At 40.2% G+C, this 61,488-nt stretch overlaps 3 protein-coding genes across 3 annotated transcripts in view; all 3 read right to left on the bottom strand.

Annotated features, from left to right (window-relative positions):
- LOC107296753 (prolactin-releasing peptide receptor-like) overlaps nucleotides 1–4,689 on the bottom strand; it is a 7,018-nt gene extending 2,329 nt beyond the window's left edge. Inside the window, exon 1 of the mRNA XM_015826108.1 lies at nucleotides 4,258–4,689. Coding sequence (XP_015681594.1) covers nucleotides 4,258–4,676 — 419 coding nt within the window. The 5' untranslated portion in view covers nucleotides 4,677–4,689. The remainder of the gene's footprint in view (nucleotides 1–4,257) is intronic.
- Nucleotides 4,690–23,732: 19,043 nt separating this feature from the next.
- Nucleotides 23,733–38,796, bottom strand: GOT1L1 (glutamic-oxaloacetic transaminase 1 like 1). The gene is made up of 9 exons (XM_029286131.1): nucleotides 38,685–38,796; nucleotides 36,826–37,010; nucleotides 35,642–35,765; nucleotides 34,692–34,804; nucleotides 33,324–33,416; nucleotides 31,569–31,719; nucleotides 28,136–28,301; nucleotides 26,029–26,171; nucleotides 23,733–23,950 (listed from the first exon to the last, which is right to left on the bottom strand). The coding sequence occupies exons 1-9, from the start codon at nucleotides 38,794–38,796 to the stop codon at nucleotides 23,733–23,735; spliced, it is 1,305 nt and encodes a 434-aa protein (XP_029141964.1).
- A 136-nt stretch (nucleotides 38,797–38,932) lies between these two features.
- LOC114923338 (nucleoplasmin-like) lies at nucleotides 38,933–49,173 on the bottom strand. Its single transcript, XM_029286132.1, has 6 exons — nucleotides 49,107–49,173; nucleotides 48,394–48,476; nucleotides 46,668–46,787; nucleotides 46,105–46,198; nucleotides 42,915–43,027; nucleotides 38,933–38,992 (listed from the first exon to the last, which is right to left on the bottom strand). Exons 1-6 carry the CDS (start codon nucleotides 49,171–49,173, stop codon nucleotides 38,933–38,935), a joined length of 537 nt encoding a protein of 178 aa, XP_029141965.1.
- Nucleotides 49,174–61,488: the final 12,315 nt, after the last annotated feature.

A 61,488-nucleotide genomic window follows, 5' to 3' on the forward strand; every position in this document is an offset into this window, starting at 1 on the left:
ATACCACTTTACAATGCCTTAGTAAGGCCACACTTGGAATACTGCATCCAGTTTTGGTCACCACGATGTAAAAAAGATGCTGAGACTCTAGAAAGAGTACAGAGAAGAGCAACAAAGATGATTAGGGGACTGGAGGCTAAAACATATAAGGAACGGTTGCTGGAATTGGGTATGTCTAGTTTAATGAAGAGAAGGACGAAGGGGGACATGATAGCAGAGTTCCAATATCTCAGGGGCTGCCACAAAGAAGAGGGAGTCAAGCTATTCTCCAAGGCGCCTGAAAGCAGGACGAGAAGCAACGGGTGGAAACTGATCAAGGAGAGAAGCAATCTGGAACTAAGGAGAAACTTCCTGACAGTTAGAACAATTAACCAATGGAACAACCTGCCTCCAGAAGTGGTGAATGCTCCAACACTGGAAATTTTTAAGAAGAGACTGGACAGCCGTTTGTCTGAAACGGTGTAGGGTTCCTGCCTGGGCAGGGGGTTGGACTCGATGACCTCCAAGGTCCCTTCCAACTTTATTATTATTATTATTATTGTTGTTGTTGTTGTTGTTGTTGTTGTTGTTATTGTTATTATTATTATTATTATTATTATTATTATTATTATTATTATTATTATTATTATTACTATTACATCTTTATATGGAAAAGCCATCAAAGTCCAGGGTTTTAACTATGATCTTTCAAGTTTCTTTGATGGTATTCAGAGGTGCAACCTTACCAGTGACTAGCTCAGGAGTAGGCAACCTTGGCTCTTTTATGACTGGTGGACTTCAACTCCCAGAATTCCTGAGCCAGCCATGCTGAGGGGAAAGGGAGAGGTTTCCAAGCTGAGCCATGCCAGCTCAGAAATTCTGGGAGTTGAAGTCCACGAGTCATAAAAGAGCCAAGGTTGCCCACCCCTGGGACTAGACCAATAATGATCAACCAAAGAAAATGCCAGGCTGGTCCACAGAAGCCGACAAAACCTTCAAGGTGCCTAATGTGGATTTAGTCCAGCATTCTTCTCTACCTCCTGGTTTGATTTAATTTACGTTCTATTTCTGTTGGGTTTAATTAAATAAGAGAGGCATGTCCCAAGATAAAACACATCCCCGAATGATCTCAATCCTTGGGAGTTGCCAGTTATCCCATCAGCATCCTCATCACAGAATAAAATAACGGGAACAATCTATATTGTGGAAGAATGAATCACAGAGGCTTTGTATTTCTTTTCAGGTGGTCAATTATACCACACACAGCAGGTTCTTCCTGGTCTCTCTCAAAGCCTGCCAATAAACCAAAGCCCTCCTCTAGCTCTGACTTTAAAAAATATATGCCAAATCTTTCTAAAGTCCCAAATTTCTGAGATAAAAGCGGTTTCCCCACTGTGAGCGGTTGGCAGAAGCTGACATTTTCATGAGAGTTGCTGTCCCATTGCCAGTTTCTAACCTGCTTAATGGCCTCTGTTCCCCGTCACTGCCGGTTCTCTAACTTTCTTCCAAGGTTGCAAAGTTTAATAGGTATTTTATACTTTGCAGGATGTCTTTGGACAATATCGGAATCAAAGGGAAAACACTCCCTCATGGGAGGCTTTGCTAAATGAAAATTTGCTTCCTTCTCTACAAGGTAGTCCCAGATCAGAGGAAACACATCACCAAAAATTCAGGTACGCCCAAATATGTATATCCTAACCAATGTCGTCCGTTGCCGCTTTAAAAAATGATCCGTAGAAATAAAAAATGTTCACTGACGTACCCACCACCGTTTCAAGAGCAACAAAGAATTATTTTCATAGATTGCATTTTGTTCCTCTGTTCCTCTTGTGCTGCAGTCAACAGCTTATTTGAGAATGGGAACTATCAATCAGGAATGATCGCTGTCTGCATTCTGATATCTAATTATGAACCTATTCTCCATGGCAAGACACTCCTTGAGAATGGAGGGAACACTGGGGGGGGGAACCCTACTCAGAGAACATTCATTTGGTTGTGGAGGATTTTCTCTATGGGCAGTGAGCAATATTTTCCCTTTTATTCTCTGTAGGCCCTCTACTGAAGAAGCTTCTCCATCTGAAGAGCAGTCAAACCACAGCTATTTATGGAATATATTCTTTTGATGGATACAGAGTGGAGAGAAGGGGGAGTTCTCGGCCTTGAGTTCTCTAAAGGAAAAGGAGATTAAAAAGGTAAGATTTTCTTTTCTCTCTTATCTGCTATTTCACTGAGCCACCACATATACCACTTACAAAGGCCAACCGAAGTGGAACATGGTGCACATATGGGCACCTGTATTAAATCCAGGGGAATGCATGGTCAAGAATCAGATGTAATCTAGTTTTGTCCTGTTATGGACGTGACAAACACGTTAGCCTGGAAAGTTTAAGGAGCTGGCTCTTCTTTTCCTACAGCAGGGTCTGTAGATATCAATAGATCTCTTATACAATCTGGCCCATTGTTTTCAATCAGTATTGTTTGCAACTTGGACCAAGATACCATGAGCCCTGTAAAAGCCCAAGCAGAGACTCTCCAGAAGCCTTCAAAGATTGCCCTAGAATTGTGGCTTCCAGATACGCAATTATTATTTTATATTTTAACTATTTATTTAGTCCCATCAGCTTCAACTTTTTTGTCTTGGTCTTATCTACTTTTTGTGGGATGCATCCCACTCCTTTCGGATGTGCTGCTCAATGTATTGGTAGGAAGTGCCAGAGTTACAACAAGCTGCACCTCCAACCTTTGCAAGGACTATGTTGCTATGGAAATGTTCCATCACCCATTCCCAGTTCCAAACCGTTTCTATGTTTGTCTGGCTTTCCAAAGGCAACAGCTACATTTGATGACCCCGGCTCTGATTTCTTTCTCTGTGGCAAATAATAAGATATCACATTATTAATTGAAGAACAAGGACAATTCCCATTGCAGTGAGAGACCAACTGTCTCTGTGATCCTTCCTTGGACCAGGCTGTGAAAAGGATAAGCCGAGCAAATGAATCTAAATCTCTGGTTATAGTCACTCGCTCAGCCCACCTATGGAGGACAAAGGGTGTAAAAATTAACTTATTTACCAAAGCAGTTGGCCACAAGTTAGAAACATAATGAGAGGTTGGAGAGGAAAGGATGATACAGTAAGTGAGGTGTGGAAAAGAGCTGACAACAGGATAATGACGATCAACCAGTAAATGCTCTGTGTTTTTAACTCTCTGCTGGAAGGAAGTACCAGTTTAATCTCCTCCAACTATAATAAGTTCCTTTCTGGCAGGAATGAAATGAAAACAGTAGGACATTTATAGGACATAAGAAAGAACATTGACCTATCATATTGTCCTAAGGAAAGAACCAACATCTAATGTTAAGTACATTCTTGGCAGACAGAGAATCCCAGGATCAATCCTCACAATTTATGAGTAGGTTTGGGAAGAGTGAGGAACTCTTGATCAACTTCCTGGAGGGCTTCAATCCTTAAGAGTAACACAAACATCCCAGCTGCATGACCTCAAGGTGAGTTGCATTTCAACTTAACTAGGAGTTCAATGACTGAATAAGAGGTCTTCTGTCAATCATGTATTTCACCATGACCTGCAGGGCTCCCTCTTAACACAGAACCTAGATTTGCACCTTGTGTTAAGGCATCATTTGCCTAAACATGGTTCACCAAATAAATTCCAATCTTTAGATTCACACAACACATTTGGGCAAAACCAAATAAGGGAAACGCACAGCAGGTCAAATGAATCTAATTCTCTGGTTAACATGCCAAATGTGACATTCAGCGAGAAGTGTATGAACCAAGTTGTCAACACTGCAAATACTGTATATTCTTGCTTTGACAATATGCAGAACTGTCTGGTATTTTTATAGTTAAACCAGGCAACAGGGAAAAGGGAGGAGAATAAGGATAGCGTAAATCACATCTTCCAAGTTAATTGGAAGATGTGAACCATGACCCCAAAATAGAGGCAGGGAAAAATGCTTGGAATGTATGCGTAATGGAAGAGAAGCCAGACCTAAGCATTTCCACCATGCTGTACTGACGTCTCTGTAACCTTAATAAATGCTTTAGGAGAAAATATGCCTGAAAGTCCTTTTAAGTGTTTCGTTAATCAGACACATGACACAAGTCTCTTTAGACCAGTGTTTCTTAATCCAGGCAACTTGAAGATGTGTGAGCTTCAACTTCCTAAATTTTAGGAGTTGACGTCCACACGTCTTCCAGCTTGCCAAGGTTGAGAAATACTGCATTAGACTCTTGATTACTAGGAAACATTTCGTTACCTGTCCACAGCAATGGCTGTAAGTGTGAAAACAGACACATAGACGGTCATGGGCTGCATCAGGAAGACAAAGTAACACAGGAACTTCCCAAAGATCCACCCCTGGGGGTCGAAAGCATATGCCAGAGTAAAGGGGATGCAGGTTGCACACATCAACATATCTGAGAAGGCCAAGTTTCCAATGAAGAAGTTGGTGACGTTGTGCATTTTCTTGGTCTTGCAGATGACATAAAGAAGAAGGTAGTTGCCAAAGATGCCGACAAGCACCACCAAGGTGTAGCAGGGGATGATCAGAGGTTTGAAAGACTGGATCAGCTCCACACTAGTAAACTGGGAGCTGAAATTGGAGCTGTTCCTCAGTGCTACCCCAGAGCCGGTACCATTAAAGAAGCCAGTATCCCAATAGCTGGTGGATTCCATGAGTCAATCACAGTAGAATCTGGATTTGACCGTAAGTAGAATAGGCAGCGTTCACTTTGAGCTCCATCTCACCTTGTCTCTGCAAGTAGTTGACCTTCTTGGGGATCAACAGCTAAGCAGGATTGGTTCTGCTTCAGATATGGATGGGCTGACAAGTTGAAAGAAAAATATTCCAGGAGGAGATAACAACAGTTCACTTTTCTACTGTTCCACAGAATATTACGCAGATGTGTCCTAAAAGCCACCCCAAATCAGGCTCAGCTTGGATGGTAGAGTAGCCTTGACATTGTTTCACACCAATCAGATATGGAAAAAGGAGATATCTATTAAATACAATGGGTGCTGGATTTTAGCCTGGTTCAGTTCTCTATATTTCAGAAAAATTCCTTCTGTCCTGATGCATTTCCGTATTCGTGGGCCATCTTTTGAAGGACTTGTTTTCGAAGCCGCCAAGGAAATGCTTTCAAAGGCCACGAGTTTGAGTCCTTTCAGCTCATTAGGCGTCCCCTGCCTTTTAACGCCGTCCCCATCTTCCTCTGAGTAGCTTTTGCAGGCTCCTCCGTAACTTTACTCTTTCATCTCAAGATCACAACCTCCTTGTTTACTTTTTCAAGGGAAGGATTTTGCTGCAGGGGTGCTTGAAAACAGCAATTTAAAAAAAGAAGAAGAAGAAGAAGAAAAGGGAGGGAGAGATTTAGAATGACAGGGAATCTGGTAAACAGCTTTCCCTAAAGACTGACAAACTGAAAAATATGTTAGCAACATGCCAGGTCTGGAATTGCACTGATCACAGCTGACAGAGCTGTGTTGCGAAGAGAGGGTGGCTTGAAATATTCAGCAATACACACACACACATATATATATATACATACATGCATGCATAAATAAATAAAATGCTTTTCTAAAAATAGGAGAAAGGAAAATAGGAGTAGGAAGGTGTGTTGGATATGTTCACCGCCTTGAGTCATTTGTAAAAAAATAATAAAGGCAGGATACAAATAAATAAGGGCAGCACGGTGGTTAAGACACTGAGTTTGTCGGCTGGAAAGTCAGCAGCCGAGGTTCAAGACCCAAGTGCTACAGAATGGGGTGAGCGGTGGTCCATGCCTCAGCTCCTGCCAAAGCATGCAAATGCAGGTAGATAAATAGGCACCACTTTGATGGGAAAGTAACAGCACTCTGTGACATCATGCTGGCCACGTGACCATGGAAATACGAAATATACTCCGCCACGAGCTGTTATGAACCTCGGTCACAGATCCACCTGGAATCCTGAAGCAGATGGGGCCAATTCAGAGAGATCATGTGAGTGTCTAAACCAGTGGTTCTCAACCTGTGGGTCGGGACCCCATTTGGGGTCGATCGACCATTTCATGGGGGTCGCCAAGCAAGGCTGTCCGCCATTTTTTTTTGTCTGCCATTTTTCCCCCTTTTCCGGCGGGTGCCTTACCTCCCTTGGGCTGGGCCAGCTGGTGGTCGGCCTGCTCCGTCTCTGCCGCTTGCCAGCTATGCCTCGGCCGGCGCAGGGGCGGAACCACGCATGCACGGCGCTCCCGGGTAGGGAAAGTCCTCAACTTATGACCGGTTGGGTAGTCCTCGACTTACGACCGGTTTAGTCCTCGACTTATGACCGGTTTAGTCCTCGACTTACGACCGGTTGGGGTCGCGGCATTAAAAAGGTTGAGAACCACTGACCTGGAATCTCCTTAAGAGTTTCACGAGCATTAGAGAGCTAGAGAAATCCAGAGAGCGACCAAACTCAAAACCCTGCACTGTTGTTTGTTTAATCATGGCTTGTGGAATCAATTGCTGATTTTATATGGAAACTACGTCAACCCAGTCAAACCTTGTGTAGCATTTTGAGCAAACTAGATCAATTTATCTGAAAAATCCCTATGAATTAAATTTTGTTCCTCCGTAAATAGAAGATACCAGCTGGGGGAAGGCAAGAAGGAAAAGAAGACAAATTAATCCAGCTTCTGTTCGCAGGGACACCCAATTACACTGTTTAGAGGAGATGCTAAGTGTTCTACAATGGTTGGTTCTCAGCTCTGCTTTTGATTTTTGTTAATTTTTCATCCGAGCACAAATGTTTGAAGAACTTTGGCAGAGCCATCGAGTTCCTTTTCCTAAAATCAGTTTTTTGTACCTGTTCAGGTCTGTGTGTTCTAGTGATAGGAAATCTGCATAAGGGAATGTAATTAGACATAGGAGCTAGGTACAGAAAAATAAGGTAAAATTATACTGCATTTCTTTTTTTATGGAATTCATGAACTTCCTCCATCTGCTCAGACTTTAAAAAATATAGAGATACTGATGACAAACCCATGAATATCGCATTTTGTCGACAGCAACCACTTAGGGCTGGCTAAGTATTTCAAACTGAAGATTGTAGTTTTCTATTTGAATGGTCTGCTGGAGTTTTCTTTCCAAAATGTAGGGTTTAGGATATTTAAATTAAACATTAAATCTAAAGTATTTATTTATTTATTATTTATATTTATATCCCGCCCTTCTCCTTGCGGACTCAGGGCGGCTAACAACCAGATAAAAATGCAACTCCCAAAACTACAGATTTAAAAACATAATTAAAAACAAATATTAATAATTGGTCTAATAGTTTAAAATTACTTTAAAACCCCCATTAAAAATTTTTCCCCTAGGCCAGTCCCGCAAGCTGGAATAACCAAGTCTTAAGGGCGCGGCGGAAGGAAGGGAGATCAGGGATCACCCTGATCTCTGGGGGTAGTTCATTCCAGAGGGTGGGAGGGTAGTTCGTTATACTACAGTTTTATTATTCCTTCTGTATTCAGAAATATCCTTATAACTTTCCAATTAAAAAAAAAAGTATTTCTCAATCTTGGCAACTTTTAAGATATGTGGGCTTCAACTCCCAGAAGTCCAAGCATGGTGGCTGGGGAATTCTGGAAATTGAAGTCCATACATGTTGACTAGAGAGTTGTGGGAGACGAAGTTAAGATTCAGCAACAATTTGTGGGTTAGTCACCCTGGGATCTGCAATCAAAGATCTACACCACAGAATGAATGGGAAGGCTGCTGAACTGAATGATCCCCTTTGACAGTCATTAATGAAATAAAACACATTGTCATCTTAATGTCCAAGAGTTGTGGTGAATGCAGCGTTGCAGGCTGTTCGAATCTCATTGGCTCAAGGTTGACTCTGCCTTCCATCCTTCCGAGGCTGGTAAAATGAGGACCCAGATTGTTGTGGGCAATACGCTGACTCTATATACCACTTAGATAAGGGCTGTAAAGCACTGTGAAGTGGTATATAAGTCTGCTATTGCTATTGCTATCTTAAGTCCACTAAAATTGACCATCTAAAATTGTCTTAACAATACACTGTAGATTAGGCAGATACTTAGACTGGATATATTTTAAGCATCTACTTTTCTAGGTTTGTTTAGAAGTCTTTTGTTTATCTAGGCAAGGGGAACTGATATCACTTAATCATGCAACATTCAAAACATTTGAAACACATAGGGGGTTATATGAATGTATGAAATGTATCTGTAAGTTTTTAATAAAATAGGATTTCAACCTTAACAGAGAATTTCAGGAAGGAGGCAATTGAAAGAACCTATAAAAATGTTAATTACACCTGTGAGCTATCACTGAAAGGTAATACATTTTTCCCCTGATAAACAACACGGATTTCTTTCCTGAATATAAGTCCTATAAAATATAGCAGAGTGTCTGGAATGGAGCAGCTATTAAGAATTAGCACTTTTGAAGCTTAACCCTTACTAAGGGTACTTAGAAGATGCATTCCCTGAGCTTGGTAAATTAAATTCTAAGTAAATATAACTTGCAATAGAGGCTAAAGTTCTTTTTCTCAAAGGTAAGCCCTACTGTTTTAATTAAGATTCCTTTCCTTTCAGGTTCTGCCCAGCCAACCTCCTAAAAATGCTCCAAAAAGCAGAATGTGAGCAAAAATCTTGCTTTTAGCTTATGTTACTTCTCTCCCTTTCCTTCTCTCTTTTTTTTTTTGAAATAATGCCGTTTCTGGATCATGTTTCAGAAATTTATTCTTTTGCCGACAAAATGCTAAAAGAAGAGTTTCTCCTGCAAAAGCTGACTCAAAATCATCACCATGCTTTGAGTCAGATTCCCTTTTTCTTAAGTACTTGGCTAACAAGCTGATCAACATATAAATATCAATGATATGTTTACTGACCTTTATAATAATTCAGGATGGGAAGCAAACTGAAGATGCCACGAGCAAAGGATCGGAATAGCAGACGGTGTGCATATCAGGAATAGAGAGAGAAAAAACGTGCAGGTTGCATCCTGAGATACTATTTTCCAACTATGTACATTTCAGCTTAGTAGCTGAAGTTCTAGGATAGCTTTCAGCTTGCTACTACCCTCTGCTGGTTAACTTTTTTTCCCAGCAGAATTGTGTTCTTGTTGCAACAAAAATAACAGAGACCTGTTTCACATAACCCATTAGTTATGGCCGTGCAAACTGCAGCCTATTCATAAATTAATTTTTCTCTGTGCATGAAGGAATTTTTTTTTAATTTTCGTTTGTTTGTTTTTTTGCTCACCGTTCCTATGTCGTCTTCTTCTTCTTGTGCCATATCCGTTATCGGATGTTGGCGATCCTATTTTTATCAGCAGCCACACGAAAAAGTGCTGCTGAGTTTTGTCCAAACCAGTCCCTTAGATTTGGAAGCCATGATGTTCTTCTTCTGCCTGGACTTCGTTCTTCTGTAGGACAACTATATCTGAGGTGCAAAACTCTGGATAACCAGGAGAAGACCACAAAGGCAGAGAGGAAATATCAAATCTTTGCTGCCATCTACTGGTTGGTAATATTTTTGCATTCCCGATATTGTAGCCATGTCCTTGGTTTATTTTAAATCTGGGGATCAAGTAAGATCTTAAGAGAGTGTTCTTGGATTTGAAAAGAAATGCATTGAGATGGTTTGACCATCTAGGGCAGAGGTCCCCAACCTTTTGGGCACCAGGGACCGGTTCCTTGGAGAGAGGTTTTCCTGTGGACCGGAGGGTGCATGGTTTTGTGTGCTGCCTGCATCCCGCGGATGGGGCTTTGCTTGTTCAACAAGGTTTAGCATCTACCTTGTTGTCTGAACACAGCCTAGTTGCGTGAATTTGATAATTCATTATTTTTTTTCAATTAATATTTATCCTATTTTCAATGCACCCTGGCCACCTTTTCAGGGCAATGCTATTTAAACATTGGATGACAATTTTGGACTCTTCAGTGCATTGTAATAGAGTTGGCCTCTTGTTTTTTTGTTGGTTAAGGAAACACAGCATTTGGGATTTGTAGAGCATGGCCTATTTAGCCATGGTGATTTTTTCCCCTCCACAAATTGTGGTGAATCAAACAATGGAACCGAGCTAGCCTTGTGGCAGCTGAAAGATAAACACATTTAGTGTAAATAAACTCTGATGGATTAGAGCTGGCTGCTGCATGGAATTACAAGTGAACATGCCTAATGGGATTAAATTGGGACTTAGTCATGCTTAGAAGCATGGAACCAATCGTTTCCATGAAAGTCTTTAAAGCAGAGCCCTGATGTGTGAGCAGGTGGTGTTGTAAAGAAAGCAGGGAACAAAGAGGAATGAATGGAAACAGGGAAGGGGAGAGGTCCAATTACTGAGTGTGAGCATTAACAAAAGAACCTCATTGTGTCTGTGTATCTTTCTTTCTAAGGACTTGCACCCTTCATCTGATAAAGCAGACTGTGAGTCATGAAAGGTTAATGAGGAATTGATCTTTAATGTGTCACAAGATGGTTTTGCTACAAAGGTTGTGGAAATTGCCCTTTTGGAAGCTGTTGGCCAAGGGAATGCCAACACTAGAAGGTGGTTACAGAAAAATCATCCCAGCATTTCAAGAGTCAAATAATTGCTTTAAAAATTACCAAATGCATCCCTCTCAGTTCTAATTCTGAAATAGATATGTATTCATTAGGTGTAGATTAATCTTCATCTTTTAGTGAGGCTACCATCTGGCTTTCAGACAGATTTTTTTTTCCAGACAAGTAGTACTTCTCTTCTAGACAGATGCTCATCCTAAGTGATACGCAGACACAAGAATAAACTGAACTCTGTGGACATCAGCAGGATCTCGTGATGACACCTCATATTTCTTCAACTGTTGCTTCAGTGGACTTTGGCTGCAGAAAAGCAAAACAAGACTGGAAGAACTCTTGAAATTTGTGTTTATCACTCTGGTTTTCTCTTAACCTTGACTTTGTACTCAGTGGATCAAGGTGAAGACTCTGAGTTTTCTCATGTGTTGAAATAACTGTCAAGGGTGCTGATGCACTTAAATTTAATTTATGCAACATGTTTCCTGAGACCTTTCATGGGTACCAAGTGCTTGAGAGATGCTTTTTATTGGGACTAATTTAACGAAGTGGCCCATTTTGTTAATTAATCCCTCCCCCCTTCCTTTCCCTGCAAAGTTCTTCAGCATGGTATCTGTAATTAAGTATGCAATCTTCTCCAGCTTTCTTCATCCCAATGGACTGTGTACCATTTCCAAGTAGCAGTTGAATATTCATGCCAGCAAAAAGGATCTTCATCATAATGTGGGAATAGCACACATGATGTGTTCTACAAGCAACCAGTTAGTATACAGTACTGGGTTCATATAGTTCACCAAATCTTAATGTGATTGGTTTGGTTTGGGCTTGGTGGGAATATGTGAATGGGACAGTAAAAAAAATGAGCTTGTTTTTGGACACTAAACTGCTATTTAATTCTGCAATTAAACTGTGGGCAGTTGTAATTTCATGTCATGTGAGAATGGGGAGGCATGGTTTGTAATTTCCTGACTTACGTCTGATGCGTTCTAGTTCTTATTTAAGTCTATAGCCAATTCTAAGAGAGGAATGGAAGAGCAGGTAGAAAAGGGAAAACATCTGAAGCAGAAGCTGACTAAATTAGCCATGATTGTTTTATTCATCTATAAAACGGACTTTGGCTTTGTCTGGTGCAGAAACTATGGTTGCAGAGATTGGGAATCTGAGGAACTTAAAGGTTATTGAATTACAACTGCCAGCAGCCCTGACTTTTTGATATGCGACCATCATTCTGTTGCGAGTTAAAATTCAGTAATATCTGGAAAGCTGTAAATTCTCTACTCCGCTCACTGTATTGTGTGAACAGTCAAAACCGTTTTCTTTTTAAATGATGTTAAATCTGTTGGCTTTCAGTCGTCCTCAGCAGCACAGGGAAGACAACAGAATAACAAAGATGGAAGGGACCTTCTATTCCAACCCCTGCTCAAGCAGAAAACCCTGCACTATTTCAGACAAGTGGTTGTCCAATCTCTTCTTAAAAACCTCCAGCCACAACTTCTGAAGGCAAGCTATTCCACTGGCCGATTGTTCTCACTGTCAGGAAATTTCTCCTTGTTTCTAGGTTGGTTCTCTCCTTGATTTGTTTCCATCCATTGCTTCTTGTTCTGCCTTCAGGTCTTTGGAGAAGATGAAAAGTGTGGTCCAAAACATTTGTGGGTGCCCAAGTTTGGAAAGATTGGTTCATGGTGACTACGTGCAGATGGAAGTGCTACTTTCTCAGAAGTGTTTTACTGTTGCTTTCTTTTTTTCAGAATCCATCCAATATCCTATCCTTATAATCTCCCACCAAAGTTCTAACCAAGACATAATTATGATTAGCTCTTTCAGGTTCAGCCAAAGTCGATTGGGACCTAAATTCTTCATTTGGAGATGCCAGTATTGAATTGGGGACTTTCTTGGGACATGAATAGTATCTGTTGGACCTCTCAATTACAACCATATCTTATGAAAGTTACTTTAGATAAGCATCAGACTCAAACAAACAAAAGATTAAACAGCTCTGTAACCCCCATAACTATTTAGCAGTAGTTATTTTATCTCAGATGCATATAAGTTGTCCTCATTTAACAACCAGTCACTTAATAAACATTTGAAGTTAGGAGACACTCCAAAAAAGGTACTTATGACCCAGATTTGAAGTTCCAACTTCAAACTCTCATGGGATTGCATTTTGGGTGCTTAGCAATGCTCTGCATTTAGGGCTAAGTTCCTGTGGTCACATGATCATAATTTATGAATTCTTTTGCCCCAAATCCATGTTTACCTTTGGTTTTGGGCAAAAAAAGCACCCATTGCTGATAATGGGTTTGCTTTAATGGCTGATATTCATTAATGACTGCAGCATTTGCTTAAAAACCAACACACACACACAAAATCAGAAAATTGGATTGGTCATGTGATGACTCATTTAAATACCAGCATGACTTACGATTGTAATTCCACACTCAATTACGGTCGTAAGTCAAGGACTACGTATATGTGATTTGCAAACAAGTAGGTTTTTCCCCCTCCAAACTGTATTTCTTTTGAAGTTGAAGCTGCCTCCGAGCAAGTGAGTTCCAATGCAGAAAAGTCTATATAATAAAAAAAAGGCAGATTCAATATTGCCTGATCCTTCCCCTTTCGTTTGTTCCCTTTCTCAAAGGGTGCAAAGCTAGACTGTAAAGCTAATTTTAAACGGAAAGCAATCAAAAGAAGAAAATGAGTTGCTTAGTTGCTCCACCATACTTAATAGCCTTAGACTTTGTTTCTTCCTTTTTGTAATAGAAGAAAGGTTACCGGAATCTTGATTGTTCGAGCTTATGAAATTTTGCAAAGTGAATATACTTTCCAGTTCTGATGGAATGCTACATCCAGGAAGAAAGATTCGCAAAATCTTAATGATTTTCTACCCACCTGCTGTTGGGGACAATAATGACTGTCAATTTGTGCTCAGTTATTAACACCCCTACTTTCCTGCCGTGAAACAGCAGAACAAATTTTTACCTCTTAATGGGATTTTATCTAGGCAATGGCTGAGAGCTGCAGGGGGAACCATAAGGAGTGCTTGCTGGGGCGCTTTGCAGATGGGAACTCCTTATACCAGCATTAGTCATCACTTGAAGAGCTCATGGCTACATTGGGGAGAACAGATCCGTTCTGCCCAGAGCTTGCATGCAAAAGTCACTGTCAGTGACAAATAGCGGAACTGGTGGATCAAAGTCTTGGAACAAGGATAGCAAGTTGCATCAGTATGAAGGCAAGGAGAACTGGGATTTTTTTAAAAAAAACTCCATAAGACCACTAGATGGCAACAAAGAGTTTGTCGTATCTCTGTGCTTCCATCTAGTGGTTTGCCCTAGATGTATGCCTAGAAGCTATCTTCCACCATCACCTGCAAACAAGTTCTTGGTGTCCTTTTTTAACAATGGAAGATCCAGAAGAAGACCCTCTGTCTGTTGGCTGGGAGATGGCCAGTGCCCTGCCTTAACAAAATTAATACAGCTGGAGAGAATAAGATTGTGGAATGATTGTCTTCAGTCAGGAAGAAGGAGCCATCTTTTGAACTTCAGTAATTCAGTCAGGAGTCTTTGACTCTTTGATTAATTGCAAAGGCAGATTGGCTTTGGGGAATAGCCCATGTACATTCAGTACAAAACTAAACTTAGAATACTTGCTATAACTGTAGGTAGGAATCCTTTTGCTTTCTTACTGCTTGAAGAGGAAAAGAGTAATGCAACATGTCTATGATCCTCAATCATCCAGATCATTATTGTTCCAAAGGTGCTTTTTCAAAAGGCAACTGGACTTTCTTGGTTTTCCCTTGAAGATGTTTCACTTCTCATTCAAGAAGCTTCTTCAATTCTGAACTGAAGAAAATTCTTGGATGAAAAGCAAAATGTCTTCAAGGAAAAACAAAGTTCAGTTGCCTTTTGAAAAAACACCTCTGGGAGAAATGCAACAGATAAAATTAATAAACAGACAAATAAATTGGGCAGAGCAAAATAGAATAAAAGCTGACGTAGAAGCCTTCTAACTCCAGTGGAATTCCATCTTAAGTTATCAGGAGATGGAACAGAAATGTATGTAGGCATCAGATGATGAGAAGCGTCATATCAATAACACTTCTTGAGTCCTGCATGCCAGGTTAAATGGGGTCAGTGAATAGTATCTTTGTGGCAGAAGAAAAAATATAGTTTTGTGAGAAAGAAAGAAATAGATGTTATTTAATATCATTCCTCTGGGAAGTCGTTAAAAAGACTGACTCAGAAATTCTGGAGGAGCAAAAGAGATATTCCTTTCCCAGCATTTGTTGCAGATATAATTTTTTTTAAAGAGATAAGGCAGAAAGATAGTATCAAGAAGAAAGGCAAAAAAATACCAGATGTATTCCATTAAGAAAGTTAAGCTATGCCTCCTACAAGCTCGATTCTGTGGGACTTAATGTAGTTTTCTTGGCATCTGGATGAAAATGGTTTGCCAAATCCCTCATCTAGGTTTTATTTTATTTTTTTACTATTCAGTCTAGCCTACAATCCTGGTATGCTATCATCCAAGAAGTCTACTTATATAAGCTAAGTTTGATTAGACACAACTATAAGCATCATCTCCTACAACTATGTTTGTAGGAGATGATGAGGTTGAGCCTGAGGGAGGGGTCAAACGTGTCATAAGTCACGAGTCCCTGCGTGCCTGCGTGCCTACATGATATCTAAGTCCAGTCCACCTTGAATGCCTCTCTTATCTCCTGTTCATTTCCCTTGACTGTTAGTTGGTCAGATTCTTTTAAAAAGCTTAAGCTTGCAATACAACTTTATACTCATTTGAACTGCCTGGATCTCCTGATCTCTGGTGCTGGACAATGTTATTCAGCAATGCTTGCCCACATATAATGGGATAATGTATATCCAAACATTTCCAATCAGATCTCTACTTAAGTTTTTAACATTGGATAAGGTGATGTAGATGTTGTCACCTAGCTGGGCATTTAATTGAAATTAAATTCCATGTTGTAGGCAATGTGACTTGGAGGCATGTTTGGGCTGATCGGTCTGAAAAAGTTGGGAAGAGAAACTAAATGCAAATTAACTTGAAAAATAGCAGTCCCATCGGGTGTCATAAGTTTCCAAATGCACATTTGATTTGCATTTTTGGTGGTACTAATTTGAATAGTGCTGTCTTGAATACCCTAGAGAGACTTTTTCTGCATTTCATTGAATTCGTTCGATAAAAATTCAGTATTATTTATGCAGCATAGATAATGCTGTAAGTTAGCTTTGATCTCTCAGTTATTTGATGTGGACATTTCAGTGCTTTGCTCTTATTTTGTGAGTAGCTGGGAAGCTAACAGAGACTGTTACTGTGGTACAGGGAGTACAAAGACTGAGTTTAGTCAAATCCACAAATTAATATCTTTAAAACCATACAATATCTGTTATTATCTTGTATAGCCTCTCTAAATTTGTGTCTCCGTTCAAATTATGCTTTATATAAAACATTTCCTGCTAGATTTCTGTTTGAAAGCCTCAGGTACATCCAAACTACATTCATTTTTAATTCACCTTTAATGGTTTGTTTATACCTAGAGGAATGTTCAATACAAAGTGAGCTTTCCTCTCAAATTATTAATCTCACTTTTTATTTTTTTTAAACATCTTTCTTTTTGTAATAAAATAATCTTTAAGCTTACAAAAACAGAACCTAAAATTAAAAAATACAAACTAAAGATACAAATTAAGAAAGAAAAGAGAAAACTCTACCTTAGATTTTATACTTATTATTCTTCGCTGGTTTACCAATGAACTCAGTATTGTAATATATACAATAAAATAATGTCTTTGATTGTCATCACTGCTATAATTAATCTTACCTTCTGCTTTAAATAAGAGGTTTCTATGCAGCATTTCTTCTTGCACCCAAGCATGGCAGAACCATGCCTTGGCAAAACCTTTCTCTTTCATATCCTTCCGGCATTTCCTTCCATGTCTTCATTTTGCCCCCAGCTCAGGATATCCTGATTTCTAAGCCAACATCTGAACCATTACACCAAACTGGCTCTTACTTGTTTCGCCTCTGCCAGTTTTCACGTGACAGTATTCCGGGCACCATATAGTTGCATTCATACAGGTAAATCCTCCACTTAACCATCATTCGTTTAGTGACTGTCTGAAGTTAACGATGGCCCTGGAAAAAAGTGACTTATGACCATTTTTCACCCTTAACAACTGTCGTAGCATCCACATGGTCACATGATCAAAATTCAGATGCTTGGTTCATATTTATGAAGGTGGTGGTGTCCCGGGGTCATGTGATCACCTTTTGTAACCTTCTGACAAACAAAGTCACTGGGAAATCCAGATTCACTTAACAAGCGTGTTGCTAACTTAGCAATGCAGTGATTCACTTAATAACTGTGGCAAGAAAGGTCATAAAATGGGGCAAAGTTACCTAGCAACTGTCTCACTTGGTGACAGACATTTTGAACTCTATTGCAATAGTAAGTCAAAAACCTTGGGTAGATGGCTCTCACAGTCTTCATTTTACACTGGCATCACTCTGCCTAGATCTGGCAGTGTCAAAATTACCACAGCATATGTGGAGACATCTCCAAATTGCATACTTTCTGGATGTATGGAACTGGGTTCCCAGGAGTCTTAGCCAGTGGTGGGATTCAGCTGGTTCGCAACACTTCGGCATAACCGGTAGCTAATTTTTTGTTGCCCAGGCCCAGAATGGACTTCCGTCAGTGGCATCCACACAGAGAACCGGTTGCTCACATATTTGAATCCCACTACTGGTCTTAGCTATGGCCCTTCACCTGGGCAATCCTGCAAGGTAAAGCCCACCTAGAAGTCATGGAATAACAGAGTTGGAAGGGACCTTGTAGATCTTCTAGTCCAACTCTCTGCTTAAGCAGGAGACCCTATACCATTCCGGACAAGTGATTATCCAATCACTTCTTGAAAACTTCCAGTGATGGAGCACCTACACCTTCATACTTGAATGCCCCAGTTAACGGAAGGTTGATGGCAGCAACACTTCCCAGTCAGTCAAGATGGGCCATCAAAGTGCTGATCAGTCTAAGTCAGTCAAGACTGCACTAAGGGAAATGAAAGAATGCATCCATTTGTGAATAGCACCTGAAACAATCTAATGCAGTGGTTCTCAACCTTTTTAATGCCGCGACCCCCAACCGGTCGTAAGTCGAGGACTAAACCGGTCGTAAGTCGAGGACTAAACCGGTCGTAAGTCGAGGACTACCCAACCGGTCGTAAGTCGAGGACTTTCCCTGCCCGGGAGCACCGCGCATGCGTGGTTCCGCCCCCTGTGCCGGCTGAGGCGTAGCTGGCAAGCGGCAGAGACGGAGCAGGCCGACCACCAGCTGGCCCAGCCCAAGGGAGGTAAGGCACCCGCCGGAAAAGGGGGAAAAAAAGGCGGACAGCCTTGCTTGGCGACCCCCGTGAAATGGTCGATCGACCCCAAATGGGGTCGCGACCCATAGGTTGAGAACCGCTGATCTAATGCCTCTTGGTGGACAGCAGAATGGAAAGATGCCCATATCGGATTAACTCAGCTGCTGCTGTTCCTACTCAGATGAATGGGGAGAGTGCCAATTTTTCAGTGAGACTCATACTTCAGGATTAGAATATTGGCTTTCCATGCATGGCAACCCATTTCTATATTGCTGCCAAGAAAAAACAAAACAAAGACGTGTCCATTGAACCACTAAGGTTGAGCTAGGCTTTAAAAAGCCTTTACCCTTTTTTATAATTTTGAAGAGGCCCAACTGAACTAGATACACAAATAATAAGGAGTGGTTATAGGCAGCTTTCTGCATTTAGAGTGTGTGTTTCTGAATACAGTGACCCAGCAGTAGCTTTGCTTAATTAATCTCATTGTGAACACAATGGGCATTACCCAGCACATTTGTTATGGCGTTAATGAATCCCTTAATGGACACACAAAGGCTCTTCCCTCTTATATTTGCAATTATCCTTATTTTCAGTGAACTATGATGGACTCTGCAAAATGCACTATGAGAACACCATACAAAGGTTCTCATCTTTCCTACAATATTTTCTGGAGAAAAGACAGCGTGATCCTTCAGCCATGTTTTTCAGAGTTAATTTCTTTGTTATCTGCAGAATGAGTACTTCTCCTAGAGTCAACATAACCAAGAGCTCTTCCATATGACATGATCAAGTTTTTCTGTACCGTCTAACACAATGAACAACCGAGATGACAGATGTCACAGGGGAGTAATGAAGGTTTCTTCATTATTCCTTCTGCTGCTTCAGCCATTCCCTTTTTGCTTAGGGAGATAGACACGTTCCCTTCAGTCTGTCCATCATCTTCCAGGCTAGAGGTTCCTACTTGGTTAACAATCTTCAAGCTTCTGGTCCAAGTAAGCTCTGGGTTTCACACATCATGCAAAACCCTAATGAAGTCTGTTCTGTTTCAATTCAGTAGACATTTCAGTTCAGAAGTTTCTCCTTAGTTCTAGGTTGCTTCTCTCCTTGATTAGTTTCCAAGAAGCAATCTAGAACTAAGGAGAAACATCCTAACAGTGAGAACAATTAACCAGTGGAACGGTTTGCCTTCAGAAATTGTGGGTGCTCCATCACTGAAGGCTTTTAAGAAGAGATGGGACAGCCACTTGTCTGGTCTCCTGCCTGAGCAGGGGGTTGGACCAGAAGACCTCCAGCATCCCTTTCAACTCTGTTATTCTGTATTCTCATTAGTGTTGGTTTATGGCTTATCTTTGCAAGTGAAACAGCCCACTGTGGTATGTTTAAGAAATTATAGCACAATAACGTATTTAGCCATCGGGAAGATAACATTCTTAAGGCTGTGAGCACCCCTCTTTGTAATAATGTTTGAAATAAACGATGCATATTCAAAGACCCCATTTTGGGAAATTTTGAAGCATCTGCATCTTCAATCACATCTGGGTGGATATTTTCATCCATGGTGTTTATCATAAGGAGGGGGAGTGGAGGAGAAATGGAGCCACAATGAGCAAAACCCTGTTTTTCCTTGTTTTTGTCTTCTGATGCTAAGATCTGCATATGTTTGCCATATTGGATATTATCAAGGGCAATTGCAATAAAGTTTTAGCATCTGCGTACCATATAATTTTGCTGTTGAGCTGTGAAGAAGCTATATTTTTTTTTGCACTAAGCAAAAAATTCAACTCCAGGCATAACTGTAAATTATGTCTAATTGCAATTCAATTCAATGAAGGATGAATAAAGTATGCAAATTAGACGTCTTATCTAATTTGCTGTCATTTTGATACAGCCTATCTTCAGAATAGTCAAAAGGAAAGGTTACAAAAAATAGCTTTATTTTTTTTTTACTGCTACCGAAGAGAGAAGAAAATATGGCATGAAGATAATTAATTGTCAGATATACATCTGGTGACAGCTATGGAGGCACCTACTAGGAAAGTATCCAAATCAGGCCCTGAAGATTTCTGAGTTTATTATCTTTATCTTGCTTGCTTTCATATTTTTGGCTTCCTTAGAAGGTCAAAACCCAGTTTTTCTAAAGACATCTGTAAGGAAGAACCAAGAACACAAGAATGGGTATCAGTGACTTCACGTCTCACTCAATTCCTGTACCTGTCTCAAAATTGTGGGAGTGGTTTGCAACTGCTTTCTCCCATGATGTTTTTTTGCACAAGTCTCCAGTAGTCCCAAAGATGCTTTTCCAAAAGGCAACTGGACTTTCTTGTTTGTTTTTTCCCCTTGGAAACATTTCACTTCTCATCTAAGAATTTCTTCAGTTCTCCAGTAGCAAAAAGGTCATTGTAATGTTTATTGGAAGGGTGTGCAGTGTGCTAAGTATTGATTGTCAAATTGTTAGTTCCTGACTAAGCTACGATGGACGAATTCTTACAACTTTCCAAACCAGAAAGATTGCTTCTTCTAGTGAGAACGAAACAAGGCATTCTTGTGCAATCCTGATTGTGTGAACAGGGAAGGCAACTGCAGAGGACTGAAGGTGAATATAATTCCTCCTTCATCCCTGTTGAAGGAAACGTCTTCATCATGATTCAGTCCAAGCCGGGAATAAACAACCTGGCGACTGCTTTAGAAAGAAGGTTGCAGTTTATTGAAGAGGAGAGCCAGGCAGGAAGATGGCTCTGGAAGAAAAGAGAGCAAGCACGTGTAGGGAGTGGGTTTTTATACCGTCTGGAGCCTTTTGTTTGAAGTTGTTCTTGTGGCATGAACTTTAACCCGAGTCTGAGTGTGCCCTTTGGTATCTGTGGGTTAATCCTATTATGTCCTGTCTTAGAGTTTGGGTGGGGTATGTAGATTCTAGGTGTCTTTGTCTTCTTAATCTTCTAGCTGGAGGCCTCCAACCTTCCTGGATTATTTACACCTACATTTCTACAGAGCTGGTTTCTGCTTGGGGGAGGGAGACTTGGGGCTATTCAGAAAACTAGGCATGCTTTTCTGCCTCTTCTTAGGGGCTGCCCCAAAGAAGAGGGAGTCAAGCTATTCTCCAAAGCGCCTGAAGGCAGGACAAGAAGCAACGGATGGAAACTAATCAAGGAGAGAAGCAACCTAGAACTAAGGAGAAATTTCCTGACAGTTAGAACAATTAACCAGTGGAACAACCTGCCTCCAAAAGCGATGAATGAGCCAACACTGGAAGTTTTTAAGAAGAAACTGGACAGCCATTTGTCCGAAATGGTATAGAGTTTCCTGCCTGAGCAGGAGGTTGGACTAGATGACCTCTGAGATCCCTTCCAACTTTATCATCATTATTATTATGCAAATACATTTTTCTGCCCTTTTAATATTTCCTTCTCTGGGGGGCTGACTTCCCACATCCCCTTCCTTGGCCTAATGACTAGAACAGTGTTTCTTAAGCTTGGCAACTTTAAGATGTGTGGACTTCAACTCCCAGAATTCCCCAGCTAGCGTAGCAGCTGCTTCTCTTTCCTAAAACAGGGGTTCCCTTTCATTTCTCCCCCATTTCTTTCACATTAGAAGGAACCAGTTATAGAAAACCTACCTCTGCAGAAGGGACAGGATCTAGCTAATTATTGTGCAGTGGAAAAGAAATGTATTGTTCATGTGAATTGTTAAACAAATAAACAAACAAATGTTATTCAAAGCAGGCTTATTCTTTACACAAGCAGAAGCTTTCAATAGCCTTGAAAAATCTCAAGCAATCATTGTTGATCCATTTATAACTTATATGAGGACAAAATGCCATAGTTCTGTTTTGAAGAAATAAGATGCCAAACGCAAAGAACTCATAAGAAATGGCTTTTTTGGGGGAAACATCCTGCCCCTGCCCTCCCATTTTGGCTGTTAGACAAAATTATACATTTCCACCTGACGCTGTTATTTTCCGCAAGCCCATTATTTTAAAAAGTCTTGGAGCAGACTCTTCTGCCGTAGTATACTGAATACTTGAGTTTGAATATCAATTTTTTCCCCTCATCTAGAGAACATCAGCATCAAGATTCATAGCCCTTTTGACAAAGTCGGGCACAACTGAAGTGAAATTCCTATAACACTCTTGTAACGGAAGTTGTGTATGACCTTGGGGGATGAGGGGAAGAGTTGCTGCCTAGGAAACAATCTGGGAAGAGAGGCTTAACCATCAGAAGAAGACACTTAAGAAGACCACCTTAATGGATTCAACATTTAAAAATGGCAGCAGCAAGTTTCTACTTTCAGACTTGCAAGATTCTGTTAATGTAGCCTTACGATAAAGTAGAATTAGTTCACCTAGTTGTGTTTCCTGTCTGGAGAACGGACAATGTTTTAGATTTGCGAAGACAAGATCTGATGCCCATTTGGTTGCAGAGAGAATAACAGTTTGTATTTTGCTTGGTCTCTTTGCATTTTGGTTTTACTGGTTCCCACCCCTTCTCTTAAAATAAATAAGGAGAACTGTAACAAACAATTTTTTTTCGTTTACTTGGTTGGTAGAAATAGGCATATTGCTTTACTTTCTTGACAATGTTCTGTACTTTTTGTTTAGAAAAGGATGTTCCTTAGAACAACACATCTAATTTGTTCCATAAAGATTTGTCAGTTCTTTTCCTTGAAAACTAAAAATAAACTATCCAACCAGCTATTAATCCATGCCTGATTGTTAAAACATGTATATTGTCCTTTTTCAGCTGAACCTTTAATGCATTTCATTTATGGCTATCACTTTCATGAGCGGTTCCTTGGACATCTCATGCTTCCTGCTATGATGAATTTCAGTCCTTTGTTTGTCTCCTTTTTGTTGATTAACCTTCTGGGTGTCTGCATCAGGGACAACCCAGTGCGGTTACCATAGAAACCACTGAGTTAACCCATCCTAGCACACATCACAACCAGATTCAAATAAGTCCTAAAAACCAACAAACACAAACCAATCACAATTCCAAAGAGACAAGTCTGGCTAAAGGTCAAGAAATGCCAACTAGACATTCAGAGCTGGAAACTGAGACCCATTTCAAATATTTTGGGGAACTGTAATCTCCAAATATCTAGAAAACACCAAGTTTGGAGAATACCCTAACCCAGGGGTAGGCAACCTTGGGTTGCCTACCCCTGCCCTAACCCTAACCCTAATCCTAACCTGAACCCACTATCTCATATACACATATCATACTATATCTGACAAAGCTTATGGGGACTGAATTCCAATGGAAACTTCCTTCAACCAACCTTTAAAAGAAGAAAGAGATTGTGACTCTAACCACATTACTCAATGACTCTAATGACTCTAACCACATTACTCAATTCCAGATTCTGCCCTTCTTTGTGTTGGAGGTTAGCATTTCTGGGAACAGATAATCTTACCTGAACATTGATTAGTGCAGTAAGTTTTCTACCTATAACTAAAATAAAATAAAATAACCTGTAACTGAAAGGAGATTGATTTAGCTAACTACATGCTACCAGAAGGACAGTCAGTGAGCATGTACTCCATGTATATGTGCCTGAGAAGAAAGCAATCTCTTGGACAAAGAGTAAACAGCAGTTATATACTGGAAAAAGTAGACTTTGGTGTCTTTCCAAAGGAGCACTCTACTTCACAAAGATTCACGTCAGAGATTATTTTAATGATTACTGAGTACATAGACACAACATCTGGAAACTGGAGATCATGATTATGATCAGTTTCAAGAAACATATATACATTGACCAGGTCAAGAGTTTCCAAAATACAGTTTTACTAGAACACTCTTGATTTAAGGAGAATCTGATAAATCTATAGAGCTCTTCTCGGGTTCTTGATCAGCTGTTATGGGGAAATAGCTGGGATTTTGACAGGTGGTGACCAAGATGGCTTCGTGGATGCTTTGTGCGATATAGCCCAAATTCTTGGAGTTAATGCTGCAAATGTTGATCTGCCCATTGGCAAGAAGGTAGATATGTTTGTGTGTCTCTAGGAACTCCATTTGGGAAGCTGGCAGGGAAAAAGAAATGCTTTTCACTTTGAGGGAACTCCAGCTAAGAAGAAAAATGTAGTTTAAATAGGAACAATGTGTGCATCTGGTTTGCATGAGTGGCTGTGGATTTTATGCCGGAAGACTGGCAAATATCTAGGAAATCTGTCGATGGAGAGTCTCAGTCATCCAGATCATGGTTGTACCCAAGGTGCTTTTTTTTTCAAGAGGCAACTGGACTTTCTTGTTTTTCTTTGCAGATGTTTTGCTTCTCATCCAAGAAGCTTCATCAGCTCTGATTGGATGGTGAAGGATGGAAGGATTTATATTCCTTGCAGATAGCTGGTCATTTGCATTCATTTAAAGAGTCATTGAGGCCCCTTGGAGGTTTATCTGTGTCCTCAGGGTCACCTGGGTGGTGCAAATGGGTGTGGAGCCTTCTTGGAACTGCTGAAAGGACCGTGTTGTAGACTGGAGAGAGATGATGCCATATCCCTCCCCCTCTGTTGAGAGAGGGCTGTTCAGTTTTGACATAGATGGCCTCTTTGATCCCCTCATTCAAACCAGCAGTCTTCTCTGTCCAAAATGTGGACTTTGCTGTCTTCAAAAGAGTGGCCTTTGTCTTTTAATGCAGATGGACTGCTGAATCTTGTCCCTGAGGACACAGATAAACCTCCAAGCGGCCTCAACGACTCTCTAAAAGAATGCAAATGACCAGCTGCCTGTAAGGAATATAAATCCATCCATTCCTCTCCACCCAGTCAGAGCTAAAGAAGTTTCTTGGATGAGAAGTGAAACCTTCTTCAAATTAAAACAGGAAAGACCAGTTGCCTCTTGAAAAAAAAGCACTTTTGAAACTTCTAGCTAACCTCCCTTCCATTATTTAATAGAGGAGAAGGCATTTTGATCTCCGGGGACACCTTTTCAGCCCACATCCCAAGCCGTCTCCAGACAGCTGCCAAAACCAGCCAGACTTTCCCAACATTCAGAGGAGGCGGGGGGGCAAACACAAGAAAACTAATTTAAAAAACCTGCCATGGGTATAACATACTGTTTAGGAAAACTTCAGTTTGCCTTCCAAAATAGCAATTAGAGCAATAAAAGAGCAGAGCATCCAGATCCCAGTCACATTCGTAACTCAGTCTTTTGCATGATTCGTACGTCCACTGTGGCTTTTGCTTTCTGCATTCAATCCATTGCTGGCTATTGAAAGATTGCCCGTTCCTGGATCAATATAGGCATATTGGATTTGGACTGGAAAAACCTGAATGGCACCAGATGTTCAGCCAAGAGGTATGGAAACCTCCAACGGTCATCTAATTTTTGTAGCCAAAATGTAGTATGAATAAATTAAATGTATTCATTTACTTAGAGGGTCTTTAGAGTATTTGTCTTGCCCCACCAACCTCTGAATGCCAATCAACCGTTCTAGAGTTAATTAACTGGGAGAGTAATTACCCCGTAACCACATGGAAATATGTGGAACCCTATTTGTTTCCAAAAGCCTTTTGATTTATTTATTTTTTTGGGATACCTGGTTAATAAATCTTATAAATAAATAAATATTTTTTGATGCAAAAGCTTCAGTTTAGAAATAGGAGTCAAAGCTGATTTGTTTGAATTTTCAGATCAGACCAACCTTGTTAATCAAACTGGAAGGTTGCATGAATCTGCAAAATGTCCTCTTTTCAAATCCATCTGATCATTTGGAAGGGATTTTAGCATGATAGCTGGGGTTTTTTTTTCCAAATCAAATTGTTCAAAATCAAAATTTACAAATTGTCATCAATCCTTGAATTGGATTGAACCAAGATTTTGATCAGATCAACATTGACTTTCACAACCTCCATGGAAGATATTTATAGTTTGGACTGAGAAATAGGGAGTGGCCCAAACTTACCCAATGTCTCCCAAGCGCAACATTTTTCTCCCTAACTCCTACTGAGTTTATCATGAAGGAGTTCCATAGTTTCAACATACCTTGATGCAGAAATGAAAAAAGAAGCCGTATAGCAGTTGAGGTTTCATCAGCCAGTAGTTAGGAAGAGCTATCCTTGGTTTGTCAACAAACTAGTCACAGTATTCATTGAATACTTACGATTCAATCCAATAAAGCTATGGACTCCCAACTGCCTTGTCAGATGCTCCCAGCAACCGGGTGTTCCCAGAAGCCGCAACTTCTCTTTCAACTTTTCCCTAATCAACATAATCCTCTTCACTAGTGTCTGAAGACTTTGTTTCCTAAGGAGTTTGGAGTTCAGAAAAAAACAAAACTGATCATGTCTATATAGAACTGAATTAAAATCAAGAGTTTTCTCTCTTAATACAGCATTTAGTTAATGTACCAAGGCTGGGAAGAGTGTGTTATTGCCCAAAAGAGCAGTTCTACCAAACACCTCCTACCAAACACCTCCCTTCGACCAGTCCGCTCCCACAGAGAGGGCCTCCTTAGAGTGCCGTCGGCCAGACAATGCCGGCTGGCGACCCCCAGGGGGAGAGCCTTCTCTGTGGCAGCTCCTGCCCTCTGGAATGACCTACCCCCCGACCTACGTACAGTTGCGGACCTGCGCCTTTTTCGCCGAGCCCTGTGCGGCCGGCCTGGCGTAGTTTGATTATGTTTTAGTGGGGGTTTTGTATGGGGTGTTTTTAGAACAGGCCCGTTATTTAATTTGATTTTAGAACAGAAACTATTTATTTATTATTGTGGTTTTTAGTATCGCCTGTTCACCGCCCTGAGTCCCGTAAGGGAGATAGGGCGGTATATAAATTTAATAAATAAATAAATAAATAAACAAACAAACAAATAAATAAATAAATAAATAAATAAAATGATACTGGATCGATCTGGCATATTAGCTTTCTCCAACATGATGCCATGCTAATGTGCTGATGTACATCCTCCATAGACTTGGTAAATAATGGATAGTGACATTACTGCAAAACTGAATCTGGATCGGTCACCGGGACCAGAGATTTACCCTTCCAAGCTTTCAGTCTTGTGCTGTAGCCCATCCTCCGGGAACTTCTCTCCAGCAGAATATGTGCTTTGGGCCTTTCTGTGAGTCGTATTTATGTGGTGCTTGATTGGTAGATGGTGCTTATTGCTTGATTGGTAGATAGATGATAGATGGCGATTAGCTGTTGTTTCCTTTTGCTGCCAATTGCCAGCCATCAATATACCAATCAACCAGTAGGAAAGCACCACATAAATACACCTCACAGAAAGGCCCCAAACCAGGGGTAGGCAACCTTGGCTCTTTTATGACTCGTGGACTTCAACTCCCAGAATTCCTGAGCCAGCCATGCTGGAATCAGGAATTCTGGGAGTTGACGTCCACGAGTCATAAAAGAGCCAAGGTTGCCTACCCCTGCCCCAAGCACATATTCTGCTGGAGAGAAGTTCCAGGAGGATGGACTACAGCACAAGACTGAAAGATTGGAAGGGTAAATTTGTTTTTGTAGCATTATCCTGGAACATATATATTTGCTTTCATTAGTAACCTTGTTGACCAGGAATTTTAGAAGCTATAGTCAAATAATTCAAAAGGGCATTGCATTGAGAAAGATAACTATGTGCTTTTGAAATGCACATACAAAGATGACTGACCATCAGTTCTGCAATTTAGAACTTCCTAGAATTTTAAAAGACATTGAAGAAATAATTGGTTAAAGGCAGTACAAACAAATCATTCCTAGAAACCATTTCTACATACATCAATGGCCAGAGAGTCACACTGTGCTAATAAGCACCGTTCAAGGTAACTACGTTGTCTTCTAATTCCAATAAAAAACAAAGCTTCATTTGACTCGTCAGTTAGAAGTTTCAGGATAGAAATGCTGGGAATTATGAAAATTGAATTCAAACGCCACTCAGTTGGCCAAACTAAATTGTCTGGAGCCAGAAGACAATCCTAATGACCTATCCTAACACTTCTGTACCAGCTCACCAAGTGTTTTCAAGAATCCTTATTCTTGTTTTATTTAGATGAGGACACTGAAGATGGCAGAACCTCTATCTGAAGAATGCCTTTATTGCCTTTTTTCTTTCTCTTCCCTCAAAAAGCAAAAAGTTTATAACTTAAAGTATATTCTTGGATACTTTACTATAACAGACGGATCATAATAGTCCCAAGATGGTAATACAGAGAGATGATCTCATGGCTAATGTAACTTCAGACTATCTGATTACTTGTCTTCCTTCTTACCATTCATAGAAATGAGCAGGGCTGGTCAATACGATTGTAATCACCCGTGCCCCTAAGCTGGTGGGTCCAAACCATGTCATGGCTATTAGTTTTGCTATCTGTGAGTGGATTCGGATCAGGGTTTGATTGTCTGTTGTCACCACAATGAGGTTCCCCACTCGTTCATCTGCATGAGATAGCCAAAGAGACACAAATGGTGCAGTACTTAGTATATTGTAGTTGAGCCTGTATTTCTATGAAACTAGCATTTTCCAAATATTCCTTCCTCCCCCAAGCCTCTTAATATTAGAGTTCTTGTCATCCCATCAAATACAGAAACTTATTCTGATTCACTCTCTCTACACTTCACCAATTACTAAAAGAACAGTTCCCCATAAACCTTATTTTAGGGATGGGGTCTCGGAGAGGAATCTGCCTTTCCTTGAGGATAATATATCAATGAGAGACATCCAATCCAGATGAATCCAGATGAGGAGGAGATATGGACGGACTGTTTTCTTTCGTCCTCCCCTCACAAATGCCAGGAGAATCAGAGTGAGATTACTCTTGTCAGAGATGTGAACCGATGTTCAAGGAAGATTTTTGAGTTAGTCTAGGATCTGTCTGATTTTGGGGCTGAAACGTTTCTAGCTTATCTCTGTTTCCTGACATTAAATCCATCAGACTTTGGTAAGATGAATCAATGCCTAGACAGGTAACTTCATGAGACCTACTAGAGATGACAGATGAACTTCTAATTGTAAGACCTTCTTCAGAAGTTGTGGAGGCTCCATCACTGGAAGCTTTCAAAAAGAGACTGGACAACCATTTGTCTGAAGTGGCATAGGGTCTCCTGCTCAAGCAGGGGGTTGGACTGGATTGCCTCTGAAGTCCCTTCCAACTTGATTATTCTATGTTCTACGTTCCTCCTGTCTCCTAGGAACCAGTGCTTTTTGATAGGCCTTGCATTTTTATCCTTGACAACGCTTAACACAACACAAATTGAACCTGTTTAAGAGACAGGAGCAAGAAGATGTGCTCTAGGAAATGATGTGACAATAAGAACAGCTTCAAATGATTTAATTACTGTGGGCTGTTGTTGTGGCTACCTTTGTATCTAAGTCCTTGTTGGATTCTTTCGCTGGACAGCTCCCTTCCTAATTCAGCCTCTTTGCTTAAGACTATTTCTTTTTATGATGGACAGCTCCTCTGCTTTCCTGTTACAAGGAAGAATTGAGGAATTGAGCCAAATAGCTTGGAAAGATAAAAAGAGTTTAATGGGAATAATGAAGGTTTCGTTATTGTTCAGCCCTTTTCTGTTATGGTTCCGGCTAATGAAACACTTCAAAAAACTTCCAGAGAAAATGTTTTTCCTAAAAGTCATTTATTGTTACAAAATGTCGGCACGGCATAACGAAGGTCAAAGGTTACCTTCCTCTCTCTTTCCCGGCCTTTTCCCTCCTCCCTCTTCTGCTCTGTATTAACTCTAAAAATACCAGACAGTTCTGCATATTGTCAAAGAAAGAATATACAGTATTTGCAGCGTTGACATTTTCGTTTGCCATGTTGCCCATTGAGGGGAAAATTGATATAGTGATATGAGGATTGGACAACATCCAAAAAGACCTGGGTCCAAATAGCTCTTTGAAAACGATGCTTTGGGTGTGCTCAAGTCACCCTATACTCAGACTGGTGTGAGAAGCACTAGGTGTGATGCACAAGTCCTATTTTTTTAAAAAAAATAATCAATAATTTCTGGTCTAAGAACTGGGCCATCAACACTTGCGTTTATGACATGCCCACAAGCTTTCTAAATCTATTAAGTAACATGAGTTGTTCTTTGACATCACAAAGCAATTTTGTACAGCCTAATTTATGACACATTAGAATGGCACCCATAGCTCGCAGTCTTTGTCTTGTCTTTATCTTTGGATAAAACAATCCAAGCCATAAATAATCTAGACACCGGGCATCGATGTAGCTTGGGATTATTGTCAAAAAAAGGAACAGTTAAAATTTAAGGTGAACATTTCAGTCCTGAAAATTGAAGAACATAATTTCTTTTTTCTTGTATTTAGAGACCTCTAGTGTTTGGACATACATACTGTACAATATTTTTTTCAGAGAGCTTTTATTTTAAGAACCAGAATGCATCTGCACTTAGATTAATTATGCATTGATATCCAATTATTTCCATGGCTATTTTGGCAGAAAAGATCGTAGTTTAGCCACAGGCCCTGTGTTTTCAATATACAAGGCTCAGATTCGTTCTTTATGTCACTCTAAAGGAAGAGAGCAGATGATGGAAAACTGGATGACTCTTCCTGAGACTTTGGAGAGCTATCGTTAGTCAGGTAGTAATTTTGAGATCTATCAGGATCTGTAAAAGTGAACCTTTGAGATTATACAAGTACTGATTAAAGTGGATGGCAATGACAAATATATCCAGTCATGCCGAAAATAGTGAAGATAGTTGACAGCAAACACAGAAATGGGCTTGAAGGTAATCTTGATGAAAACTGGTGCGACTGTGTATCTGTGCACTGTTGAAAACAAACTGAAAATGCAGTTCAGATGTTTTCCTGGTAAATGTGTTTAGCCACCGAAAAAATAATCTTCCTTATCTGGGTTGCAATACCTATGCACCGAGGCACATAATGATGGACTTGCTGATGGTTACTACTTCCAAAAAGGGCAGACAAATTTATGACTGGCTGTTTCATAGCTATATACCACTTCTAGAATCAGATCTAGGACTCTTCTAATGGAAAGCATCAGAAGTGCATCCAACTTCTTCATGTACTCAAGAAAAGATAGTTGATGCATGTGCTATGCAATAGCAGTAGCATTTAGGCTTACATGCCACCCCAAAGTGCTTTACAGCACTCTCTGTGTGGTTTGCAATGAAGAAGCATTATTTGCACATTGCCCCCAACCATCTGGGTCTTCATTTTACCAATCTTGGAAGAATGGAAGGCTGAGTCAACTCTGAGCCCCGTCAGGATCTAACTCCAGGCAATGGGCAGAGTTTGTCTGCAATACCGCAGTTTAACCACTGCGCCACTATGGATAGAAGCTGGAGCTAGCTAGTTCAATGCCCCGCTCCTACCCCACATTTATTATTCATTTATTACATGTATATGCTGTCCATCTCACTGATAAGGTGACTCTGGGCAACTTACAAATGGTAAAAAGATCATTATAAAAACAATTAAAAATGGAAAAGAGGTACAAAAAAACTAAGACCAAGGGGATGGATGGCACAAGGGGTGAAGCCTTTTTACCCTGTCAACCACACCAGCAAAGAGTGTCCCCAACTGGGGCCAGAAGCCAGATGCCAAACCAGGTTTTAAGGCACCTGTACTTCCAATTTGTGCAGGGATTCCCAAATAGCATTCAATGGGCCCCAGTTCCCAGACATGTGGCAAAGAGGGTCGAGAATGCAAAGACTTACCATATAAGCCAAAGTTTTTAGAAAAGGACTGAGCACATAGCATCTCAAAACCTTTGTTTACAAACAGACGTACTGCCCAAACATCTCTGTCCAGGTCTCCTGAGGCCAGTCCTTGAGCTGCGACATCAAAAAAGGGGAAAAGATGCCTTCTCTGGGGAAACAATGGAAAAGAAGAAGGAAGGGAAAGACAGCAGATGCCTTCTTGTAACTATAGTTCATTTGTTATGGCGAATGAGTTTAATAGTACAATTTGGCCTCAATGCTGCCTTGTGCTTAGCTTAGAAATGGCTATTCACCGAGGCTGTGGAGCTTCTGCAAGCAAGACAGCAGAGATTATAGCCTTGATATCAAGTACAGAAATTACGTGGGCTGACAGAGGGGGAAAAAAGGTACATCTAACATTCACTTTGATAGTGCCCAGTATGCATATCAAGTCTTGCAGGCTAGTAATTTTGTATGTGTATTGTCTAAAAACAATGCATGAATAATGTCTGAGATCTGACACAGAGGCAACTTAACTGTCTTCTGTGACTCCATTCAAAGGAAAATAAACCCAGTCACTTTGTTCTAGAATATCTCAATCACTGGAAATGAGAGAAGGATGTTTTTGCATTAGTCTTGTGACTTATGAGCCGTTGCTTAGTGATCGCTTGAAAATTATGATGAACCATCCCAAAAGTACGTAAGACCCAGTTCTGATGGCCACCCATCCATGTGGACATGTGACTGCATTTTGGACACTCAACAACTAGCCTGTATATATGGCCATTTACAGCATCCTGCAATCCTGGGACCATGATTTATGATGTTTGTGCTGAAAACTAGTGTTTACTTCTGGTTTGTGGCAAAAAAATGTCCCATACTATGCAAACTACAGTATGTGTCATCTTCCAGCTCAAGACTCCAAATAAAAGTCCAGGATTATTTTCATTTCTGAAAAGCTTACTATTTATTGAATACATGGCCTGGTAAAGGCGAGGTAAAACTAACTCTAAAATCCCAAGGCATCAAACCATAACATATAACAATAACATTCCTAGCCAACCCCCCTCCCCAGATGTCCATGTAGCTCATGTGAACAAATTCTCTTTGTTATGAGACCCATCTGCTATCTTCTTCACACCTGCTAGAATGTCCTTGAAAGGTTTCCACATTGTCGATTGACAGCAAGCTTCTGTAGATCTGGAAAGGTTTCGTTTCTCTAATTAACCCATTCGAAAACAACATCTCCTCCCCCCACTTTAATGACAAGATGAAAAGAGAGAGGCACGTAGCTGCCAAATTTTCACTCTTGGCATTATGGCTTAACTTAATGTATCTGATAATTGCTTAATGACCACAGAGTTCACTTTATGGCCTCTATATTCATTATTTTACAGCCATAATGACTTATGTCCCTAATGGGCAGGCTCCATTGTGGTCATAAGTTGATGAATACCTGTAGTATCAATTGTTCTGATTCAGGTTCAGTGCATTCATATTTTCTATAGAAATCATTCGTTATAATTTGAATGCCGGTCATAGAAAAGAATCCTCACTGTGGCCACGTCACAGATGAATTACATCGGAAGGGTTCTTAAACTTCACAGGCCTTGCAGTTCAGCCTAAGCTAACTCACTGTGGGTCAAGAGCAAGGCCTTAATGCCACACAGGCGTGGTGTCAACAGATGTCATTTTGCATGCTATTGTTTGCAAGTGTTTCTCTCTACATATTGTGGCCTGTCTAGTCATACTTCTCCTGAAGGTATCACTTACCTTCATAATTGATGCAACTCTTCTCCATTCAGAGGGCTTGAAGCCAATTTCTTCAGGAGCATGCAGGAATATAATGGAGCCCTCTCGGGCATTCTGCAAGGACATTCAATATAATAGCCATCAGTTTGGGTGGGCCAGGACTTTGACAGTAGGGCAGAAGGCTTAAAAGACACAACCGGTGGCAAAGGGTTATTTACCATAATTACTAGCAGTTTTGGAAACAGCACAGTTGATTCTAAGATGCTAGAAACAGTATATACAAGTATTTGCCTCCATGATGCATAAGAGCATGGGGCACAATTATAGATCCAGGATAGGGGACATGTTTATTTTTTTCTCCTGAAAACTCTCCTACATTCATATCTATGCATAGCCTATTAAAGACAGTATGTAATGGAGAAGAAGTTAATCTTTTTAACTCTTATCAACTGAAATAGCAAAATTGACAAATAATCTAATGTGATATAGGTCAAATTCCCACATTCTTAAAACCATGACTATTCCCCGAAAGTTGTTGTTTTTTCTTTTTTTATAATTTTTAATATTTTTTTAAATATTAATAGTAGTATGCATTATTTTTTTCATAGAGGAAATAACATCTAAACCTACTGTGGCTAAAGTGAGAGGGATTGGATAGCCATTCGGTTTCAGAAGTAAACAAAGGATCTGTAACTGATTTTCTTTCTTTCTTTCTTTTTTACAAAGTTTTATTAGTTTATAATATACGATACAATCGAAATACAAAGTAAATAGCGGAAAAGATGGGGGAGGGAAAGGGGAGTAGAAAAGTGAGGTAAGGGAGAATTTATTTTTTTTTTTAAAAAAGGCATTGACTTCCGACTTCCTTTGATGCAATAGAATATCGACTTCAAACCTCAACTTTTTATTTTTACAAAATAATATAAACTAGCCATTTCAATAACATCAGATCTATCTAATTGGTAAAGCCCACAATCAGAATGTCATTTTTTTCCCACCTCAAGTACAAAATCTAGAAGCGGTTTCCACATAGCAATAAAAGTATTTGTATTTTTTTTAAAATCAGTACAGTCAGTTTAGCCATCTCTGCTAGCTCCATCAGTTTTTGTAACCATTCCTCCGTTGTAGGAATCGATGTGGTCTTCCATTTCTATAGTCTTCCATAACTGATTTTCCTATCCTTGTATCTAGTGCCAATTTAATGCTGAACAATAATTGACTAGACACTTGTGTATAGGATTGAGCAATAAATCTTAACTGCAACTGAACGTATGGCCCTGGTTCTTTGCACCTGACATACTTCCTTTGAGCCCAATACTATAATCACTACACTAGATGGCTATAGGGATGTTGCTTTAAGTAGACATTTAAAGTGTTGCTTCCTGATACCTGCAGTTCTGCCACAAACATTTCTATGTCAACCGACAGCTTGATGGGATCCCAGTAATGGTAAGAACGAATATCTGTAAAGCCAGCAACTTGGAATATGCAACCAAGAGTTCCTGCAAAGACAGGGACACCCGTTTTGTGTCACATTATTTTTTTTTAACTTGGATTAAACAGCACACTCATAATAAATTATGAGATGAGACTCATAATTCAGTGATTGAGTGTATGATTTACCTTCAGAAGGTCTTAAATTCAATATTCAATTAAAAATCATCGGGTAACTCAATTTAAGTCTATTAAGATCTATTTCATAGGCAAGATGAAAACATTATGCTAAATGAATCAAGGGTACATAATAGCTTTGTTGTTGTGGTGGTTTATGAAATTGGAGATGACTGGGGACAGGGGACAGGTGTGTTCTCAATCTCAATCTCCCGATGCTCTAAAACACAAACCCATGGTTTGAGTGCCACTTTATGGCAGGAAGAATTTTATTGCTATTAGGGTGTGACTGCTGAAGCCCTCATGATAAAACCAAGTCTCATTCATGTGTAGTTCTACACAGGTACATCATTAATCAGAGGCATAAGATCATTTCTGCTACATCAGTGGTTCTCAACCTGCAGCTGGCGGACCTCTGGGGGGGCTGTGATGTCATCAGAGGGGGTCTGCAAAGATTTAAAGAAATGTTATGATTTAAATCTTAAGTCTTGGGGGTCTGTGGCCACAAAAGGTATTTTAAGGGGGTCCATGATGAAGAAAAGGTTGAGAACCACTGTGTTATATTATGACCACCCAGATGGGAGATAAAGGCCACGTAACCTTCTAATCCGTTGATTTGTTGTTGTCATGTCTGATTTTCTTTCCTAGAAATGTTTCTAATGGCTTTAATGGTTTTAACTGTAAGACTAGATCAAAACAGGGACAATATATATATATATATTAGCTACCCAGTTGTGGTTCAGCAATATAGATAATTGCTGGAGTTGAATGGTTGGATCGATACCAACGATGCAAAAATTCAGCTCCGATCCACACGGCACCTGTCCCACCTATTGTGTGAACACCACCTGCCTGTTTAGAGAGAAAGAAGATTATTTTTTTTATCAAACAAGCATGTAGAATTGTCAACTCAACATTTCAAAAGATTAATTTTCATGGCCAGTGTTTCTCAGTCCGGGCAATTTTGAGATGTACGGACTTTAAGTCCCAGAATTCTCCAGCTAGCATGTTATGCGAACTCAACTAAGGAGGGTTTAATAAGTCATGGTTAAATAAATCACTGCTTAGAACCAAAGTTGAATGCAGGCAGAAAGTAGGAAAGGCAGAAGAAGAATTTAGCTACCTTATTTCAACAGGCAATCTAAAAATTGGTTCTAGGCCAACAGGCATGGGTTAGTGTTTGTGATTACTTCTCAGCTTATTAATCCTCTGCAAGATTTAAGCATCCCTTCTTCCTTTCATTGGAGAAGGGGTTCTCAAATGTGAGCCAAATCACAGCTTTCTTTGACAAGAGCAACAGCATTTTATTTTTATTTTTTTTTCATGATTATTCCCAAGCTGCTAATGGCCTTAAACATTCTTTCCTCCCATGCCATGGCAACAAAATAAACTGTCATAATGAACAAGAAAAAAGATGCTACAGCGCCATTGTTTCCAATGGGACTCCATAGAAGCTTTTGAATGTAATCAATAAGGAAAAATGTCTATTTGTTCCTTTCATAAGCATAGGGTGGTGGTGGTCTCCTAAGCATAGGGCGGTGGTGGTGAACCTATGGCACAGGTGCCAGAGGCGGCACTCAGAGCCCTCTCTGTGGGCACGCGTGCCATCGCCCCAGTCCTAGGCCTTCAGCTGGGTTATATAAAACCTTTTCGCTTTAGCCCTCCGCCACTGTGTGCGAAAAAAAAAAGTTCAATCAGTCAATTTCAATTTTTCGCAGGAAAAAAAAAACTTGCAAAGTTGGAATTGATTGATTGAACTTTTTAGTCCCACCCAGTCTGCCGTGACCACCGTAGCCACGCCCACCCGGCACTCGATGATGCATAAGTGGGCTGGGTTGCAGTTTGGGCATTCAGTCTCTAAAAGGTTCGCCATCACTGGCATAGGGCCATACTCATATAAATATCTGCATACCCTGTTGTCTAAGACAGCCTGGTTGTTCTTGCCAATGACCAGTTCCATGGCTGTTTTGGTGAACTCCACGATACCCAGTTCTCTGATGTATTCATGATCCAGAGTGGGATCTTGAGGGATTTGCCACAGAATTTTTTTCACAATTGGTGGGATCCAGATTTCATCAGCATTATCAGTGTGGCATCCTGGGAGAAGCAACATAACTGAGACATAACTGCCAATGCTTTAGGGATGAAAACTGTCAACACACTGTTATTTTTATACTAGGGCTCATGGCTTGAGCCTTTTGAACTCCATAGAATAACATCTGGCTCTTTGCATCTAAAGATTCATAAAAAGGATGATAATGGTAGTGTGGGTGTCTCCTGATGGTCACTAACTGGAAATGCCACACAGGATTTACACGGTGTAAAAATAGAGAAATCTCCCCCTTCAAGTCTGAAAGTCATCCAAAACCCTGCATATATGATATGATATTCATATCTGTATCTCTGACAGCTTAAGGGAAAGTGGACTGAATCCACCTAACCAGACTCTGAATACAGGCAGTCCTTGACTTATAACCATAATTGAACCCAAAATTGTGGTTGTGAGGAGTGCTGGCCATTAAGGAGGTCGTCCTGTGACCGTGCCTGATTTTACAACCATTTTACAGAAGTAAACACCAGTTTTCAGCAAATCAAAAATATATACTAATCTCATGTGATCACAAAACAGGCTTTTTCAGTTGAATGACCTTCCCACAGATATCTATTCAGTACCTAGGTTATAGTCTTTACTGGTTGAAATTCTCATTTTGCTATTTCGGTTAGTGCTTCATATTTTTCATTTTAGTCTGCTGTTTTCCATGTTGGTTTTATACGATGTTCTTCATTGCATGTGATGATGTATATTGCAGGCACTACAGTACAACATTGTCCCCATGCCTTCATACCTTCTTTTCTATCCTAAAGGCTATAAACATTTGTCGGATACTCATCGTGATTCTGAAAGACTGCCATTCTCATAAGATTTCCCAGGGAAACACTCCAACTTGTAGGGGGACTGTACTGTTTAGAGATTTAAAAAAATCTGAAATAGAACATAGAACATAAAATAACAGGGTTGGAAGGAACCTTGGAGTTCTTCTAGTCCAGGGCTAGGCAATCTTGGCTCTTTTATGACTGGTGGACTTCAACTCCCAGAAGAGCCAAGGTTGCCTACTCCTGTTCTAGTCTAACCCTTTGCTTGAGCAGAATACTCTATACCAGGGATAGGCAACCTTGGCTCTTTTATGACTGGCTCAGGAATTCAGGGAGTTGAAGTCCATGAGTCATAAAAGAGCCAAGGTTGCTTACCCCTGCCCTATACCATTTCGGACAAATGGTTGTACAATCTCTTCTTGAAAACCTCCAGTGATGGAATATCCACAGCTTCTTTAGGCAAATCACTCCTGATTAATTCTTCTCACAGGAAACCCGATATTACCATCAAAGTTTGTTGTGGATTACAAATCCTGATACGTGTTACTCAATGCTGGGCCTTGGGAATCTCCTCGACAAATTCCTGCAGTTTTTTGGGCAAGACTTTTTGGAAGTGGTTTGCTCTTGCCTTCTTCTTCCTAAGGCTGAAAGTGACTTTTTCAAGGTCACCCAGCTGGCTTTGTGCCTAAGGCAGAACTATTATCTCCTGATCTCCCAATCACCGTAGAATCAAAATAGGGCTGCTTCAGATTTGGACAGTACAGTAAACCACAAATCTCAGTTACTGCAGTATCTAAGAGGGCAGCATACAGTATACATGTTTGTCAATAGAGATTTCTTTCAAGTTGGCATGCAATGTAAACAGGGCTATTCATGTCTGAATAAGAATTAGTTTACCTGCATGTCCAAGGCACACTTTTTGGGGTGAGGGATCTTCCCTGTAGACATCTAAGGGAAAATCTACTGCCGTAGCCAAGGGAACATCCAAGAAGACAGAAAGAGTTGTCATAGCACACTTCAGCTAAGACTAAGATGATTTTTCAGACAGACTATTGTTCTGTTGAAAAACTGGTCCATCAAGTTCTAGTATAGCTTGCAGAGTTCCTAAGGCAACCGTTTCCTGGGAAACCGAATATATTTGCCTTTCAACATTCTGAACTAAGTGAAGGATGAAGCAGCATCGGATGGCTATCAGTCATGTTATCCTGCAAAAATGGACATATACTTACTCATTTGTACCAAAAGGTTGACTGGCAATGCCAGAGACCATGTATATACTCCTGGCTCCACATATGTCAAAGCACTACCTTTAGATTTAAGACAATGCCTTGTTCACAAATTGTGTTCAACCATCACGTGGTTTAATTGGTTTTTGGTACAGAAGCTGGTATGAACCCAACCCATATACTTTGGAAGACATGGACTATCCCTTAGTACCATCTTTAAGCTCCATCTCCTTTGATGGTTTAATTGGTTTTTGGTACAGAAGCTGGTATGAACCCAACCCATATACTTTGGAAGACATGGACTATCCCTTAGTACCATCTTTAAGCTCCATCTCCTTTGATGACCTCCTCAGAACTGACACATTAACAAGCGACTGGGATTACAACATCACAAATTCTCAAAGCTGCTGGCTCCAAATTCTTAGAGGAAGAGGAATCCAAATCATATCTACCCAGCACTCTGCTTACGAGAAGCTTATAATTAGCCAATGACAGAGAAGCTTCCACACTTGTTAATAGATATTTTGAAAGACAAATTCAAGTGATTCCCTAGCCAAAGCATTGGCAAGCAGAAATGAAGCTAGAGACACCCTACCACAGTGGTGGCGAACCTATGGCACGGGTGCCAGAGGCGGCACTCAGAGCCCTCTCTGTGGGCACACGCGCCATCGCCCCAGTCCTAGGCCTTCAGCTGGGTTTTATAAAACCTTTTTGCTTTAGGCCTCCGCAGCCGTGTGCAAAAAAAAAAAAAAGGTTCAATCCATCAATTTCAACTTCTCGTGGGAAAAAAAAAGATCTTGCAAAGTTGGAATTGATTGATTGAACTTTTTAGTCCCACCCAGTCTGGACTACATTAGATTGGACTTTCAGAATTCTTCTGTTTTAAACCAGCATGCTGTTCATAATATATTACCACTAATGCAGATGGATTTAATGTTAGATGGGAATTAATCATTTGTTCACAATGAAACTAACAGTTTTTATTGGACTAATGTCATTTTCTTGCCTCCATGATCAGGTGGCCAGCACCCAGTTAAATGCCAATCTCTGGAGTATGCCAAAATTAAAGATGTGCTTTTAGAAGTATTTAGTAGGTTACATGGGAACAGAACTTTAGGCTTTTAATCCCACAAGGTTCTTAATCTATTGGGATCAATAAAAGGGGGAAAATTCCTTTTGATCTAAGGAAAGATGTTTAATTACCATTTTAATTACCTATAGAATCTCAGGTTGTGCATTCCTGGGATAAACCTAGCTTCGGATGAAAAATGGTGAAGAAGAATAGACAAACAATGAATAAGTAGCAGACAAATTGACAGGTTTTCTCTTAAATGGCACTTTGGTCCTATTGGCATAGAATCATGGGAAGAAGTATTTCAACTCATTCCAAGAAGAGATGAGGAAGGAAGGAAGGAAGGAAGGAAGGAAGGAAGGAAGGAAGGAAGGAAGGAAGGAAGGAAGGAAGGAAGTTTTCTCTGGCAGTTTCCAACATTGTGTATTAACCTCTAACTAGCATTAAAGATACCTTGCTAAAATCTGTGTGGTCCAATTGCATGAGCTGGACAATTGGAGTTTAGGAGCCATGCTTGAGAATGTAGCAACTTTACTTAACTTATATCATATAGTATATCCTATCCAAATATATCTGTGCTTAGGATCTGTTCAGACCAATAGCACAGGAGGAGCATTGGCAATTGACAAGGATATAATCATGGACTGATTTTTTTTTTAAACAAAATAAGACACCTTTTATTTCAGTTATAAACGTTTTCCTTCAATTCACTCAGAAGATAATCTAAAATAACATAGGTTGATCATCTGTAGCTTGAGCATGTCCTGCTGCAATTGGGACTGTCCAACCCATTTTGCCAAGTGAGGTCCTAGACCTCTACCCCACCACAACCTTGATGGTGACCACCATTGTCCATGAATGTGAACAATGAAAAGTGTTACCCAGTTCCACAGCGCTTGAATCTGATAAATAACATATGCTTGAGTCACACTATCAAAAAAACAAACAAACCAAGTCATTGGTGACAACTTTAGCATCTCCCTTTCCTAACCACCCATCCAAAAAGGAGACTGTGGTAGACCCACAAGCAAACAACAGCTTTTACTGCAATACATTTTTAATCAGGCTTCTTTAGAATAATCCATTGGCAGGAACCAATCCAAACTCGATTCTTTGGCAGGTCTCCTTCAGATGATACTTGCTGCAGCTAGGAAATTTGATTCGATGTCTCTTCCTATGGAGAAGAAACCCAAAGGTCACTCACACAACCCACATTACAGGGTTCTGGTTGTGGAGAAAATAGGACAAGGATGGAAAATTAGGCAGGTTTGGTGCCTTGAATTATTGATAAAAATAATATAGGCAATATGAAAATAAATAAAGCAGGACTAGAACTCTCAGTCTTCCAGATTCTAGCCTGAGGCCTTAATACTACATCAAACTGGATTCTCAGTTAGGATGTTCCCCGTATCCAAATGGAATTTCATGGTCTGTACACAGAAGAACATCCATTTTCCATCTCAAAGAAGGCAGCAAAGGAAAAAAAGCATGCTCTACCAGAGGGAAATCTGGAAGTAATCTTGAAAATTTGTTTTCCTTGGTCATAGAATAATTTCTATGGTGAACATGGCTTATCCATGTTTATATTCAATTGCCCCTATCTCCCCCAGGTTGCATTCCGCTAAACCAGTGGGACCAAATCTACTACTCTTCTTAGTTTTTTTTCCCCTAAGCAAAGGAACACCTTTTGGTAATGGTCTTAAAAACCACCCCCAGCTTTATTTATTAAGAAAGCCTATGGAACCGACACAACATCTAAAGACCTTTTTGGAAATAAAGAGGATGCTGAATACCGATTTATTATTTCTCGGCAAGCTACCTTCGCTATTGTTTTTAACCCAAAACGTACTTTTAACCAAAAACCTAAAGCCAGAAGAAATAGGGAGCCTGGCTATGGCCACCATATTGTATATTCTGTGCTACGCTAACTTCTGTCTTTTCCTTTCAACTAGCATATAGGGAATTACATGCACTTTTTCTGTCTCCTGATTAGCAATCAGTATGTAAGATGCCCTGTCTTGCCGTTTGCAATGATATCCTTATGGTTTACTATGCTGAACTAAATAGCACCCTAAGGCCAATTAGAGAGATGGTGGCGATGAGTCCTTTAGGCAGCATCAGGAGGCAGACATTAAGATATCAAAGGAATAGGATTTATTTATTTTAAAAAATGTATATATAGCCGCCTATCTTAAAAACAGGTAATCCTCCACTTAAGACCACAATTGAGCCTAAAATTTCTGTTGTTAAGTGAGACATTTGTTCAGTGGGTTTTGCCCCAATTGACAACCTTTCTTGCCTCAGTTGTTAAGTGAAACACTGCAGTTGATAAGTTAGTAACTCAGTTGTTAAGTGAATTTGGCTTCCCCGTTGCAAAAGGTTGCTAATAATCAGCTAATGATTTTTATTTGTGGTCACAGACCAAAATGCAAGTGCAACAAAAGAAAACACAAGAAAATATACAAAAGGTTGCAAAAGGGGATCACATGGTCTTGGGACACAACAACAATCATCAATAGGAACCAGTTGCCAAGCATATGAATTTTGATCACGTGACCATGGGGATGCTGGAGAGGTCATAAGAGTGAAAAACGGTCCTAAGTCCCTTTTTTCTATGCTATTGTAACTTTGAACGGTCACTAAATGAACTGTTGTAAGTCAAGGTACATCACTCTGGACTGGGAACAATACAGGCTGATAAGAGTTTAGATTTTCTTTTTTCTTTTTAAAGATGGTAGAAAAGTCTGGAAAAGTAAGAAACGTTATCCATCTATCCACCCCCAACTATGGGGAAAAAACCCCATCATCCATAAAATCGACCAAACTCACAGCTGGCATCTCCGGACTTGGTAGTTCTTCTTCGTCATCAAAGCTGTCGTCGTCAACATCAGCATCATCTGGAATTTCATCATCCGTCGGCTCGTAGTCGGAGTCATCCTCCACTTGCAGGAAAGAATTGCAAGGCAGTACTAAACATAACATCCACCACCACTGGGCCCCTTTGAAGAGCATCACCTCCTTTCCCCTAGAACCCCCAAAAAGCTTTGGACCACCAGCAAGAGACGTCTGGAAGCAGCTTGCCTAGTGGTGCGCTGAAGGAGGCAGCTGGTAAATCCTCCTTTGATTCCCCCCTGTTAGCTCAGCCACTGTCCTCAGCACCAACAAGAGTTCTGTGACAGTTAAAATGAATCCATGGGAAGGAAGAGCAGAATGGAAGCCAGAGCAGCATGTGATGTCACAAAGGGAGCAAAAGCTGCTTTTTTTTTTTTAAATGCTGGGAGGAAAGCAGAGAATAACAGAATAACAGAGCTGGAAGGGACTTGGAGGTCTTCTAATCCAACCTCCTGCTCAAGCAGGAGACCCTATACCATTTCAGACAAGTGGCTGTCCAGTCTCTTCTTAAAAGTGATGGAGCACCCACAACTTCTGAAGGCAAGCCATTCCACTGGTGAACTGTTCTCACTGTCAGAAAGTTTCTCCTTAATTCCAGGTTGCTTCTCTCCTTGATTAGTTTCCATCTGTTGCTTCTTGTCTTGTCTTCTGGTTGCTTTCCAAAATAGGTTGACCCCCTCTCCTTTGGGGCAGCCCCTCAAATACTGGAACACTGCTATCATGTCAGCCCTATTCCTTCTTTTCACTAGACTAGACATACCCAAATTCTGCAACCGTTCTGCATATGGTTTAGCCTCCAGGCCCCTAATAAATGGTTGTCCAATCTCTTCTTAGAAACCTCCAGTGTTGGAGCACCTACAACTTCTAGACATGGGTCAAAGCTTGTAGTCATTGGCCCAATTACTCTGATTGGATGTTTTGTTGGGTTCTGCTTCACAGGAGTAGCCTCAGATGTTAGACATTGAAGCCCAAGAATATGTGTAAGAGTATCAAGCTTCATGAACTTGAATTTCAAACTATTTATTTTGGACTTATATCTTAGGGTTGTTTAGGATGCCTTTCTAATCCATTCTTGGTTTTATTTGCACAGCAGGACCTCTCAATAATAGCTTCAATATTGTTTTAATCCTTTTCATTATATTTTTAATACACGGTCTGTCTTTACCTAGCAACATTTCCGGTTGACCAAATATTACAGTAAATCCATATATAAAAATGCAAGCGTGTTAGTCTTTTTTTTTTTCCCCTTTTTAAGACACTTTTTAAATGTCTTCTTTATAGTATGTCTTTTTTTTCTTTTAAAAAATATTTTGGCGTTTTATATTTTAACCTTTTTTGAATAAACTAAAAAATTCAGATTAAAAAAATGCGAGAGTACTTTGTTTTGTTTTATAGATAAGACTGTATAAATATACCTAACTTGTTCTTTTATACCAGTGTGAAAAGGTGCTGTTAATGCAGTGGTTCTCAACCTTTTCAATGCCGCGACCCCCAATCGGTCGTAAGTCGAGGATTAAACCGGTCGTAAGTCGAGGACTAAACCGGTCGTAAGTCGAGGACTACCCAACCGGTCGTAAGTCGAGGACTTTTCCTGTCCGGAAGCTCCGCGCATGCGTGGTTCCGCCCCCTGCACCGGCCGAGGCGTAGCTGGCAAGCGGCAGAGACGGAGAAGGCCGACCACCAGCTGGCCCAGCTCAAGGGAGGTAAGGCACCCGCCAGAAAAGAGGAAAAAAATGGCGGACAGCCTTGCTTGGCGACCCCCGTGAAATGGTCGATCGACCCCAAATGGGGTCACGACCCATAGGTTGAGAACCGCTGTGTTAATGTTTTTATTATTAGTCAATAAAAACAAAAAAGTACCTAAAATGGGGATTCTAAGTAAAGTTGGAAAAATTAGCATATAAATTGAAACCAGTTGAGGAAGAGAAAAAAAGATTGATTTCTGGATGGTATGATATGTGGGTATTGCTTGTAAAATGTTAAATTTTTTCATCCTTTTAAATATTACAGTTTGTACAGCTGTTAACATTTAATAACTAAAAATCTGAGCATGTAGGTCATTTTCCTTAGCCATAAAAGACATTAAGTTTCAATACCTTTTTGATTACTGGTTTAGCTATACACTGCTTTCAATAGGAAGTTTAAAAGTGGTTTGTAAACAGGATAAAGAATAAAATATTACACTTCCCTAAAGAAGGGAGAGAGAGAAAAGCAACAGATGCCTGCAAGAAAGTAAGTTAAATAATGATTTTTACATTTTACATTTTTCTCTCTCTTAAAAAAAAATCAAAGTTAGCTGAAGAAATTAGACCACATAGGGGATTTTTAATCATTCTTTCATACTCATCAATTCAGCATGCCTGTATTTGTCTGTGGCAGTTAGGATGAAAAAGCAGCTTACAAACAGGTTTTTAAAAAAAAAATGGAAAAAGCCCAAACTTTGGAAAAGATTAGACGCCTCTTCTCCTGTCTATCACTTCAATTAATAATCTTCTTTTCCCTCACCCCCCAAGAAAACCTCTGCTTTCTTTCTAAAAAAAGAAAACAAACATCTAGATAGTGATATTTCACGACACAATTACAGTTAATAACCCTTGATAGAATACTTACCAGCCTTCCCAATGTTTTGTCTAGACCAAAACATCAATAATAACTTTCTTGTGATTGTTCCACTTGAGGAGCATCACTCAGGTTGGGGAAGGTTGATATGTATGATTTTAAAAAGCCATCATAGATTCATATATCAATGATGTCAATCACACTTCAATTTCCCAATCCATTCCTTCATTGGTATCTGGAGGCACTATGGAGCTACTGCCAATGTTACATTTAACAATAATTCATTGACAGCAAGAATTGCATGGTGTTTTAGCTGCTGCTACATATACCCTCCGAAGATACAAACGTATTTTCCCCATACCTTGTATATTTTTATATGAAATAACCCCCCCCCCATTAATTCCTGGTTGTTATATAGGTATATAGATTAATTCATCTACATCTCATGATGGTTTGGCAAATGAATTTCTATATACAACTCCAGGTCACATCTCCTGATCTAATTATCTACTCACTACTTCCCAGTCGCTTCTCATGCATGCACTTAAGAGCCATGGCTTCTACTTACAGATCAGGTGCTGCCCGTTGAGATATACTGGACCCATTCCTGATTTTAGGATAAAAGAAACTGGGGGAAGTAATTCAAAGCCGTCAAGACAAACCTGTTATATATTAAAAACAAACAAACAGATGCCGGGTTTCAGAATGCTGCTCTTCTCCTTCTCCTACAATACATGTAGGATGAATATATTGTATGTTTGCATGTACACTGAGAATTTGTGCACTGGAGACAAATTCCTTTGGTGTCCAATTACACTTGGTCAATAAAGTGTTCTGTCCTGTTCTGTTCTGCCCTGCTCTGCTCTATTCAAATCCTCTACATTATTAGCTAGGACATGTCCAAATAATTTTATATCAGATGTTGCCTAGTAGATAGCTTCCTAATGCACTTTAAGATACAAATACCTAGAAAATTACCTCTCTCAGGCATGTCCAATTTGTTAGTTAGGAAGACTTCTGAACCATTTGTAAAGCATGCACAGATATAAATTAAAATAGCATTGGCTATTTAATACAAATTAGAAATAGCATAAAACAACCCCCCCCACACCGCATGCCTCTATGCATTACCATTGGTAAGACAGAATGTTTCAACGATACAATCGGTACTGGCTCAGGAACACTGGCCATATTTCTTGATTCGACAGCCACCACATGGGTCTCATCATTAGCATCTTCACCCAGGGCGACCTTGAGCGGTAAGAAATAAAAAACAATCAGTGGCCTTTTCTGAGTATTTACTCAGAATCCTTTATTGACCTTCATACCAGGGCTGAATCTAAAGCAGGGGGTCTTCAAACTTGGCCCTTTTATGACTTGTGGACTTCAACTGCCTGGCTGAGGAATTCTGGGAGTTGAAGTCCACAAGTCATAAAAGGGCCAAGTTTGAAGACCCCTGATCTAAAGCCTTCACAAACCTTCCTGAACATCTGCATCTATACCCTTACTCCAGAATGTGTAGAACAAGGAACATTTTAAACAGAGGTTTAAGGCATTGTAGGGCCACCCACAAACTTTGTTGGATTGTAGCTCCCATCATTTTTGGCAATTGACTATGTTGGTTAGAGAGGGTAGGAACTGGTATCTATGAAAATCTAGAAGGGCACATATTCCCCAACATTAATTTATGAAAAAGAATTCTTTCCAGAAAAATGTGAAGAATTATGTCCAGAGGTTGCATCCAATATTGGAAAGTTACTGTTGGAAATCTTGATGCTCTCCAAGCTTGCTTTTTTCCTTGCAGCTGTTTTATTATCCATATATAAACAGAAGACAAAAAAAACAGTCACTGGGTAGATTCTCAGTCATTCAAGTCATAGCTGTCCCAAAGATGCTCTTTCAAAAGGCAACCGGATTAGTTTTTCCTTGAGGAAGATGTTTTACTTCTCATCCAAGAAGCTAGTCCCAAAGGTGTGTTTTCAAAAGGCAACTGGACTTTATTTACTTTTCCTTGAAGACCTTTTGCTTCTCATCCAAGGAGCTTCTTCAGTTCTTTTCAAAAAGCACCTTTGGGTCAACAATGAACTGGATGACTGAAAATCTCCATAGACATCCAAGAAGCTTCATCGGTTCTGGCAGGGTGGTGGGGGCTGTGGAGAGATTAGTTCTGACAGGATTGGGGGGGGGAGTTGGAAGGATCATATTTCTTTGCTGTCATCTGGTCTTAGCACTCTTCTTTTTTAAAAAAGTTTTTAATTAATAAAACAGTTAAAACAAAAAAGGACATAACGTGTCGTCCCAATATATATAATCCTAACAACTTGTTCCTTGTCATACATACAATTCCTAATCTCTATATATACCTATTTTCCTATATAATACAGTCTCAAATTTGTTTCTCTATATACTAGCATACAGTTTTATATACCACAATCTTAACACTAACTTAAAACCCGAACAGTTCTCCTTGACTCGTACCAGCAATAAAAATTTATCCCAGATTTCAAAATAGTCCATTTCTGTCTTGTCCTTTAATTCCATAGTGAGCCTATCCATATCAGCACACAATAAGATTTTATATAGAATCTCTTCTTCTGTTGGAATTTCTTTGTTCCTCCAGTTTTGTGTGTTGGCCAATCTAGCAGCCGTGAGAATATGTAACATCAAGTAAAGGTCTTAGCACTCTTCTTGAGAGCTCTTGAGGCCACTTGGAGGTTTATCTGATCCCAGAGCTACGGTATTAACACTGATGATGTTACCTAGTCAGGTAATGAAATGGCTGCAAGCAAACCACCCAAGCTCAGAGGGCACCACCTTCAACCTTGACCTACAGAGATTCTTTTCTACTGAAACTTACCGTCCTCAAATATACCAAGTGTTCTAATAAGTCATCATCTTCTTTCACGACACATCTCCGGGTGGTGGCATTCAATTCACAACCTATACAGAGATACCAGTAAACCATATGGAAAATAGAAAAAAAGAAAGAAAGAAAAATAGAAAAGGATAACATTTGCCAAAAGATATATACCTGGGCTAAGCTAAAAATGTATTTTGTGTGTTTTCCTGAGTATTTTTACTCAATCTGGTGGATTCCCCCTCTCTCTTCCCCCACTCATGCAGAAAAGGAAGAGAAAACAAATCATGAAACCCTTCTTTTTAAGAGATGGAGTTTTGCCCCCCCCCCCCCCCATCTTAGTTAAGAGATGACTGAAGTCGGTAATTGGACGATCTCTCTCCAATATTCTGCAGTCTTCCAGAGTTCTTACAATTCAGTAAATTGCCAAAGGGAGATATGAGATATTATGAAATTATTCAATCTACTTTCTCTCTTTGGGGGGGGGGGGAAGAGGTGAGAAATTGCACCCACCAGCATTTGTTTGCTGCATTTCTACAGTGTAATCTACGATGATTTGAGATGCTCCTAATGGATATTAGTCAGGAAGGGATTTGACCAGTCTAATCTAACAGCTTGGTTACCAATAATCTCGATTCGTTAAAAAAAAAAAAAGACCCAAGATTTAATAATGAAAGGATGTTTATTTTACTAGCCCCCCCAACACATCTTACCCCAAAACACAGACACATGATTTCCTTCATTAGAAGATGAATCTGAATTTGAGGAAAATGAGGTCATCTTGTTTAGGTGAATCTGGAATAAGAAGGGCCAACAATGTCAAGGTGGAGGAGGAGGAGGAGGAGGAGGAGGAGGAGATTTGAAAATATCAGAACATGATGAGTTTTCCCCAATCTGTTGCCCTCCAGATTGGTCGAAGGTCCGACTTTCAGAAATCCAGGAGAATTTAAGGAATTGTAGTCTCAACATATCTGGAGAGAAACAGGTCAATTAATGTTATCAACTTTTCCCCTATTCATTCCCCAAGCTCTTTTGGGCAAATAACAGTGTGTGTACAGAGCTTTGAAGACTTTGATTGAAGTGCCTCTTCAAAATGCTTTGATGTTTGAGCAAAGTAGGTCCCTGGCTTGCTCAAAAGCCTTATTCACCAAAGTGACAGGCTGATTGAGGCAGACTGACCCTCACCCAAGGCACCGGGAAGAGAGAGGGCCTCATCACAGCAACATTGCTTTGCATATCTGTAGCACGTATTTTCAATGTATTAGGCAGACTCAATCCATTTTCAGGTCTGCTTATTCTTCTTGCAGAATAATAGCTGTATTATAATATCAGCTTCACACGCTGCACTCAAAACATTATCAGGTGTAGATTCAAGTCCACTTAGAAAGGGCACTGAGCCCTCTGGTGTCCCATTAATGCCGTTGTTGGACACTTACCATGACATTTCTGTCTTCTGCTATATAGCCCGAGGTTTAGGCTAATAGGAATCTTCCATTTGGAAACAGCTTGTGTTGCTCAAAAATAGACTTTCCTAGGACAGTTTTTGCAGCTGATGGAGAGAATGCCCAGTTCACCATCCTCCCAGCCATGGATGCCAGCCATGGATGGCATGGCTCTGTGAAGGGGTTATCATACAGCAGTGATGGTGAACCTTTTAGAGACCGAGTGTCCAAAAACTGGCCCCGCCCCCGCTCCACCCCCCCCCCCACTCCGCCTGCCCGCAGGGCCACTCACTGCCTCCAGGGCCCGCCGCAGATCGCCCAGGCAGCCCAGCAGCGCTATGGCGGTCACGCCCTCTGCCCGCAACCCACAGCATCAACTGTGCACGATGGGGTGTGAGGGCAGAGTCTTGTCTACGCTGCCTGGTTGCCATGTCCTTGGCTGCGCTGCTCCGAGTGGGCCACGCTCAGGGGCGACTCTCCTTCAGGGGGGCTGCTGGGGAGGAGGGGGTTGCGGGGGGAGACGAGGCTGGGGCAATGGCACGTGTGCCCACAGAGAGGGCTCCGAGTGGCACCTCTGGCACCCGTGCCATAGGCTCGCCACCACTGTCATACAGAATTGACGATATGCCACCAAGAGAAAGCAGGCAAGAGTTTTTGCAATTTACTTTTGGTTTGGTTTTGTGGTGCGAAATTGAGTGGTGAGAGTCCCAGTTATTGCCTAATAGCTACGCAATGATTGCTTGACCAGCAACTGGCAAATTGTAATTGCGAATCTGCAGCGCTGGCTGAGAGCTGACCATTAAAGACCCTGGTATGCACTCGCTTCATCTCCTGTGTGAAATTGGAAAGCTTGGCTGTAGGAAAGTCACCTGGAGGCAGAGAGCCATGGTTCGTATAACCTGGTTCATCAATACGCCGTTCTTTGGTGCCTTCATCACAGTGGATAAAAGCAGAAAATGTTCTCTGTGACAATGAATGGATTCAAAGGGTTTCTAAGCCAGAATCAGCAAACCACATTGTATCAGTATGAATCCAGTCTGTGTCTCTCTCTACCACTTTTAACCTAGATGTTTGCTTGCTTGTTTTAATTCATAAGCGGACATCAAACACCAGAGGAATAGAAACTGAATGCTTCTATTTGCTACCTTAAAAGTAGTGTGTACCTTAAAAGGGTATAGTAAGGATCACAACTGTTTACACAGTTGATTAGTAGCTGCATTTAGACAAAATGCTGAACAGCTCTAGTTTTAAACTTGGCTTTCTGGGAGACAGAAAGTTGTGCAAAACCAATCCAGTTCATATATTTAAGAATCAGTTTGTTACCTAATGACACTATGCCATTAAGCATGGTACTGAATTCACCCACTCAAGACACCCTGAACTGTGAATCAAATAACTGAGTACTTAGGACATGTCAAGATACAATCACACACTTGCACAACATTAGCACTAATCCACCTTAACATATTGTCCAAATGCAGCCTGATTTCATCTACCAAAGCATAATTATGTGATCCTGGTGCTGTGTTAATTCAGTAATGAGGTAATCAAATAATCCAATTAAATGTATTGCAAGACTATAGTCAGTGAGTAGCACTGACAAGAACAGGAGTGTCTTAAAGTGACTAGACATATACTTAATATTCTACTAATAACCAATATTTTGGTTATTAGTAGAATATTACCATATTTTGAAGTAGAAGGAATATCATAGTTACAGAGGTAAAGTTTTCACCTTATTTTTCACAGCATGGTTATTTTCTAAACTGTTTTCTGAGGAGAATTTTAAAAAAATCCTCCTTAAAGGAGACTGCAGCAAAAGTGCAAAAAAGGAAGAAAACCCATCATGTTCTGTATTTTGCATGACAACCTACAACTAAATGTTTAGTGTATTCAACTCCTTTTTCTAGATTCACACCGCACACTGAACTATGAACTGTGCAGAAACTGGGTTTGTCCGACATACACTAATTGGAAATGTTCAGTATGGATTCAGTATGTCATATGAACACAGCTGAGGCCAAGCAAAATCTTACAGAAAGTTACTTAAGGTCTAGGCACACAGTGCAGAAAAATAAGACACTTTTAAACCTAAATTTAGGATGTTAATTGAACGTATGCTGTCACTCTTAACATACACAGGCCATGAATTGCTAAACAAATCCAAACACAAATATAATCATAGTTCTTTACCAATTTGTGCATTGAATACATTCCTAGTATTATCTCACAGAATAACTTCTTTGGATGGGATTGACACATAACACAAACCAAGCTACAACAAACATACACCCAGCATTTTAGAAAACCACACACTTTGCAATGTATCAGCCATAGCAAGCTACTTACAGAATTAACGGAGCACTAAAAACTTGGAAAGTTTATGCAAATGGCTTTTATGCTCCACCTTTTATCTGTGCTAAGATGTGGAGCCACACCCCAGGTGTTAGAGGCCTTTAGCTTTAAATTCCCCCTCCACAGAGTTGTGTAACTTTACTTCCTCTTGTTTACTTAGAATCAGTAGCATGAATGAAAGTGTCTGCTTAAAACATGCTTGGCTTACAAGTTAATCTCTGTTTGCCAGAGTCTGGCTCTATTATTGTCTGGATGAGCCTCATCTGCTTGCCATTTCATGCAAGTTTCTCTGCACCCAGTTGGAAAGCTATGACTTCCCAGGTGCTATTAAACTGCAATTCCCGGGAATCTCAACTGGCATAGCTAATTGGGGAAGTATCTGTGCCGTGTAGTTCAGAAGCATCTACGGTCATCAGGTGTCCTGTTCTTCTGAAGAAGGCAATGATTTCAAGGGTTGGTGAAAGATAGAAAAAAGTGAATGTGTTTTTACTGGGAAGGTTTTTTTATTCTCCTATGAACCAGTGCTCTAGATTACTCTGCAATTGTGCCTTTTATTGAAGGAGGAATTTTCTGATCTGACTGATATTTCAAGCTGGCCCTGATTTATTCAGCATGTGGTGTAGACATTTTAACTTTCACACGTTAATCCTAGGTGTGTTTGTTTGGAAAATCGGAGCACACACGAGTAAACACTGTAAAGTCAGACATGTGAAGGTTTAAAAAGTTTCTTGGTGGTAATCATTTATATTTAAGGCTGAATAAGAGCTAGTTTGGTGTAGCGGTTAAGGCATCACTAGAAACTAGGAATATTTGAGTTTGGAACAAAACCCCATCTGTGTGACCTCGGGCCAGCCAATTTTTTCAGCCCTAGGAAGAAGGTAATGGCAAACTACTTCTGAAAAACTTTGCAAGAAATCTACATGGAATTGCTCAGGTAAGTCTCCAGGAATGAACACAATTGAATGGAAAGGAGAGAAAAAAACCCACTTCTGACTTTCTGGTTATTAATGAAATACAGTTCCCAACAACTCACTACAGTTCATTCTGGCTCCGGGTGCTGGGAATTATAGCTCAACACAGCTGCAAGGTCAGGGGTTAGTAAAAAGCAAATGTTCAACCACTCTTCACGTTCTTGGATTTGCAGAGGGAGCACAGAAAAAGTAGTAGCTATTGCATCTTTTTTCTTCCAGTAACATGAATGACAACTCGGTCCAGCAGAGGGCAGCAAGAGACAACTTGTAATTGAGTCTTCAACTAGAGCACCTTTTCCAATTAAAGTCAACCAAATAAAGCAAATCTTTTTGTTTTTTATACTTGGGAGAAAACTAAAAGAAACTAGTTCTGATTTTATAAATGAGTCTGAAATAGAAAAACAAGCTTCAATTCCAGGATTTAACACTGACAACAAATTAAATAAATTGTTTTTGTCAGATGTGGGCAACCAACTGAAGCTTTGGCTGTCGGCAGTAAATCTAGCTTGTCAGATTTCATCAACACTTAAGGAAAGTGTATAATCATTTGAAGGACTGAATGTCATGGATAGTCCATGTTGTTACAATGTCCATATTGTCCATGGTGCTAAAAGAAGCCTTTGCCCTAATAAATTTGTTTTTAAAGTTCTGTGAGATTTTTGTTTTGTTATTAAGGTTGCAAATGTATGAAGATGCAGCCGTATATATTCGGCTATAGTGATTCTCAGTTGTTTCATGGTTGTTTCAAATGTGTTCTTTCAAAAGGCAACTGGACTTTCTTGGTTTTTCCTTGATGTTTCGCTTCTCATCCAAGAAGCTTCTTCAGTCCACCCAACTTTCAGTGCATCCTTTAAAAACAAAGACAAAAGAGGTGGGGAAAAAATATGACCTGTTCTGTCCACTATTGGAGACTGCCACAGCCCTCAATTTGTGCCCACCCCAGTTTCACATAATTAAAAGTGAAGGAGCTGGACTATAGCTGGTAGTTCTTCATTTGTACTGCTTATCTCTACAACTTTCATAAACATATTGATATCTAAGCTACTTTGGCCTTATTTTACAATAGCTGTCTCTAATTAAATCCCTTCTGGACATTTTTAACTACATTCCTCTCCATGTTGGCTAGAGCTAAATGGAGTCATGATGGATAAATAAACCAGGACCATTTGCAAGACTGCACCTGCATTTTTGTAAAAAAAAACAAAATGGTTTAATTCGTAGCATGCTTATTTGATTTTGGCTTAGTGTTTTATCTGAGACCAATAATTATGCTCCAGAACCAAAAATCTATGCCCAAGCATGTTGTGTGAACTCAGCCATAATGATGTCAACGTCGTACAAGTTTTGTGCAATGAGTAAACCAAGTCAACATCTGGGTTGTATATCTGCTAAGACCTCATTAAACACAGTTTGCTGGGTTTAAACAAACAAGGAAACTTCATACCATCCAAATAATAGCTTATCATCAATCAATTCTATTTTCAGAGTTTGACATCACTGAAACTTGGTTGGGACCAATGTCTTCAACAGGCAAAATATTGCCAATAAACCAATAAAGGATATTGACCATGCTGACTAGGACCAGTGTGGGACAAATGGTGACTCATCTCTGCCTTGTTTACATTTGCCTTCTCACGGAGATGCAGCTGTTTTCAAGAATATCCTCAACCATATTCAACCCTCTTCAATCCTGTAGCTATCTTGAGGATATCTATGGAGATTCTCAATCATCCAGGTCATGGTGTCCCCAAGGGTGCTTTTCCTAAAAGCCGACTGGACTTTCCTGCTTCCCCCCCACTTTGGAAACATTTTACTTCTCATCCAAGAGAAGCAAAGAAGCTTTTTGGATGAGAAGCGAAACATTTTCAAAGAAAAAAAAACCCGCAAGGAAGTCCAATTGCCTTTGAGATAGTTTGAGGATGCCAATTCTATTTTGCTGTGCTTTATTCCAGGGTGATATTAAAGTGCAATTTTGAAATACCTGAGTCAGTTTCATACTTGTCAAGTACCTAATCATGTAGTGATTAAATGACTAACAAAGGGCTTATACACTCTCAGTGACAGCTCCATCTTAAAATCTGGCNCATCAACTGTGCACGATGGGGTGTGAGGGCAGAGTCTTGTCTACGCTGCCTGGCTGCCATGTCCTTGGCTGCGCTGCTCCGAGTGGGCCACGCTCAGGGGTGACTCTCCTTCAGGGGGGCTGCTGGGGAGGAGGGGGTTGCGGGGGGAGACGAGGCTGGGGCAATGGCACGTGTGCCCACAGAGAGGGCTCCGAGTGGCACCTCTGCACCCATGCCATAGGCTCGCCACCACTGTCATACAGAATTGACGATATGCCACCAAGAGAAAGCAGGCAAGAGTTTTTGCAATTTACTTTTGGTTTTGTCTTGTGGTGTGAAATTGAGTGGTGAGCCTCCCAGTTATTGCCTAATAGCTACGCAATGATTGCTTGACCAGCAACTGGCAAATTGTAATTGCGAATCTGCAGCGCTGGCTGAGAGCTGACAATTAAAGACCCTGGTATGCACTTGCTTCATCTCCTGTGTGAAATTGGAAAGCTTGGCTGCAGGAAAGTCACCTGGAGGCAGAGAGCCATGGTTCGTATAACCTGGTTCATCAATACACCATTCTTTGGTGCCTCCATCACAGTGGATAAAAGCAGAAAAGGTTCTCTGTGACAATGAATGGATTCAAAGGGTTTCTAAGCCAGGATCAGCAAACCACATTGTATCAGTATGAATCCAGTCTGTGTCTCTCTCTACCACTTTTAACCTAGATGTTTGCTTGCTTGTTTTAATTCCTAAGCGGACATCAAACACCAGAGGAGTAGAAACTGAATGCTTCTATTTGCTACCTTAAAAGTAGTGTGTACCTTAAAAGGGTATCGTAAGGATCACAACTGTTTACACAGTTGATTAGTAGCTGCATTCAGACAAAATGCTGAACAGCTCTAGTTTTAAACTTGGCTTTCTGGGAGACAGAAAGTTGTGCAAAACCAATCCAGTTCATATATTTAAGAATCAGTTTGTTACCTAATCACACTATGCCATTAAGCATGGTACTGAATTCACCCATTCAAGACACCCTGAACTGTGAATCAAATAACTGAGTACTTAGGATATGTCAAGATACAATCACACACTTGCACAAAATTAGCACTAATCCACCTTAACATATTGTCCAAATGCAGCCTGATTTCATCTACCAAAGCATAACTATGTGATCCTGGTGCTGTGTTAATTCAGTAATGAGGTAATCAAATAATCCAATTAAATGTATTGCAAGACTATAGTCAGTGAGTAGCACTGACAAGAACAGGAGTGTCTTAAAGTGACTAGACATATACTTAATATTCTACTAATAACCAATATTTTGGTTATTAGTAGAATATTACCATATTTTGATATAGAAGGAATATCATAGTTACAGAGGTAAAGTTTTCACCTTATTTTTCACAGCATGGTTATTTTCTAAACTGTTTTCTGAGGAGAATTTTAAAAAAATCCTCCTTAAAGGAGACTGCAGCAAAAGTGCAAAAAAGGAAGAAAACCCATCATGTTCTGTATTTTGCATGACAACCTACAACTAAATGTTTAGTGTATTCAACTCCTTTTTCTAGATTCACACCGCACACTGAACTATGAACTGTGCAGAAACTGGGTTTATCCGACATACACTAATTGGAAATGTTCAGTATGGATTCAGTATGTCATATGAACACAGCTGAGGCCAAGCAAAATCTTACAGAAAGTTACTTAAGGTCTAGGCACACAGTGCAGAAAAATAAGACACTTTTAAACCTAAATTTAGGATGTTAATTGAACGTATGCTGTTACTCTTAACATACACAGGCCATGAATTGCTAAACAAATCCAAACACAAATATAATCATAGTTCTTTACCAATTTGTGCATTGAATACATTCCTAGTATTATCTCACAGAATAACTTCTTTGGGTGGGATTGACACATAACACAAACCAAGCTACAACAAACATACACCCAGCATTTTAGAAAACCACACACTTCACAATGTATCAGCCATAGCAAGCTACTTACAGAATTAATGGAGCACTAAAAACTTGGAAAGTTTATGCAAATGGCTTTTATGCTCCACCTTTTATCTGTGCTAAGATGTGGAGCCACACCCCAGGTGTTAGAGGCCTGTAGCTTTAAATTCCCCCTCCACAGAGTTGTGTAACTTTACTTCCTCTTGTTTACTTAGAATCAGTAGCATGAATGAAAGTGTCTGCTTAAAACGCACTTGGCTTACAAGTTAATCTCTGTTTGCCAGAGTCTGGCTCTATTATTGTCTGGATGAGCCTCATCTGCTTGCCATTTCATGCAAGTTTCTCTGCACCCAGTTGGAAAGCTATGACTTCCCAGGTGCTATTAAACTGCAATTCCCGGGAATCTCAACTGGCATAGCTAATTGGGGAAGTATCTGTGCCGTGTAGTTCAGAAGCATCTACGGTCATCAGGTGTCCTGTTCTTCTGAAGAAGGCATTGATTTCAAGGGTTGATGAAAGATAGAAAAAAGTGAATGTGTTTTTACTGGGAAGGCTTTTTATTCCCCTGTGAACCAGTGCTCTAGATTACTCTGCAACTGTGCATTTTATTGAAGGAGGAATTTTCTGATCTGACTAATATTTCAAGCTGGCCCTGATTTATGCAGCATGTGGTGTAGACATTTCAACTTTCACACATTAATCCTAGGTGTGTTTGTTTGGGAAATCGGAGCACACACGAGTGAACACTGTAAAGTCAGACATGTGAAGGTTTAAAAAGTTTCTTGGTAGTAATCATTTATATTTAAGGCTGAATAAGAGCCAGTTTGGTGTAGCGGTTAAGGCATCACTAGAAACTAGGACTATTTGAGTTTGGAACAAAACCCCATCTGCGTGACCTCGGGCCAGCCAATTTTTTCAGCCCTAGGAAGAAGGTAATGGCAAACTACTTCTGAAAAACTTTGCAAGTAATCTACATGGAATTGCTCAGGTAAGTCTCCAGGAATGAACACAATTGAATGGAAAGGAGAAAAAAAAAAACACTTCTGACTCTCTGGTTATTAATGAACTACAGTTCCCAACAACTCACTATAGTTCATTCTGGCTCCGGGTGCTGGGAATTATAGCTCAACACAGCTGCAAGGTCAGGGGTTAGTAAAAAGCAAATGTTCAACCACTCTTCACGTTCTTGGATTTGCAGAGGGAGCACAGAAAAAGTAGTAGCTATTGCATCTTTTTTCTTCCAGTAACATGAATCTCGGTCCAGTAACAGTAACTCGGTCCAGCAGAGGGCAGCAAGAGACAACTTGTAATTGAGTCTTCAACTAGAGCACCTTTTCCAATTAAAGTCAACCAAATAAAGCAAATCTTTTTGTTTTTTATACTTGGGAGAAAACTAAAAGAAACTAGTTCTGATTTTATAAATGAGGCTGAAATAGAAAAACAAGCTTCAATTCCAGGATTTAACACTGACAACAAATTAAATAAATTGTTTTTGTCAGATGTGGGCAACCAACTGAAGCTTTGGCTGTCGGCAGTAAATCTAGCTTGTCAGATTTCATCAACACTTAAGGAAAGTGTATAATCATTTGAAGGACTGAATGTCATGGATAGTCCATGTTGTTACAATGTCCATATTGTCCATGGTGCTAAAAGAAGCCTTTGCCCTAATAAATTTGTTTTTAAAGTTCTGTGAGATTTTTGTTTTGTTATTAAGGTTGCAAATGTATGAAGATGCAGCCGTATATATTCGGCTATAGTGATTCTCAGTTGTTTCATGGTTGTTTCAAATGTGTTCTTTCAAAAGGCAACTGGACTTTCTTGTTTTTTCCTTGATGTTTCGCTTCTCATCCAAGAAGCTTCTTCAGTCCACCCAACTTTCAGTACATCCTTTAAAGACAAAGACAAAAGAGGTGGGGGAAAAATATGACCTGTTCTGTCCACTATTGGAGACTGCCACAGCCCTCAATTTGTGCCCACCCCAGTTTCATATAATTAAAAGTGAAGGAGCTGGACTATAGCTGGTAGTTCTTCATTTGTACTGCTTATCTCTACAACTTTCATAAACATATTGATATCTAAGCTATTTTGGCCTTATTTTACAATAGCTGTCTCTAATTAAATCCCTTCTGGACATTTTTAACTACATTCCTCTCCATGTTGGCTAGAGCTAAATGGAGTCATGATGGATAAATAAATCAGGACCATTTGCAAGGCTGTACCTGGATTTTTGTAAAAAACAAAATGGTTTAATTCGTAGCATGCTTATTTGATTTTGGCTTAGTGTTTTATCTGAGACCAATAATTATGCTCCAGAACCAAAAGTCTATGCCCAAGCATGTTGTGTGAACTCAGCCATAATGATGTCAACGTCGTACAAGTTTTGCGCAATGAGTAAACCAAGTCAACATCTGGGTTGTGTATCTGCTAAGACCTCATTAAACACAGTTTGCTGGGTTTAAACAAACAAGGAAACTTCATACCATCCAAATAATAGCTTATCATCAATCAATTCTATTTTCAGAGTTTGAAATCACTGAAACGTGGTTGGGACCAATGTCTTCAACAGGCAAAATATTGCCAATAAACCAATAAAGGATATTGACCATGCTGACTAGGACCAGTGTGGGACAAATGGTGACTCATCTCTGCCTTGTTTATATTTGCCTTCTCACGGAGATGCAGCTGTTTTCAAGAATATCCTCAACCATTTTCAACCCTCTTCAATCCTGTAGCTATCTTGAGGATATCTATGGAGATTCTCAATCATCCAGGTCATGGTGTCCCCAAGGATGCTTTTCCTAAAAGCCGACTGGACTTTCCTGCTTCCCCCCCCACTTTGGAAACATTTTACTTCTCATCCAAGAGAAGCAAAGAAGCTTTTTGGATGAGAAGCGAAACATTTTCAAAGAAAAAAAAACCCAAGGAAGTCCAATTGCCTTTGAGATAGTTTGAGGATGCCAATTCTATTTTGCTGTGCTTTATTCCAGGGTGATATTAAAGTGCAATTTTGAAATACCTGAGTCAGTTTCATACTTGTCAAGTACCTAATCATGTAGTGATTAAATGACTAACAAAGGGCTTATACACTCTCAGTGACAGCTCCATCTTAAAATCTGGCAGGAACTTTGAATGCTCAGGAGAGGGCAGGATTTGGTTACAGGAAGACTGCATAGTAGCTAGCATGGGATTGGCATAATATAAATAATAGGTTAGCTCTGAAAATTCAGGGAATTCGAAATAATGAAGAGAAGGACGAGGGGGGACATGATAGCAGTGTTCCAATATCTCAGGGGCTGCCACAAAGAAGAGGGAGTCAAGCTATTCTCCAAAGCACCTGAAGGCAGGACAAGAAGCAACGGATGGAAACTAATCAAGGAGAGAAGCAACCTAGAACTAAGGAGAAACTTCCTGACAGTTAGAACAATTACCCAGTGGAACAACCTGCCTCCAGAAGTGGTGAATGCTCCAACACTGGAAGTTTTTAAGAAGAGACTGGACAGCCATTTGTCCGAAATGGTGTAGGGTTTCCTGCCTGAGCAGGGGGTTGGACTCGATGACCTCCAAGGTCCCTTCCAACTTTATTATTATTATTATTATCAACAGATCCACCTCTAGGACACCTATCTTGCTCACTTCTTCTGAATCTACAAGGTCTGCGGCTGATCCCAACTGGAAACATGAAAAAGAGCTGAAGTGGGACTAAGACTTGCTGCTTCCCCCCCCCTTCCCCTTCGGAAGAGCCAAAGATGTTCAGAATAATGTGAAATCAGTGAGTGTTATCTGAGAAACCAAACAGGCTAGGCCAAAAATTAAGAAGTGAGGCCACCCCAGCAGAGATTTGGTTGCCCTGAATGAAAGGAGAAATAAAGAAATCATTTCTATGTAGGGTGGGGAAAGTTTGCCATTGACTAGCAATTTTATCAAAGTCTGAAGGGCCTCAAACAGAGCAAATTAGTCTCCCAGTGATAAACAATCTGAGGCTTAAGTTTCAAGAAGGCAAATATGCACACAGGTCAGGAATCAATCAGAAAGTGTGCAGAACTGGTTCTTCTGAGCTTCTCAGTAGATGACGGAAACAAAGTTTTCTTGTTTTCTCCCTTTCACAAGTGAACGAATCAAGCCAAAAACAGCAGTTGAAGAAGTGACCCACACTTGACTTTAACTCATTCTGGCTAAATGTTGACATACCTGTGGAGACGCAGAATCGGGGAGCCAACAAAGGAAGGAGAAATCCAGTTCTCCAAAGGCATTATGCCAAAGGAGCACAAGTCAACAGAAGCCTCGGTCACAAAGTGCAGGCATTCGTTAAGGACCC

This window comes from Protobothrops mucrosquamatus, unplaced genomic scaffold (assembly GCF_001527695.2).
Source record: "Protobothrops mucrosquamatus isolate PMUCROS unplaced genomic scaffold, P.Mucros_1.0 scaffold2960, whole genome shotgun sequence".
NCBI lineage: Eukaryota > Metazoa > Chordata > Lepidosauria > Squamata > Viperidae > Protobothrops > Protobothrops mucrosquamatus.

Coding starts and splice junctions, on each gene's coding strand:
- GOT1L1 (XM_029286131.1), bottom strand. CDS start 38,796: ATGACAACTCTTTCTGTCTTCTTGGATGTTCCCTTGGCTACGGCAGTA. Junction 35,766..36,825: donor AGGCTGTCTTAGACAACAGG/GTATGCAGATAT, acceptor CTCTCTAAACAG/GCAGGTGGTGTTCACACAAT. Junction 23,951..26,028: donor TAGCTTTATTGGATTGAATC/GTAAGTATTCAA, acceptor TTTCCCTGCCAG/CTTCCCAAATGGAGTTCCTA.
- LOC114923338 (XM_029286132.1), bottom strand. CDS start 49,173: ATGACCTCATTTTCCTCAAATTCAGATTCATCTTCTAATGAAGGAAAT. Junction 48,477..49,106: donor TCATGTGTCTGTGTTTTGGG/GTAAGATGTGTT, acceptor ATCTCTGTATAG/GTTGTGAATTGAATGCCACC. Junction 43,028..46,104: donor CAACGGGCAGCACCTGATCT/GTAAGTAGAAGC, acceptor CTTTCCTGCAAG/TGGAGGATGACTCCGACTAC.